Raw genomic sequence first — 72,084 nt, forward strand, 5'->3', positions numbered from 1 at the left:
AAATACTTAAAATATAAAAGAAAAGTTATTTGTTAAAGATTTGGTATTTATTTAGTTCTTTCGTCATTATAAAGTTAGTATATAATAATAATAATAATAATAATATATTATTTACTATTAATATTATTATGTTTATTATTTTGTATTTGCATCTAACCTTTAAGTTTATAAAATGGAAGTGGTAGAAACACTAATATTGAAGTTTCCTCTCAATTTTATATTTTGCAATATATCACAAGTTTAAATCTAAACCATATAAATGCTCCATTAATGTAAAGAGAGAAAGAGAAAGATAATGCTCCATTAATGCAGAGAGAGAAAGAGAAAAATTGTTGAGGATAGTGGGGAGGTGTAGGGTATTTTTGAAATAAAAGAAAATAATGGAGAGATGTAGAGTATTTTTGGAATAAAAGAAAATAGTGGGGAGGTGTAGAAGTACTTGGGGTGGTGGAGGGAGCAACACCCAAGACATAAATACTGACGATTATTTAACTTTTTTTTATAACAACTATTTTGAGTATATACTAGTCTCTTGATTGATGTATATGTATATACTTTTCTTCTTTTTTTTAAGCAGGGATGACAAAAATGACTAGGCCTGGCGGGCTAGACTGGTCAATCCATCCATCTCAGTCATCTTGTTAGCTTGTCCATCTTAGCCATCTTAGCTAGCATGCCCACACTAGCAATCCGACCATCTTGTTAGTTTTTTTTATCTAAACAATCTTGTCAACCCGTTCATCCTGATCATCCAATAAGCCTGATTCATCCCATCCAATTTGTCCATCCCGACCATTCTCGTCAGCCCAACCATCACACCATCTTATCTATCTCAATCATCCTAACAATCTCATCCATCTCGGTAATCCTTTCAATCTCATTCATCCAACCCATCCCATCAACTCGTCCATCCCAACCAACTTGACAGCTTGGCCATCCCGTTAGTCAGGCCATCCCACCTATCCCGACCATCTAGGCTAGTCTGGCCAGATTAACCAATGCATCCATCTTGCCATCTAGTCAGACTGACCCATCCTGATCATTTAGTCAGCTTGATCCATTTCATCCATCCTTGTCAGCTCGACCATCCCGGTTAGCCATCCATCTCGATCATCTCGTTTGCTTGTCCATCCTGATCGTCTAGTCATTCTGGTTATCCCGTCAATCCGTTCATGTCGGCCATATAATCAATAAGCTGTTAAATAATCTTTTGTGTAGTTTAATAATACATTATGTTAAATTGTCTTTTATTCTATTACTCCATCAAAACTTAATATTATTTATTATAATTAGAAATACTAACAGAATTGTTAAAATCAGACTAACCAAAATAAGTAATTCATACCTAACAATATTGGCTTTATGATTTTTAATTTTTAATATTAAATTTTTTTCCAAGTAAGTTCACAAGTTATCCGTAAGCCTAGTAGCTTACTACCACCATTCCCATTTATGTGTTTTTAGAGGAAAATAAGTATGTACTAGACTCAAATTCTCAAGATGAAGTTATTTTTCACTTCGTCTATGTTTATCTCTTTTACTTGTTTATTTATTTATTTATTTTTGAAAATGCTCTCTCAAAAATTAAAGCAAACAGCGATAAATAGTCTAAGTTAATTCGTATTAAACATTTTCCGATCCATTTGGTAGATGCATAACTAGTCTTTAATTATTCTTGAATACTATTAAATCGGTATTCAATTGTTTGGTAGGTTTTAATAAAAGTGTAAATTAAATTAACGTTTTCATAATAAATTTACCGTATTTTTTTTTTAAAATTATTAAAAATTTATATGAAATAAACTAAAAATAATTAAATATATAACAAAATTAATTTAGGACGAAGAAAAAAGACTATGTATTACTTTAATTATTAAAAAAAAATATGATAACATGTATTTTGTTTGTTTGGAATGATAACATATTAATGAATATGCTCTACCAAACAAATATTAATAAATAAGTTTACCTTGCCTAAAACAGGTTTTTATATAATTTGGCGTAAAAATTTCATTGCTAATTAAATCTAAATTGCTATTTGTATAGTAGTGTAATATATGGCGAAAAAAGAATGTTAGTTTTCTCTTGTAACAATGTATACCTCCTTACTTACCCCATTTTTTTATAGTTAAAACTGATTTAAAGATAAACTAAAAAAAAATAAATTAAAACTTTAAAATTATTAAAATTAGTTTCAATAAAAAATGATCAAGTTAAAATTAATTGTCTCATATAGAAGATCATTTTATTGATAAAATAAAAATATTTAAAATCACTTTAATCAACATAATAATTATTTTAATAGTTTAAAAATGCATAAAAGTATTCAAATACATACATTTAAAATTTTTTAATTTTAAAATATAACATTTTATAAGTAAGGAAAGATAATTACGATTTATTAATATTTACTTTATAATATTGTTTAAATATCAATTGTGTAAAAAAATATTTTTAAACTTCTATTGTGGAATAATATTCTTAGAAAACAAAAATAATTTCTTAAAGGAAATTAATTAATAATGTAAAATATTTATTTATGAGGCTTTTCGCAATATTATGTTTCATGGAAATATTAAAATTATAATAATAATAGTAATAATAACTATACTTATATATAAAAATATTTACATTCATTTTCTCTATATCTTTTAAATAAATATTTATATTTTTTATATTTTTTAAATTATAGTTACCTCCCATATATTTTAGTAAAATATCATTCATATTACTTCTTTTATTTAAAATATTATATTGATTTAAATTTAAACGAAAATAAAACATTAAATGTTTACAATATAAAAATGAAGAATTTTATTAAAAGGTTGAATGTTTTAATTTATTATTCTGAATTTTGAATCTGTGTTCATGGTCTGATAACCTAATGACATTTAAGAAATATTAGGAAAAATAACAAAATCTTCTTATAATTAATGTATATATTTTGTTTACAATTTTCTAATTTTTATATTTTAAAACTTTAATTTTCATAAACTTTTTGTTTAACATTTAGTAGTTTTAATAAATAAGGAATGTGATGATACTCTATTTAAAATAAGATACTTTATTTAAAGTAATAAAAAAAAGGGTGATCTGATATGATATTTGTACGGGTCTTTCAATTATAGAAACCTTACTTTCCACTAAACTTCATTTAAGAAGACATAGGAGATGAAAGAAGATTATTATAATTAATTAATTCAATTTTTTACTTTAAAAAAACTTTTTAAATTTTTACGTTTCAAAACTTTAATTTTTGAAAGTTTTTTATTTAAAATAAAAAAAATATATTATTTTTAAATAAAATAAAAAACGTATTTCATCATATTAAACATATAAGATACATATGTGTCGCTTATTATAAAAAAGAATATTTTTTGATACAGATAGGAAAAAAAACAAGTATATATTTAAAATTAAAAGAATATAATCTTTTAAGAAAAGTGTAACTTTTTACTTACCAAAAAAAAAAAAATGGAATTATGGATCTGTCTTTTCATGTTTTCTTTTGGCTCCTTAACACAGCGTACTTGATGCCCTCTCCCATGCTTAAAATCTGCATTTTTCTCATCATTGCACAATTTCCATTCTTCTCTCTCACGGTTTTCGGAATTTCACTTTCACTTACATTCATGACCTTGCTTCTTCTTTACTCTACTTGCTACTGTTGAAGGTCTTCCTCACTCTGTAGCTCTACCACTATCTTTGCCCTCTGTCTTTTTATTCACATGCACAACAATATTCTCTTCATCCCTCTGTAAGAAAACCCTCATTTTCTTTCACTATGAAAAGATTTACATGTTCATCCATACTTGCATTTTCATTTTCTTATACTTTATTTTATTGTAATTTTTTATTTTTAGAGATTTAGATGTGTATACTTTTGTCTTTGTTTTGTTTACTCCTATTGGATGAGTCACGTGTAAGACTGACTAATGGTTGTTTTATATTCTTTTGAGCGTAAGACTGACTGATAGTTGTGTTATATTCTTTTGAGCTCAACTTGCTTTTAGTAAGTTTATGCCATTTTTTATTCTTATGTAATGAGATTGTGATTCACTGATTGTTCATTTCACCAGTGTGTGGTGATTGCTTAGGCTTTTAAATTTTAAGCAAGTTGAGTGGAATGAATGATGACACGAGTCATTCATTTACTGCAAGCTTGAGGTTTTTGAAATTATCCCTAGGGAAAGTCTAAAGCGTTGTGGGGTGTCTCTCTCAGCTTCCTCTTTCTTAAAGTGAATTTATCATTTGCAGTATCTTGTGTGATTTAAAGCAGTCGAGGAAGTAGGAAATGGGAAATATGTTGATTTGATTTCAAATGAAATAAAAATAAAAAGTCTCTTTTTGTGATTTACCGGCAGAGAAATAAGAAATGTCTTAATCTACTATGGGGATTGTGCTTTCCTAGCCATATTTCATATGGTGAAAACTTACAAAGAAAAGCGGCTTATGCACGAGAACCTGTTCTTGGTAATCAGTCGTGCACAGTTTTTCTAAACTTTAAATAAATGAATCTGTTCAGCTTGAAATAACTATTCTAGAAATGCTACTCACAGAGCTGATTATGTAAGCAATACCTGTTGATACAGAATTATGTATATGTTGGTTTTCCTTATGTTATCTAATGACAGATATGATAGTTGTTGGCTCTCAACAGTTTTGTATTTGTGATTTTCAGGTACAAGGGGCAGACACTGAAGTAGAAATAATATATTCTCAGTTTAAATGAGATGAACAGACCTACCTTCATTTTCATAATAGGAATTTGTATAGGCTTTGTGGTTGGGATTGGTTTGACATTATCCATAGTACACTGCCTCGTAAGGAGAAGGAAGAAGCCCGCAGAGGTTGATAAGAGCATTTCTCACAGAGCAGTGACCATTCCTGTTAATGTCAAAGGGTATGGTTCTAACTCAACATCATCAGAGGGTGAGGAGTCACCTAGAACATCTGAGTGGAGTAACATGACTTTATGGTTGGAAAATCTTAGGAGAAGCAGTGCAATGTCGGCATGCGGAATTCCCAAGTATTCTTACAAGTACGATAATCTTTATATTGTTTCCTACTTTGATCTCTTAGCTTTTTAAACCCTACTAATCATTAATTATCTTGAGAGGAGATGTTTGTGCAAAAATAATATTTCTTGTGGATATGTGTCCTTCTGCTTTCACTTTTGAAAGCAAATACGTCCAACAATTGTGTGTGATAACTCACAAATGAGTAATATCTGGCAAACCAATGTGAGGGGAAAAAAAATAAAAATGTCGGGTTGAATGAAGGTTTTAAGCTGCAGCTATATTGTCATTGAAATCTTTAATATGGCAGAGAATTGTTGGTAACTACAGTTTATACTTCATGTTGGGAAAAACCAAAAACAATATAATGTGGAAATTCCAAATACAAAGAAAAAACCGCGGCCATTGTCTACAACTCTCAATCCTTTGACCCCAAGTATACTCACTCTCCAAAGCAAAAAAGTTTTAACTACAACTCACAACACTCTACTACAAAAGTATAAGAAAAGCCAAAAAAGTAGCTCAAAGTGTCTTAGACTTGAGATGAGAAACAACTTAGACTTAGAGTCCATTATATAGTCACCAACACCCACTCCTTTTCTTATTCTAGGAGATATGAGAGTTTACAAGATGCATATTTTCATCATACTTAACCGTTTGCAACTGCAGTCTCAAAAACCCTCAGACATTGTGGTAGGACGAGTTGGGGAATCTTCTTTTAAAACCATTAGCATAATAAAATTGTCTAGATATTATAAACAGCAAGAATGCAATGAAATTTCTCTCACAGAAGAGAGAAAGTATAACCTGAAATAGAAGAAGATTAAAATATGCAACATTACTGATAAGGAAATATATAATTCAGCTTGGATTGTATTCGATTAGGAATAAAGTTGAATTATAATACATAAGTGGAGTGCAATCCTTATCTTATAAGTTGATTTTGTTAAGTTGAAATAGATATAAACCTACTTACTAAGATAGTATCAAAACCTATCTTAGTCAAGTTCTTTGGGACTATTATGCTATTGTTATTGAGTTCTTGTGAGACCACCTATAAATATCTAATTCCATATTCAGGATGTTGGTTCCACGGTGTTCTGTGGGGTGTTTGTATAACATATTTCTTAGTAGCTTAGTAACTGAAGTAGGTAATCATCTCTCTATTTTCCTTTTAGTTGTTGCCTTTGTGCTGTGTATTTCTTCATGTTTTAAGTTTTTTTTTATCCTTGTGACACCTTTTGCAGAGATATACAAAGGGATACTTCTAATTTCACCACCATCATTGGCAACGGAGCCTTTGGTCCTGTTTATAAAGCGCAGATGGCTACAGGTGGGACAGTTGCAGTTAAAGTCTTAGGTACTAATTCAAGACAAGGAGAGCAGGAATTTTTAACTGAGGTAAATGGTATACTTAGCTTTCTATTGATGTGTCAGTATAAATTGCCTTTTGCTTTTGTATTGAGTGAGGAATTTTGTATTGAATTAGGCTCCCAATAGGATATTGCTTCCCAGTAGGTTTCTCTGCATTGTGAATTCTACTGAGTCTTTACCTTAAAAAATATATTGGGAAATTGCGTTACATAAAAAGTTAAGTTGGGTAAAAGACCTCACGGGTAAAAAAATCTTACATTATTAACCTTGCACTCATTATCCATATATTATATATACCGCAGAATACCACTTTACCAAACTAATTGATATTTTTAGAAAAGTAATTATAAAATGACATACATTTACATTCATTTGACACATTACACGGATAAAATAATCATAAAAAGTAAATTTTTGTATTTTTAGAAGAAAAGAAAAAGTAAAAAGTAAAAAGTAACAAAGGGTATTATTAAATGAATATAGAAAATTTGTGTGCGTCAAAATATCATTTCTCTTTCTGGAAAGTTTACTTCAATATGTGAGGAAGGATAAAGAATCTGTGCATACTACAATTTCTTAAAATTTTACAGGATTGATATCTATAACTTTCACTTAAAACTTCTCTGGATAATTTGGAAGGCATTTCTTAGGATGTAATTATACTAAATCTTCATTTTCCCCTATGTCTTGTACTAGTTCTTCTACTTTATTTTTTGGTGGCATTAACAGTTAGAGCTAACTGTCATTCAGTTACTTTACTGGTAACTACCTTTAATTTACAACAAGCTACAATCCAACTGTTCTTTACTCCTATTTTTCTTTTTCCAGACATTTTACATTTTGACTGATGATTTTGGATGGTAAGACTAAGACAGCTTAATAATCCTTCCTTTCACGTTAGCAGGTTTTATTACTTGGAAGATTACATCACAGAAACCTTGTGGATTTGGTGGGATATGTGGCAGACAAAGGAAAACATATGCTTCTTTACACTTACATGAGCAATGGCAGCCTTGCTTCCCATTTGTATGGTTAGAAAGAGATCCATTTTTTCTTGTCAATTATACTAGTAGGTGAAATTTGTTTGTACAGTCCCAAACGGAGTAGATGTTCTCAGTGTCTAATGACTTCATTATTTGTCCTCAATAAAATGTTTCTGTATTGACATATCTTGTATCAATGATATATATCAATAAACTTCTAATTCAATAATTTTTGAAACTCTGAGTTGCCTTTTGAAAAATAAAACATTTGATTATCCTCTGACTGAACTTTTATATTTACTTTGTTGGTTGTCGTCCAGTCCATGGTTATATAGTATGCATGCTTTACTGTTCATGTTGCGGTTCTTTTATTTCCTCGTTATAGCTTTAAACCACTGGTATTTTACTGACAAAATTATCACCACATATATGAGGATATCAAATTAATCTGGTTATATATTGGGCTTCTTTCCATCAACTTTGACACAGACTACCTATCATACTGCAAAAGATAATTCTAGGAAACAAAATTTCATATTTTCTTCCGGAGCTTAGAAGAATTTTTACTTGTACTCTTCTTTGTTCTCCGTTAACTTACCCTTGTGGGTTGCAGATTTCGGAAAAGGTCGTGAGCCAATGAATTGGGATTTGAGGCTTGGTATAGCACTAGATGTTGCAAGGGGACTGGAATATCTACATTGTGGGGTATATATAATACTCAAATCAACTAATTAAATCGGTCAACTTACGCATGGAGAACATGGAATGGAATAAGTTTCCTTTTGTTTTCTTCTTATTTATAATCGAACTTGTTGCAGGCTTCTCCACCTGTTGTGCACCGTGACATCAAATCTTGCAACATACTGTTGGATCAGTTTATGAAGGCCAAGGTGATCTTTGCACTTTTAGTTCCCACAAATTAAGATATTGGTGATACTTTAAAACTTTCATGGGGCATTATTAGTTTCGGTGCCATTTTTCTCTTGTTATTATTCTTCCATTTATGCATTGCATTTCATAAATTTTTCTTTTCTATATCATCAAAATGATGCTGCCATAAGCTTTCCTGAAAATGATATCTTATTTTTGTTAAGATTCTGCTGCAATTTTTCTTCTCATCATATCCCTTTACTTGCTTCTGTCCATATTGAAGCTCGAAGCCTTTCTTCTTTTATATATGTTTAGGTCACTGACTTTGGGCTTTCCAGACCTGAGATGATCATACCTCGCACATCAAATATCCGTGGAACTTTCGGATATCTTGATCCTGAGTATTTGTCTACAAGAACCTTCACTAAGAAAAGTGATGTTTATAGCTTTGGTGTGCTACTGTTTGAGCTCATAACTGGCAGGAATCCGCAGCTTGGGCTCATGGAATATGTAAAACTAGTAAGAACAGTATCTATTTGTGTGTTTCTTTTTGTGTGCTGGTTCTGTGCTGCATGCATGTGTCTTGATACATTTGAAAATATACAATTAAATACTTAAGATTGACACAGTATTTCTTGACGGTTATCATTAGGCAGCCATGGAAGGTGGGGGTAAGGTTGGATGGGAAGAAATTGTGGACGGGCAATTAAATGGAAAATATGATGTGGATAATCTTAACGACATGGCTTCACTTGCATTCATATGTGTTAGTGAAGTCTCCCAAAGCCGACCAACGATGTGTGAAATTGTTCAAGCATTATCTCAGCTTTGTAAGAGGAATGGTAAAAATCTTGGCCGAACATCATCTGCTGCTGCATTAAAGGATGTGTGTATTGAAGTGGACCAGATTGAAACTAAGGACTTTACATCAACTGCGAGTACAGATATATTGGGAAGATTGCATAGCCGATGATCTTTGTGAGTCAGCTACTGCTTTTGGATGTGTAAATACCTGCTTTCTATTTTGTTTAATCAGTTAACAATCCAACCTTTTTACCATACTGGAATTTTGTAGATAATTGCATAACCAATGAATCTTTGGTAAATCTGCAAATGCCTTTGAAGTTTGGATGGTAAATATCTGCATTATATTTTACCTATCAGCGTATTTTCATAATTTACCACTACATTTTTCCACTTATTGCCTGAATTTTATCATATGAATTTCAAAATTATACATCTTTTGCATATTCGTCAATTAGATGTCAAATGACTAAAGATGTGATGAGTGAACTATTGTACTTTCAAAAATGTTACCATTGAGCTTTCAATTTTATGAATTTTAACATTGAATTTTAAACTTTGTAAATTTTAACATTGAGATTTTAATTTTGTAAATTTTAGCATTGAGATTTAAATTTTGTAAATTTTACTAGAACATTTAAGAAAACTATTGTGACATCCCAAAATTATACAATCAGCAACTATATAATATAATATTCACATATATTAATATAACAAAACAGTCTTATAATAAAAAGAGGCAGGGTTCTCAAGTGGCCGAACGGCCTTACATATACACAAGCCAACTTATGAGAGTTCACTAAGTAATAAGGACGAACGGTGTACAAAACAAATACCGAACATCCAATCTACACAACTACATCAAAAGGGGTGCTCGTTCTAAAACGGCCCGCTAATCTAACTATACTAACATCCCACCGAACATCCTACTGTTCGGCCTTCACTTCAACCTCTACCAGATTCTCTTCCGCCATAAATTCTTCTTCAAGCGCTTGCTCCAGAGAAGCCTCTCCCTCTGCTCACATCCACATGGATGATCATTGCAAGGACAAGACGGATCCACATATACAGACAACACAATGGAAAAACGCAAGGGTAAGCTTATTGCATTTAATTCGAGTAACATACAGTTCATAACATATTAAATACACGTCAAATAAATCACATTACATACATCATTTCATTCATTAATTCATTCCAAATCCTGATACTAGACCGACCGTCCGGGCTGTATGAATCCTGTGTAGCTAAGGCGTTCATGCACACAGGTGAGTTAACTGGAATGCTCATCAGTCACCACCTGAGGTTAGTCTATTCTGTCCAAGTTACAGTTATGGACTAGACCTCCTGCCATTCCCACGCATGACCTACTCCTCTCTACTTGAGAACGAGCACTCACGGAATATCAGGATGAACCACCATCTAAGCTTACCACGTTCATACTTAAAAATCTCAATTTCCATTCAAGAGTCGTTCCTCCCTGGAACGCTCGTTCAAAATCAACAATCATAATTTTAGTTCTCATAGTGTTCGCACATCTTAATTTCTCCTCTTATATACATTTTCATTCTTTATTTCACTTGCATAAAAAGACGAACGTTCACTCCCCTTCATAACGAGGACGAACGTCGAGAGCGAGACCGAGAAAGACTCCTTTGAATCAGTTAAATGAACTGACTCTAGTACGACCCGAATAATACTTAGAATAAGTTAAGTATAAAGGCTCTAGGCCGAATTCAAATGAATGTAACACCACCAGACAAATGGAGATTTGTACCGAGAACAGTTAACTTAGGGAAAACCGTTTGCCAGTCAATGACCGAGCGCGAAAATAGACATTTAATGAAGTTTTTGGACGAACGTCACTGAAGTCTTGGACGAACGTTACTAGATCTATTGGACGAACGCTATTTAAAATTGATGGACGAACGCTATTTCAATTCAGGACGAACGTTATTACAGCTCGTTGATAATTACGGAAGGGATGAGCATTCGGTATAGGACCGAGCGCTACTTATCATTTATACTTTTAGGACGAGCGTTCGGTCTAAGACCGAGCGCCACTTAGGACGTACGCTTTTAGGTCGAGACTATTCACTGATCCAAAATCATAGAAATTGGGATTTATATAAGGTGAGATACTTAACGTTTATGTTTTAATAATTTGACTAAGAGTTCAAAGGGGTATTTTCAGGCTTCTCAAATTCTCATACAACACTCAAGATGTTTACGTCTGGCCGAACGCTCAAACGTAATACTATATATAGGAGGGCGTTCGTCCGCAAGGATAATCCTTTCCAAATGAAAGGGTTCAGCTATTTCAAGAATTTACTGAGAATACCGAACGGTCAATGACCGTATCGATAACGAACGTTCATTTTCATAGAATTTCATATTCCAATTCAATTTACAGTACACACATTTTTCAGTATAAACTTTCATACATCAAATTACTCATATTATAGGACAAAATCCATACTTTTTCATGCATCATCTCATCATACAGCTCACTTTCAATTTAATCAAACCATAGAATACTTCATCATTTCCATACATCAATTCGGATCATACTCATATACTCCAAAAATCAAATATCAAACATCATACTGCATACAGATTTACAGAACGCTCATACAGTACAAAACATGTAATTCCCAGTACATTCATACATCACATTAAATTACATGAATTAAACTTAATAAGCTTCCCTTACCTTTAAGACGAGCGTTCGCTCTTCAAACAGAAAATTCAGTATCCAGTAAAAATCGCTTCTACCCTTAATGCTCAATCAAACTCTTCAGGCTAAAATTACAGAAAACCAAGATTGGTTTAGATGAGGTGCATGCAATCCATAGATAGGTTTGCATGTTGATAAGAACTAACAGTTGAGAACGTGAAACTTACCCGTTTCAGAATCCAAAACCGTTCGGTTCAAAACGTAGCTTACAACTCCGTGAATGCTTCCACGGTGCCTGAATGTTGATCGGAGTAGGAAATGATAAGTTTGCAGAAGAGAGAAGATGAAAGGTTCTAGAGAGAAGGAGGATAAAGTTGAAATCTGAGTTTTGGGAAGAAGAAAGTGCGTGCAGGAAAAGTGGGATGGTTTTCCAGAAATTACTTTTGTTTTCATCCACGTCCAAACGGACGAACATTCCCCTGCCGACACCTGTACTCCCAATACTGACTTCAGAACCTTCTACTATCACACGTGGCTTTTGATGCATGGATTACTAAGTGGATTTTTAATGCACCGAGTGAGTGACGTGAGTGCATTGATGTAAGCAGCTAGGTGACTCAGTACTGAATTAATGAGACGTAACAACTATTGTCTATTAATATACATATAAATGGTAGTAATCACATATTTATTAAACATCAGGACTCAAAGTCCCAAAATGAGTAGATATCGTGGTAGTTGAAACGCAATACAAATCAGGTATCGGAGAACTTATATTTTGAGTTGTGATTCATAAAATTCACAAGCATTTAAAAAATGTAAAATATAAGACATAAACATGTTAAGATATAATTAATAACAAATTTAAAAGTATATGGTTGGATTAAATAAGTTTTCCAACGATTCTATCACGAGAGTTGCAAATCCTATTGTATCGTGCAATATTTACTATCATGATAGATGCTTGGACATTTAATTCATATACTACAATTAGTAATTCATCATAAAACCTATCTATTTCTACTTCTACTTGCAACCAGGGATATCAAAACTGAGTTTTGGACATGTGAATCAACTCGGTTCATTACAAATTTAAGTTGGATTTAGTTGGTAAAATTTGGTTTTTTCTAAATGTGAGTTGAATTGAATCAATTCACTTAATCCATATGTTAAACGAGTTTGAATTTGTTTGAAAGTGGGTTTATCCATAATCCACCAACAACAATCTTTTATTAAACTTTTTTACATTGTTTTATAAGTTTTTAATTATAGCCATTTATTACTTCTAATTGTATAGATTTATAATTTCTTTTTCTTTTCAATACTAGAATGTTATTAAATAATTTTAAAATATTACGATAATTTTCTACCATTATCTTTATAATAATATATGCATAATTAGGTTAACTTTTATAAAAAATAAATCGAGTCAATCTATTGCAATAATATAAAATAAATTATAAAAATAAAATATTCATAAATGAGTTAATCCATTAATCTACTAATTTATGGTAAATTGAGTCATGTTAGAAAATATCATATTCATTAAAAAGTGAACAGGTTGAACTGATAATTTTTAATATGTGTAAGCCAAAATTTGCTTACTTTGACATCCTTACTTACAATTAAAAAAAAAAATAATATGATCATCACAATTTACATAAAAAAAATGTAAAAGGAATTAACGTAAACAAAACATAGTTATAATCACACGTATCATCTTATATCATATATCATCATCATTCATATATTAGCATTATATATCTCAATATTCAAATATTATTATCATATATATCATTATTGCATACCATCATGTTTAATTCAAAATACATATCTCAACATCGCGCTTTTAAATACAAGTGAACTCATATTTAGTTAAACATCATTGCAAAACGTTCCCCCCAAAAAGACTTTAAATTATGATAAAGGAATATCAGCATAACCAAGTTTTAATTGGTAAAAAGATTTTCACTTCACTAGCTCTTCCTCAAATAGAGATTAACCCACTTGTTTTGTGATGAGGAAATATAAAAAAAAGAGAACAGTTTTCCTCAAAATTATGATATGCTATGCTAAGTATTATAATAAAATTGTAAAAGTTGAATGATAAAATGTGTAATTTAAAATATAATGCATTTTCAAACGTAATCAAACATGCATTACCCATCATACTTACAAATAATGGGTAACTTTTATTCATTGATTTTTTTATCATTAAATAATTTTATAACTGTTTATTTATGTATAATAAGAAATAACTATATATATATATAGGTTTAAATGCTTATTTCGTCCCATGTTAAGAGGTGAATTTCTGTTTAGTATCTGGTTTTAAAAATGAAGACATTAGGTCCTTATGTTATAAAAAATATATGAATAAAGTCCACAAAAAAAGAAAAAGTTCAACAAATCATCAAAGAAAAAACTGACGAAGAAATAGAAAAAGTTGGATAGCAGAAGAGAGAAGAGAAAAAGTACGACCATATCAGCATGGACTTAACGCCGTTGCTGTAACTTAACGGACATGACTTTATTCATACACTTTTCATAACATAGGGATCCAATATCTTCATTTTTAAAACCGGTACTAAACAAAAATTCACCTCTTAACATGAGGACGAAGTAAGTATTTAACCATATATATATATATATATATATATATATATATATATATATATATATATATATATATATATATATATAAAGAACATATTTGACATTTTATATTTATTATATAATATTTTTAAAATTATTTGGATACAATAAATTATAGTTAAAATATTCATCAACAATGTAAAATATATAATTTGTATAATTTATTTTAGACAATCATTTTATTTTATACTACGTACAAATTATAATGTATGTAATCTCTTTAAAAATATTAAAATTTAAAACTAAAAGATATGTTAACACATTCAAGTATTATTTAAAAAAAAACTGTGACCCTAATTTTCTGTTACGAATAAAAGTTTGTTAATACTTTTGTAGTCCCCAGATTCTTGAGTTCAGACTCTTGAGTCCAAATGAGTACTTTTATAATTATTTTCTTTTAAAAAACTAAATTATTAAAAAAGTAGTTTAATTTAATTTGTTATAGGGTAAAATAAATATTTTTTAAAATTACATTAACTTTTTACATTTAATCAAATGTAAATTGTTTTAATATGAATGTTTTATGATGTTAATACTTTCTCTAGGGATAAGAAACTTTTGCACTCAAAATTGGCTTCAAATAATATCATTTGCTTTTAAAGGGTTTTTAGTAGGTTTTTATAATAAATTATGGTAATAGCTCTTTTGTTTGATTCAAATGATTTTTAAGTTGCACAATAGCATTGTAATATAATGAAATTAAAGTCTCATTTTAGAATAGTCTTTATGTTGTGAGTTATATATTTAACAAGAACTTTTATAAAAGATTACATGGTTTCATTTCAAAGTATGTATTAAGTCATATTGGAGAAGAGTATGATTCGGTCAAACATGTAGGAGCTGATAATGAACATTTGTGGATACAAACAGTGCTTGTAAATTAGCTAGAATGAGTGTTATCCATGACAATGCGATTTTATTATAATAACACTTAACTTTAATACACATAATGTGAAAAAAATTAACTTTTTTATTATATCATTCGAGGAGTCGTAAACAAATTTGATGTAATTTTGAATCGTTTCAAGGAGGTTAATATTGCTAGAAATATTATAATAAAATGTTAGCTTCACGAAATAACATATCCTAATTTGATTTGATTTTGTACTGCTCCAACCAAAAGTGTGATAAAAACGTGTATGTAGGTGGGGTTGAACTGAACTTTGTTAAATTTAACTTTGGTCTAATTTAGTTTCTAAACTTTAGAAATGTGTGAATTTAGTCATTTTAACTAAATTTTGTTACGTTTATTTGATGTTTTAAGTGCGTTTCATGATAGCATTTGAGTTGTTTACACCGTTTGACACATTTTTGCTTCAATGTTTACTGATAAATGCGTTTGAAACATCAAATAATGTTAACAAAATTTGGTTAAAAGGACTAAATTCACATATTTATAAAGTTTGAGGACTAAATTAGTCCAAACTTTTGAAGAGGGACTAATTTCAATTTTCGCTGAAAGTTAAGGGACCAAAAACATATTTAACCCTAAAGTTAATTAGCATGTGTAATTAGATGTTGTGCTCTTCTACCTCTAAATAAAGATATTGTAGCATTAAGAGTTATGATGAGAGAAGGAGGGAGAAATGATTAATAGTGAAAATGTATTTGATTAATATGAAATGAAAAGTATATGTGTATTTCATCTGACATATTTATTAATGAAAGATGATTAATGATGGAATTAAGTTAATCACAAATGCACATGCAGCGGCGAGGGATAAAGCCTTGACATTCTCCGCCGGGATGACCTTCTCTCGTACACTGATAATTGCAGTTGTCACTCTGAAAGCACGCTCCTTTGAAATGTGCACTTGGTGTATAACAATCCGCCTCTGCTCTCTTTACACATACATCTGATTCATTAACACAATATTAATATTATTATTTAAGATAAATCACCAAAAATATATCCAATGATTAAACCTTATAATTATACCATAATATATATATATACTTACCCGCAGTTAAGACGAGGAGGAAAAAGAACATAATTCCTAGGGTTTTTCTCTCCATTGCAAAGCAAATTGTTGAAATTCTCGCTAATTCAAAGTTTAGAGTATCTTTATCTTTGTAGCTATTTCTCTGAAGCTGCTTCTTTATATAATATCAGAGTTTGGCTCGTGAAGAGGTTGTTTAATGGAATGGGGCTACATGTGTTGATAAAGGTTAATTGATCAAACAGGTAACTGTAGAGAAAAATCATCTCTCCCACATTAATGTATAATATGTTTCTTAATTGATATAATAAATAAAATAATAAGTTATTTTTGACATTTTGGTTGCATTTCATATTCAAATAACTTTACTCCTTCCGTTTCTATTTAATGTAATAACATTTTGAGTATAGAATTATTCATTAATGGAAAGTAACTGAAACTAAAAATCTTATTTCATCCTGTCAAAGGACAAATGACAAATTAACAGGTCCATTCCCCAAATGTATATATTTTTTAAAGTTTTAATTAATTAATGTCTGGATGATAACTTAAAATAATGATTACTTTTATATACTAAATTATTTTATTATAGTTAATAATAAAATTTTAAATTATAAGCATTAATAACATAAATTATCATTACATATTTATATTTTAAAAATAAGATAGTATAAAAAATTATTTTTTATTTTAAATTATAATTTAAAAATACAAAAAGATTAGTCAATCCATCTTTCTCCATCATTGACCCTCAACTGAAGTATTTAAATAACATCAAATCAATTGTTAGCAAATTAAAAATAAGGTTTAATTATATTTGGTTCTTTATTTATTTTAATTTTAACATTTATGAAATAAAATTAACGTGTTTCATTATGTTAAATTGAAATTATCTTAAATGAAAAGTAATAATTACATGTTAGTCCAATAAAAGTCTTAATTCATAATTTTTGTCTTTTATATATATATTTCTTCTAAATTAATTGAGTCTTTGTATTTTTTACATGAAGACCATATGGTCTCTTTTGTAGTTAGTTGTCATCCTTGTCATCCATGAATTTTGGAACGAACCCAAAATCCATAATTAGGTTCATGTGTACTTCTTTATCCTTCTTTGAAAATAAAGTAGACAAACCAAATATCTTGAATCTATGATCTTAGTTTTGAACGAGGTAATCTTGATAAAATTGTATCGTCAACAAAGAAGGGTTGGAAAGCGAGAAAAGGGTTTGGACTCACATGTGGTCATTATTAATGATGTTAACACTAATTTCACGAAAGAAACCACATTGTCTTTAGTTAAACAATATAGAGACTCAATTGAGTTTGTTTTCGTATGGAACCAATTTCTCCTACAAGGTATGGTGTTATTTCTAGGTTGCTAGTTAAGATGTACTTTGTCTCATAAATTGGGATGTCATGCAAGCACTCTAATGTTCAAATCAATAATAAGGAAGTATATGATAACTTTAATGATAGTAGAAAGATTAAGTTACCTTTACTTGAAACTTGGCGTCCTTTATATACTTACTCTCATTAGTTACCTTTAGGAACATTTAAAACCCTTCGTAAATGGTAATAAATACTCTATTGTAATTGTCATAACGTTGAATGAACAAATTACTACCTTATGGAATCTAGCCTTCCATTATGGGCTTCGTCGAGATAGTCAATATATGATTAAGATGTACCTGACCTTATATCCCAGAGTTACCAAGTTAGCTTTGTCTAGATATATCAGGCCTTAAACAGGCTTCAAGTAAACAAAGTGTAACAAGAGTCTTGTGCCCTTGTGATTATAATTGAAAATAGGACTAGTGTTCTTTATAGGGATATCATCAACTTTAGATCAAATGGCCCTTACCCATCTTATGAACATGATGTACAATAGCTCCATAGGTTGAGATATACTCGATTCCCCATATTGATAGTGGTAAGTAGGCCGAGATATATTGGGTCTTGTGTCTGATGTTGGTATTTGATCATATGTGCTGATATGATGTCAAACAAAGGGGTCGTGATGTCCCTGGGAATGTATCCCACAATGTGTTATCCTCGTAAATCAAGATGTATTTGTTTTTGAACTTGTGAAAGTTTATTAGGATGTGATGAGACCAGACATTTTCTATAAATAGGATGGTGGGGACCAAAGGGTTCCCCACCACTTGTTCAAGATCTTTAAGAGTCAATTTGAGATAAAGCTAATTAGCATGTGTAATTAGGATGTCGTCCTCTTCTACCTCTGATAATTCTGCCAATAGGTTTAGTGATTTTGATAGTAATAGGATTGCTAGGTTGAGTTTGTCTGCCTCATATAGTGACTATAGTACTCGTACTTGTTAGCAAAAAGAAGAAGATAGACATCTTATTTCAATAAAGAATTTTGATGATGATGGATGATGAAGAAGTGTTAAAGATTTAAAAATGCTTCGATTCAAGAGATACATTCAAGACATAAGAATTTAGTTGTTAAAGTCTTATAATATGTGTATTTTATTTAAAATTAGTAGACCAAGAGTCAATAGGTAGAACCCAAGCAGCAAAACACTTAGGAAAGTTTTATTTTTCATAAAAATCTCTAAGATAATTGATTATCATAAGTAATAATGGATTATCACAATTAATTTCAGATTATCACTTATGATAATCGATTATTACAGAGAGAAAATAATTTTTGAAATAGTTTATGGAATAATCGATTATCATTTATGATAATCTATTATCAATGATAGTTGTGCAAAGACTCTTCAGTTTTATGACTTAATTTTCAAATTAAGGATTAAGGGTCTATATATAGTTTCTCTAAACCTAATTTCAAAAGAACTTTTCACTTAGAGGTTTAAAAGTTGTGTGCTAGAGAAACTCTCCGTGTTTTGTGAAAAATGGGCTTTGAAAAACCTAATGTGGGTAGAGCAAGAACTTTCACTAAGTGTGTCTTGTGTGTCAAAGGAGGTGTTTTTTATCCTTTGTATGTCGAAGGAGATATTTTTTATCCTTGTGATTGTAAGTTCTAGGTTATTTTTAATGCTTAGTTAATCTTTCTTTAGAAATATTAACAACTGGACGTAGGATCTTTTATTTCAAACCAGTATAAAATCCTTTCTGTAAATTCTCTCTTCCACTAAGTGTGTCTTGTGATTGAATGTTATTGTATGTTGTAAATCCTAGTTCTATATGCGGATAGGTGCTTCCTTTTAGCTTGTGTGAATCAGAAGAAGATGATTTGTAGGGGAAGCTACATATGTCCTGTAGGGGAGGCTACATGTGGGATGTAAGAGCTACTACAGTCGATGAGGTAGGGTATAGGAATGAGATGGACTCTTTCCACTATGGTATTATGGTATGGTGATGCTCATGGTGTTGTTCATGACTGGGATAGTCATGATGGTGGTGTATCTATGATGATGATCATGGTACTTGAGATGCTCCAGGTTATGTTATGTTGATATTGGTGTTACTATAATGGTTATAGTAAATAGTTAGCATGGGTGCTAATGAGTGGATAGACTAAGGGTTTATGTGTGAGATGTTAATGATGACATCAAGGGTTAAAGATCAAGGATCGATGATCGAAGTTCAAGGATCGGGGATCGATGATCGAATTGAATTGTTTATGTTAGAGGATTAGGAATATTATTATTATTATTATTATGTATGTGGTGTTTAATTATGGTTGATATATACAGAAGGTATGTATCTTGTTGTGTGTTTGATAATGATTGGTATAATCAAAAGGTATGTATCTTGTTGTGTGTTTGATTATGATTGATATAATCAATATGTATGTATCTTGTTGTTATGATTGTTTTATCCGTAGCTTACCCAATATATGTTTATGTTTGTGTGTTTGTGAATAAAATTATCGACGATGATCGTATAATGTTTTATATGTAAGCGGATGATATTACAGATATTCTAGAGGCATGATAAACTTGAGAGAGGATGGAAAAAAACCTTGAGATTCAATTAAAGCTATTTTGTTTTACAAGTTAAGAAAATATAATTGAAGTATTTCATTTATTATTTTATACTCGAAATAATGTAATTGGATAAAGGTTTTTTATGTAGATTTTTGCACTATGATAAATTTTGAATTTTTTTGGTTTTTAATAACGTGTGACATCTCATAAATCAAGGTGTTACAATGTTAAATTTTATTGTTATTATACTTATAAAATCAAATATAAATAATTTTTATAATTTATCATAAATATTTTTTATTTATTTTGTAGATAGTTTGATAACTAAAAATAGTTGAATTTAAAAGAAGTATTAAATAAAAAAAAGTGATTAAATTTAAAGAAACGATTATTTAAAGAGTAAACTTGATAAAGTAATTAGTTTAATTTTAAAAATTATATAAAAGATAAAATTAAAAAAACCAAAAATATAAAATCCATTGATTTATTTATATACAAGATGTTATAAATAAAGGAAATATATGTTATATAAATAAAAAAGAGTATTGTTAGATTGACTAGCCTTCTTTAATCTTTGTTATAAAGGGATATAAATTAATATTTAATTTTTAAATATAATTATATTATATCCTTATACTAAAGATCCAATCCAACAATTTAATTGATATTCGAAGTAATATCTTGATTTAATTTTCAATTCAACGAATGATAATATATGATGAAATTACAAGTTAAGATGAAAGAAAGAGGAAGAAATGATTAACAGTGAAAATGTATTTCAGTAATATGAAATGAAAAAATTTATTACTATATGAGAATTGATTATATTTTATTATTGTTGCAACCAAAGTTGTGACGGAAAACAAATAATAAAAGAATAAGTTTAAAAGAAATTTTGGAGTCGTGTTATAATAGAATAGTAAAGAAAACTAATCATAAAAGAACAACAAAAATTGACTTTAGTCCTACCTATTCTCTAAAATGAAAATTTTGATATTTTTTGACATGACTGGAAAACAATGAAAATAATAAATACTATGTCAACCCGAATGGTTACAGAGTACTCATACATTTAAAACATTATTTAATCATTTTGAAAAAAATAAGAAGGATATCACACTCGTATCTCCACCTTTTAAAATGTAAAAAGAAAACTTTCTTTTTCTTATTTTCTAAACGAATTTCTTTCAAATTTTTAATTTCTAGTAATTTTATATTTATTTTTAGTATTTATTTGAATTATTTAAAAATGAGTGTACATGACGCGAGTGGTCACCCCAATATTTTTTTTTTGAAATTGTTTATTTAATTTTTTTATATTTTTTTAAGAAAAATAAAATTAAAAATGGATGTCATAACATATGAGAGATCAAACCAACACCAAAATAAATAAGGAAACATATTCTTTTTATAATTTTTAAAAGGTGTAATACCTATTTTAGTCCTTTGAATAGGACATTTGTTCAAAGTTGTCCTATATTTTATAAAAACTTCAAAGTTGTTCCATATTTTGTAAAAGCAGTTAGAGTTGATCTTTTCTGCTTACGGCATTAAAAAGCTAACCGCGTAATGACATGACAGCTGTGACCTGTCTAATTTTTTATTACGTGGAAATTGTGACCCAATTGATGTATAGGTGTTATTGTAAAAGGAAAGAAGGATACTCAAGAACCAAGGAGCAACGCCAACACCAACCCTGTGTCGTTGCGGTGCAATCAAAGACGTCGTCGGCGTCGTGTTTGACGTTGCTGTCAGTGACGCTCCCATCACGTTCTCCTTCTTTGTGTTGCCATTGGTGGACTTCTTTTTAACTGGGCAATGCACCAAATTACCTCACACCTGTAAACTTAGTTTTAGCTTAAGCGAAAATGTTTCAGTGCATAATGGAAGAAGGGCATAAATTTCTTCAAAAAAAATGAAATGGGAGGAGAATGATTTAAGCTCTTCATCAAGTTCAAGGAATTCTAATGAGCAAGCAAACCTCTACATGATGGCCTCCAGTGAATCACCTAGAAGCCAAGTAAGTGTATTTAGCAATAATTATATTTATGATTATGATGAGCTAAATTATGCTTTTCAACATTTCATGAATAAGAAAAACTAGATATTGTTAATAAGAAATTAAAAAAAAGGATTTTAAAAGAGTTATTAAAATTTGAAAATCTCAAGAAGAAGTTTTGAAAAATATAATTTTAAATCTAGAAAAGAAAAATGTTTTAAATGATAAATGTGAGTCGTGTAAGAGTTACATGTTTGACATTGACATTCTTAAAAAATTACTCGAAGATGCAACTAAAAATAAAAATGTTGAAAAACAATTTTTAAGAAAAAGATTTTCATAAAAAATAAGCAAACTCTTAAGAATAAAAGTAAAAGATCTCCTAGGGTATGGATTGAAAAAGAAACAACTTATTATAGGAACCTAATTGTTGTCACATGCTTTTATTACATGAAAAAGGAGAACACTTATAACAAATGTAGAATCATACAGTTTTATGTTTCAAATGGAAAATATGCTCGGATTCATGTTATAAAGTAATTTGTCGGTAACCTTAAAGTATCCAAATAATATTTTATGGACCAAAATTTTTTGTTTTGGAGGTTAAAATTCAAAAATCAATAAAGACTATGATATCTTGGTAAATTTTATGAGCTTTGAAAAGTTTTAGAAACATTAGGTATGTTTTGAAGGATTAAGAATACTCAAAATTTGACATTTTCAAAAATTAACGTGTGATAATCAATTATCAAGAGTGATAATCAATTATCAAAAGTGAGAATTGATTTTGAAGGTCTTAAAATATTCATTTTGACTCTAGAATAATTGATTATCAAGAGTGATAATTGATTATCTTAAATTCTAGATCAAAAAAATGTATTTTTTTTTTAATTTTAAGAATCAATTTTAGATTTTAAGAGGAATATTACATTTAGGGAGAGTAAACTTTTAATGATGGAAGAAGAGATAAATTTAATTGAATTAATTAATTAGGAGGAGCATAAAGATTATATATATTTTTAGGTTTAATATCCTATTTTGTCCCTAGTTTGGCTCGAAAATGTCAAATTAGTCCATCTTTTAAAAATTGCGTCAATTACGTCCTTACTTGATAAAATTTATATCAATGAAATCCCTTCCGTTAAATCTGTACAAACGACATTAATTATTTTTTTCTCTCCTCTACTTTTTCTGCTTTTTCTGTGCACAGCAGCTTTTTTTCTCTCTTCTACTATTAAATATAAACGCGGTCCCAGTGAAACTTACCTACCTACCTTTTCTTTAAATTCCAATCCACCCTACACGAAGCCTTAATCTCCATGATGTTGTACGTGAAAAACACATTGCACCCATTCCACAATTCCCTTCTCCGTCTCCATTATATACTCGCGTAATCCACAAGGATTGAACTATCCAATCCTTCTTGAAATTTCACATACTTACCGAAAAGATAAAGTCTATTCTTCTTTCAAATAAAATGAAAACCTAATATAATATTATATATATATATATATATATATATATATATATATATATATATACACACACACACACGTAACTTCTACCAAAATCACTAATATAAAACTATTCCAAGAGTTTTTTCTTTAGTTCAATCATTCTTCGTTTAACTACTAGAAGCTAAGACTCACCGCCTACTTCTCTTCCCACAAGCCCATACTCTGGGATCTGTCACACACCAACCTGTACTTCCTCCTACTTCACTACCATATCATACTTTCACTCACTTCATTCTCCACTACAAATATTAAACCTATCTATCCTTCATTCTTATTTATGTTTTGTTCCTTTTAGACACAGTGTGACCCTCACGTCCCTATCCCTCCATAAACTCCCTTTCACCTTTACCATTTACGTAAACTAAAAAAATACACTCCCTCACTCTCTCTCTTTTCTCACCCAACCGTCCTTGCACCCCAAATCTATTACAATAATCCATTCTTTCCACCCTTTATTACTCACTTCTTCTCAACGCACACCACACACCCCATGGTTAACCCTCTGAATCTCACTCCACCTACAACCCGAAAGCCAACCCCTAAAACACTCTTCCTTCTTTCTTTCCTGAAAAGAAGCTTAAGGTTGGAAGAGTCAGAGACATGTTTTTCTTCTGAAAAAGCTACAAATACCTTTGGCTGTGACAGATTTAAGAAAAGTAAGGGTTACTTTTGTCCTTTCACTCCACTCAACCTCAAGATATGCATCCATTGCTTCCAGTGAGAGAGGAACAAAGACAAAACAAGATGAAAATGAGAAGGCTCAAGAGAGAGAATATAATAGTATAGTGTGTTGGTGTGGCTACTCTAGAGACAGGAAAACCAGACCAACTTATTTGGCTTTATGTTTGTGTTCTATAAATTCCTCTTTAGTCTTATTCTCTTTCACGTAGTTTCTAGAAAGCCAAAGAAAAAAAGACAAGAAAAAGTTTGATTTTTTCTGAGATTGTGATAGAAGAAAGAAACCCTTAGGTTTAGGCTTGGCCTAATCTACGTTCCATTGTCCAGAAATCGTTCATTCCTTGTGTTCTTTTCATCTGCGTGTGGGTTTTCTTCTCCATCCATTTCTTCTATGTACAAACAGCGTCAGGGCAAGCTTCCTCTTGCCACCACCCCTCTATAATCGGCGATCTCTTTGACGTCATGGCTCTTGCAGACCCTAGCACTACCATTCAACCATCTTTCTCCCAATCAATTTCTCGTTCCCATTTTTTCTCTCTGATTTGTGTGTATTGTGTTAATTGATGGCAACGATGTTGAGAATAAAAGATATTGATGGATGAATTGATTGCTGAAAATGGAGGTGGAGAATGAGTGGGAGAGAATAGAAGAGTCTTTGGGATGGGATAATCAACAAATGGGATATAATGGAGGTGGAAAAATGGAGATTATGCATTTTGCTTTGCATTGGAATTGGAAGTATCACTGCATAAAAGGACGAAAAGATAGCACTGACAGAAAGGTCTGCTGCGTTGCAGAGAAACAGAAGAAAAAGAATAAAAAGTTAACGCCGTTGTGAGTATTTAATGGAAGGGATTGATTGAGGCAAAATTTACCAAGTGAGGATGCAATTGACACTTTTTTAAAAGGAGAGACCTAATTGACACAACTCACCAAAACTAGGGACAAAATAAGCTATTAAGCCTATTTTTTTATTATGATAGAAAAGGGGAAGAAATATTTGGGTTGACTCTTTGTGATAATTTATATCTATTTGAGGGGGAAATATATGAATATGTTGATATCTTGCCATTTATCCCTATTATTGATTAACTATTATTTTCTCTTAAGTTGTTGATTAAGAATAGAACATATCACAAGCTTTCAACAAATTTATGATCATCATAAAAATGGGTAGATTATTAGCAAAAAGAAAAAGATGGACATCTTGCTTTAATAAGGAATCTTGATGATAATGATCCATTGAGAAGTGTTGAAGATTTAAAGAATGTTTGGATTCAAGAGATATATTGAAGACTTAAGAATTTAGTTGTTAAAGTCTTTTAATTTGTGTATTTTAATTAAAATTAGTAGACTAAGGGTCAATAGGTAAAATCCAATCAACAAAGCACTCATGTATGTTTTATTTTTCATAAAAATTCGTAAGATAATCGATTATCATAAGTGATAATCGATTGTCACAATTAATTTTAGATTTTCAGAAAAATCCTGAGAATAATCGATTACCACTTATGATAATCAATTATCATAGAGAGAAAATCATTCTTGAAATAGTTTCTAGAATAATCGATTATCACTTATGAGAAACGATTATCAATGACAATTACGAAAAAAACTTTTCAGTTTTCTGACCTAATTTTCAAATTAAGGATTAATGGTCTATTTATAGTTTCTTTAAACCTAATTTCAAAATAACTTTTCACTCATAGGCTTAAGAGTTGTGTGCTAGAAAAATTGTGTTTTGTGAAAAGATACTTTGAAAAACTTAGTATGGGTAGAGCAAGAACTTTTACTAAGTGTATCTTGTGATGAAGTATTGTTGTTATTGCTAGGAAAGTTGTTCATCCTTTCTGTGTCAAATGAAGTGTTGTTCATCCTTTGTGTGTCGAAGGAGATGTTTTCTATCCTTAAATATATTATTTGTGACTGTAAGTTCTTGGTTATTTTTAGTGTTTAGTTAACCCTTTTTTAGAGAGATTAACAACTGGAGGTATGATCTTTTGATCCAAACGAGTATAAAATTATTTATGCAAATTCTCTCTTTCCCTACCCTCTTTATTTTTATTGTTGTTATCGATTTTGTTGTAAAATCAATTTATAAAAAAAGGAAAAGTTTTTAAAAAGCACAGTTTTGTTAAGTAAACCAATTCACCTGTCTTTGGTTATTGTCCAAATGTAAACATTTCATTGTACTTTCAAACAACAATAAAAGTTAAAATGAGGTATCAATATTACTTTGGCCGAATATGGATATGTGGCGGGTAATTACTACCTGTGAAGAGTGATTAGTATCCGTGGATATTTATTACATGCGAGTAACACGAAGCGGGTATTTTAATACTCGTTTTTAAAAGGATCGAGTGTATGTATTATGCTATCCGACCCGCGAGTACTCGTTACCCGCAAAAAATAATAATAATAATTTGATGTATATTTTTTAAAATTAAATTTAATTAAAAAAATTAATTTATATTTTATTAGGTTAAATTTAATTAATTTAATTTTAATTTATATTATATATATATATATATATATATATATTATAATTTTATTTTAAAAATGTATAAAATATATTTTTTAATTTTTATGAATATTTACGAATTTTAAAATATTTGAGTATTTTTTAAATAGAAATAGACGGATTAATTATAGGTCAAATTTTTATTTTTTGGATCGAATTACGCGTATGTATTATACCCAACTTGTTGTGATATGTGACTCAAGTTGAGTAAATCCTCGAATGAATGTTCAATTGTCAATGTTTAGGTGGTGATCGTACATTGCTTTTAACCCAAAGGTAGAGGTGATAACATATATAATATTTTACTAATGTTAATGAGAGATTTTATAGCGCTAGATACTTATTAATTTATATCAATTAGAAAAAGGAATTAACTTTTATATGATTAAACTTTTGACGAAAATAAATTTTTTATAATTAAAATTATATGAAATTTATTTTCTACAATTAAAAACTATACGAAATTTATTTTGTGCAATTATATATTCAATATATAAAAACCACATAAATAAGTATTTTAAAAATTTATAACAGGTTTAATAAAATATCACATGAATATTTTTTATTATAAAATGACTAAACTATAAATAAAGTTTATATTATAGGTTCACCTTCAAAAAAAATTCAATTATATTATTAAAAATTCTAGTGTGAATTTACAAATAATTATTAATGATGCAAGGACCAAATGATAATTAAGAACAATTGTTTATTTCGAATTTTGGAGTTGTTACAAAAAAAATATAAATTTATGAAATAATATAAAAAATTCTTAATTTTAGAAAAATTGAAAAATTAAAATTCTAATCATGGTATAAAATCATAACATAATATAGTGGTTATATAAATATTCTTATTTTTTCGTTGTGAAGAAAAAATAAAAAATACATATTAAAAGGAAAATAGTTGTTAGGTTTAGTTTAAAATATTTAGAGTAAATATTGCATTAACCGTGTCTTACAGAAACAGAATATTTCCACTTGAATTAAGTCTTTCCTGTTAAGTTAGAAAGTTTGTTATTTCTGAATTTAGTTGAGTACAATTTTCGATATCTCATATTAACTTATAATGTAAACAAATAATTTAGTTTTGATTGACCTAAATTGAAATTGGGATATTTTATCTCCAACTTTACTAAAAATAAATATATTTTTTTCTTAAGATTAATATTTATATATAGGTGAAGTACAATGATTTGTTTGAATTGAGTGTGTAAAGACGGAAAGCATGAAGACAAACGGAAAGAAGGTATGTGTGATAGGGGGAAGTGGATTTATGGCCTCCCTCTTCATAAATAAAATGCTTCAAAAGGGTTACGCCGTCAATACCACAGTTAGGGATCCAGGTTCCACTCTTTTCCTATTCTTCTCCTCATATTTATTTCAATTATTTTTAACAATTTTTTATATTTTTTTTTCAAATGTGCAATATTATTTATTTATACTTTTTGATGTTATGCATATAATGGTCTAAGTAGACTATCAGCCACTCTGATTTCATTAATGCGTCTATTTTACTTTTTAGAACAGAAAGATTATATAAATCTCACACCATTTTTAATCAAAAGTATCTTTCTATTGGATTTATGAGTGTTTTTTATATGGTAATTAACTTCATTATTTCTATAATGATTTAGATTCACACGTATTATTCCAACAACAATTTAAGTTAAAAGTACTTTTTTTATTTATTTAACTACTTATCATCGTGATTATTTATGAAAAAAAAAATTATTGAATTTGAACACAAATAACAATTGGATTCTTAAATAAATAAAAAAATATAGATTTAGGCCAACTTTTTAATAATTTATGTTTTCACGATAATGAAATTTAACGTATGGAGATTTTAATCGCCTTAAACCTAAAAAGTAATAATGGTAGCGTTTAATTACTAATTTAGGTCTATATTTATTAAATTTTTTTATAATCCAAAAGAATATTTCACATGTAACTTGTAACATAAAAATTGTAAGTTTTAATTTTGAAGTATATTTAATAATTTTGATTCCTTGAGCTAATTTTAATTTAACATAACTGAACTTTTCTTTAACAAAAAGATTATACTGGAAGAATTTTTTTGCATTTTAATAATTGTCATAATCCTTTCAATCACGTTAATTAACAACTTGGTAACATTCTTGATTTATCTACCCAGAGCCTATAATTTTTACATTGGTCAAAACAACCTGGTTGTGATTATTAGTTGAATTCACAACCAGTATTTAGCCCTAAGTAATTTGGGTTAAAGCCGTGTTTGAATCTTCTCTTCAGTTTTTTTGTTGCAATTTGTGTATAATCTAGTCACTACCAAAGTTCCCTAGGTCAATCTCTCCCTCCAGTTGCATTGAAGAGTATAGATTCGATATTTGATCACAAATTTCAAATTTCAAATTTCATGCACATGCTGCAGGTAATCCAAATAAAATATCTCACCTTTTGGAACTGCAAAGTTTGGGAAAATTGGAGATCTTTGGGGCAGATTTAAGAAATGGAGGAGATTTTGATGCTCCTATATCTGGCTGTGAACTTGTATTCCAATTTGCTACCCCTGCCAACTTTGCTTCTGAAGATCCTGAGGTAGATTCAACCCTGATCCTGCGTTATAATTTTTTTTTCCCACTAAATTGGATGCTTTTGAAACTTTACATGTCTGAGTGAATGAAAAATTTAATCCAAAAATGCTTCTTCAAACTATTATTCAGAATGACATGATCAAACCAGCAATCTTAGGCGTATTGAATGTGTTGAAAGCATGTGCTAGAGCAAAAGAAGTCAAACGAGTCATCTTAACATCTTCAACTGCTGCAGTAACCATTAACAATGGGACAGATTTAGTCATGGATGAAAGCAATTGGACAGATGTTGAGTACTTGAGGACTGCAAAACCGCATGGTTGGGTAAATTACCGAACCTTAATCACTTAAGATGAGCTTGTGCCATTCCTCACTGAAAATGATTGATGCCTTGTTTGTTTACTATCTTTGAACACCATTTTTGTTTTGGAAAATTTGTTTGCCCCCCAAGCGCACGTTAAAATGCCTGCTTGTCTTTCTTTTTACTAGAAGTTTGTCTCTGGAGCAGATGAAGAAAACACTTTACAAGAAGATAATGCTAGAATGGCTTTCAACTGTCTGTTGTTTTTTTTGTTTTGAAAACCATTTCGAAAACTTGATAGATTTTGGATGATATAATGATTGCTGAGTAATCTGAAATTGTTTAGGAAATAGTTTATTCTAACAAATAGTTAGAAGATCTTAATATTATGAAATTAAAGTTCATGTATATATGTGTAGGGATATCCTGCCTCTAAAGCACTGGAAGAGAAAGCTGCATGGAAATTTGCTGAAGAAAATCACATTGATCTGATCACTGTGATACCTACTCTCACAACTGGTCCTTCTATCACTCAAGACATCCCCACCAGTGTTGTGTTGGCTACGTCCCTTATAACAGGTTCACAAACTACCATATCCAATAAACTTAGCACCTTAACACCTGCCACATTTCTAAGCACCATACCAATTAATTCATGAATGTTTTGATGCATTTTGCTGACACCTTGCAGGGAATGATTTCTTCCTTAAGGCTTTCAAAGATATTCAATTGCTGTCAGGTTCAATATCTATCACACATGTGGAGGATATCTGCCGTGCGCATGTGTTTTTGGCAGAGAAAGAATCAGCTTCTGGCAGATACATTGTCTGTGCTCATAATACCAGCATTCCTGAACTTGCAAAGTTTCTAAGAAAAAGATACCCTCAGTGCCAAATTCCAACCGAGTAAGCTTCTAACCTTAAATTCGGTGCGAAATGTCTATAGCAGTAAATACACTAGCCTCTTGGCTCTTTCTTTGTCTAGCATTTTTTTCCAAGGAATTTCATCTTTACGATTATATTCGGAATGAAATTGACTTGAAAATTACTTCATACTGCTCTAAAATTGCAGAAACATATCTTACATTTCTATCGAAGCTAAGTATGACTCTGTAATTGCAGATTCGATGATATGCCCTCCAAGGCAAAGTTTGTCATATCTTCAGAGAAGCTTGTAAAAGAAGGGTTCAGATTCAAGCATGGAATTGAAGAAATTTTTGAACACAGTTTGGACTACTTAGGCAGTAAGGGGGCACTCAAACTAAATTTTGATCATTTTGATGTTCATTCTAGTTAAGTACGACTCAGTTATAGCATTCAGTGTGTAAATCCTATCTTTTTTATTTAAGTCATTGTCAGTACAATAGTTTTATAGCTATATAAAAAGGATAAAGTCCTATATGATTTACGTTGGTCTTAAAATCTTCATTAATATTTGAAATTAGAAACCTTATCTAAAAAACACCCCTTCCCAAGGTTCAGGATCAAAAATCTACAAGCAGGTGAGTAGATACGAAAACATAACAACTAAATTTGACAAAACAATGTCTGATATTAAGAATAAGAATTTAACTTAACTATAGTAAAAAAGGAGATTAAATATATGCTACGTTATTAGAATAATGCCTCAATCAAGGGACTCTATCTGAGACTTAGACTTTTTCCTGTCATCTCCTGAATTCTGTAAGGACCTATTCACATGAACCGTAATTTTTCATCCATATATGTTTGATCATTTATTTTCCAATTGGTGTAAGATTCAATGTTAGAGATGAAAGATGAGGTGCGGGTAGGTGACCGTGTGTAATTTTTCATCCATATTCTGTAAGGACCTATTCATCTAAACATATATGAAGTATGTAAATTTTTTTAATAATCAATTACATGTTTTACAACTGAATTTCCTTAAAATTAATTATAATAAAATCTATATCATGTTTTTAGTGCTATAAATGAACAAATTCTTTAAAACTATATGTAGTTGTTTGGACGATAAAAAGAAACATTTAAGCAATAACTTACTGAAAAGAATATAAAAAATATTTAGATTAAATAATCTTAAAAATGAGGTGGGAAATTTGTTAGAACTGTCCAATATATCTCCCTATTATATTTAGAAAAAAGTTTATATATGAATTTAAAGAAAAAAAAAAGGCTAGTGTTATCAATAAAATTATTATATTGTACTTGACACACAAATACTAGAAAAAAAAGTGTAAATACAGTAAAAATATTCCATGATTTTTTTTTAATTTGCAATAATTTATAGTGAAATCAACAAATGCACAAACTACTCCAAATGGATTTATTATATGAAAAATGAAGAAAGTACATTTATTTGCGCATTGTCAAAATTCCTTTGAGGGAAAAATGTGAAAAGGAAATTTTGAGATATATATTAATGGAGCACGCTAATGAATGAAAAAAAGAATTAATAAATGTATATATGGAAAGTAAGTAATGGAACAAGGTTTTTGATAGTGAAATATGATAGATTTTGTAATTTATCCCCATTTATTTTGCCATTGGTGTAAGATTGAAAGTTAGAGATGGAAAATGAGGTGAAGATTTTTAATTCAGTTTGGCATCTTGAATAGAAGAATGAAGAGTTGACAGTAGATGAAAATGTTCTTGTCTACAAGGACTTGTCGCTGATGTAGTCGTTGGTGAGAACAAACCACCAAACATCATCACGTGCTCACCTTAAACTTACACCAGAGACATAACGGTATTTCGGGTTTAGTAGCTGAAACATTATTATTATTTAAGAACCTTCTCTCCTTATGTAACATAAAAAAAACTGTCCTGCTGTAAGTTTCATCCTTTGAGTGTGAAATCATGGCCAGTGTCAACAAAATTGGAAGGAAGGCATGTGTGATAGGTGGAAGCGGATTTATGGGCTCTTGCTTGGTAAAGCAATTGCTTCAGAAGGGTTATGCTGTCAACACCACTGTTAGAGATCCAGGTTGCTCTCTCTATCTCAAATGTCTCATTGTAAAATTGTTTATACACTAACTTTTTTTCTAAAGGATCACACCAAAATTACTGTCTATAATGTTTTGTTAGAGGAAGAAAAAGAATGATTTTAATTTATTTTTTCTGATACATTTTCTCTTTTTATATACCATGATGTCATATCATATCACGATCTTATAGATTCAACAACACTATGGTTACATGGAGTGTGATGATGATAGATAAACACTTGAGTATTTAAGTCACAAATTCATTCACAAAAACCATTTCGTTTTGCTGGTAAAGTTTTTTCTCGTATCACTTAATTATACGAAAGACAATGCTGCATAAAAGTTGAGGTACCAAGTCGTACAAGACTGATATTATTGCAATATTTTTTCTTCTCTATTTTGACTTACCAGGTATAGTTTTGAAAGGTGTCCATCAGTTATAATAAATTTATCTAGAAAAATTATATTTTGACACATAAAATTTTTATATTTATTTGACATTATCTTTTCTTATTTTTGTTTTTAAAATACAAAAATTCATTTGTTCATGACTATTTTACTTTTATATTATGTCAAATATAAAAATGTGTCATCTTATTATTGTTCCTCTTGTCTAAGTACAACTTTTTTTTATGAATAAAATTTCCTAACTTAGTGTTTTGGTGCAGATAATACTAAGAAAATATATCACCTTTTAGCACTGAAAAGTTTGGGCGAACTGAACATATTTGGAGCAGATTTAACAAGTGAAAAGGATTTTGATGCCCCTATAGCAGGTTGTGAACTTGTCTTTCAGCTTGCTACACCAGTGAACTTTGCTTCTGAAGACCCTGAGGTAGATTGCACACCAAACAAGAAACTGCATCATAGCCAAATGCTTTTACATGTGTGTGTCCAAGAAAAAGACTAATGAGAAATTCTTTTGCAATTACTATTCAGAATGACATGATCAAGCCTGCAATATCAGGAGTGTTGAATGTGTTGAAAGCATGTGCTCGAGCAAAAGGTGTCAAACGAGTCATCTTAACATCTTCAGCAGCTGCTGTAACCATAAACCCTGTCAAGGAGACAGGTCTGGTTATGGATGAAAGCAACTGGACTGATGTTGAGTTCTTGAGCACTGCAAAACCACCCACATGGGTAAAATTCAAACTTTTTTCTCCACCTATCTGGATCAGCTTTTGCCTAATTATTTTGAAATGAAATTGATTTCCAAGTTCAGTACTTTAGTGATTTTTGTTAGATTATTTTAGTTCAAAAGCAGCTCATTAAAACTCAATATAACAGTTTCTATCCGACTAAAAAGCTATTTAAAGCTGTTTCAATTCAGACTTTAACGTGTGAATATTTACCTAGAATTATGTTAATCATCCAAACATGTAGGGTTATCCTGTCTCCAAAGCACTGGCAGAGAAAGCTGCATGGAAATTTGCTGAAGAGAATCACATGGATCTCATCACTGTAATACCAACTCTCACAACTGGTCCTTCTCTCACTCCAGACATTCCATCAAGTGTTGGCCTAGCCACATCTCTCATAACAGGTTCAAATATGCACAACCTACTGGTTTAAGGACATTCTAGAGCAGTTATAAGCTTGTACTTTTATAGGACCATAGCATATACATGTTTCAATGCCATTTTTCTTGTACCTTGCAGGCAATGATTTCCTCATAAACGCCTTGAAAGGGATGCAGTTTCTATCAGGATCAATATCCATCACTCATGTGGAGGATATTTGCCGAGCACATATATTTGTGGCTGAGAAAGAATCAGCTTCTGGTCGATACATTGTCTCTGCTCACAATACTAGTGTTCCTGAGCTTGCAAAGTTTCTTAGCAAACGTTACCCTCAGTACAAAGTTCCAACTGAGTAAGCTTATACATGCATTTTCTTTCTCATTCAAGGAAACCCTTTCCTTCATCACGGATTTTCTGTTTGCAGATTTGATGATTGTCCCTCCAAGGCAAAGCTAACAATCTCTTCTGAAAAGCTTGTGAAAGAAGGATTCAGTTTCAAGTATGGGATTGAAGAAATTTATGATCAGACTTTGGAGTACTTTAAGAGCAAAGGGGCTCTCAAGAACTGAATTCGGAAATTGTTTTGCTTTTTATGAGTAGCAGTTTGCCAATAATAATTATAATAATAACCAAACTCTACGCTACTTTACCAACTTGTTAAATTACAAGCTATGATAAGAGCTCATTGTGCTTGTTCAAATTTTATGTTTGTGTTATACTATGCACTGATTTTAAGTGATTTGACATTAAGTTTTTTTAATATAAATTATCTTTATTTTTTAAAGGAATTAAATAAAAATTAAACTTAAATATATAAATTAGTTTTAGTTTAAATAAAAAACAATTTAAATTAATTTTTTACTTATTTTCAATATAAAAAGGTTTATAAGGACCTAAACAATATATTTTGAATTAAATAGTTCATCCAAATATTTCTAATACAAAAAGTAAGAATAAACCCTTCCTTGGAACAACTAACATTTGTTACAAATTATATATATATATATATATATATATATATATATATATATATATATATATATATAATTTATATAAAATTTAAATGTGTTAGGGTAATAGTTAATATTATAAACTAAAATTAAGTTTATATCAAAAGGCATAATTGTTATGAAAGATTATTATATAGGTAGTCTAAAATAATATTTGATTTGATGATGAGCCAAATTGAAATTATAAAATATAAAATGTAACTAACTTTGGTTGCATAATGGGTTATGGTCCTCATTTTTAAATATGTAACTGTTGAATACAATGAAAAACTATATTTGGGATTAATCTTCCTTGTGTTAAATACACACACAGGGTTCTCTATTTATAATAGAAGAAATATGGGCTAAGTCCAAAATACAAATAAGAAATAATAACAAACTAACTAAAAGATAAAAGATAAAGATAAAAGATAATATATCTAACACTCCCCCTCAAGCTGGTGCATACAAATCGTATGTACCAAGCTTGTTACAAATATAATCAATTCTCGGTCCCCGTAAAGACTTAGTGAAAATATATGCTAATTGATCACTTGAATTGATGAATTCAGTCTTGATATCTCCAGATACAATCTTCTCTCGAATGAAATGACAATCAATTTCAATGTGTTTGGTCCTCTCATGAAAAACAGGATTAGAACTAATATGAAAAGAAGCCTGATTGTCACATATAAGCGTCATTTGTGTGACATCTCCAAATTGTAACTCTATAAGCAATTGCTTAAGCCAAACAAGTTCAGAAGTGGCTAAAGCCATAGCTCTATATTATGCTTCTGCACTAGATCTTGCCACAACACTCTATTTCTTGCTTTTCCAAGAGATCAAGTTACCACCAATGGAGACACAATATCCGGATGTAGATCTTCTATCAGAAGGAGATCTTGCCCAATCAGCATCAGAATAACAAACCATTCTTGTATGGTTGCTAGAACCATATAACAACCCTTTTCCAGGAGATCCTTTAATGTACTTTAATATACGAATAACTGCATTCCAATGATCTTCACATGGGGAATTAAGGAATTGACTTACCACACTAACTGCAAAGGAAATATCAAGACGAGTAACTGTAAGATAATTCAATTTTCCAACTAGTCTTCTATATTTCTCGGGATCTGACATAGGCTCCCCCTGTTTTGGTAGAAGTTTAGTATTAGGATCCATGGGTGTGTCCACAGGTTTTGAATTCATCAACCCAGTTTCCTCCAAAATATCTAGTGCATATTTCCTTTGAGATATAACAATACCATCATTGGATTAAGCCACCTCAATACCCAAGAAATATCTAAGTTTGCCAAGATCTTTGGTCTGAAAATGGTTATAAAGATGTTGTTTCATCTGAGAGATGCCATGACTATCACTACTTGTAAGAACAATGTCATCAACATATACTACCAAGTAGACAGATCCAACACTTGAGTGACGGTAAAAGACTGAATGATCTGCCTCACACCGAGTCATACCAAATTGTTGAACAAAATTACTAAATTTTCCAAACCATGCCCTAGGATATTACTTTAGGCCATATAAGGATTTGCGAAGACGACATACCAACCCAGAAGACTCCCCCTGAGCAACAAATCCTGGAGGTTGCTCCATATAAATCTCTTCTTGTAAATCTCCGTTAAGGAATGCATTTTTGACATCCAATTGATAAAGAGGCCATTATTGAAGAGTCGCCATGGCTATAAATAAATGAATAGATGCCATCTTTGCCACTGGAGAAAAAGTATCACCATAATCCAAACCAAAAATTTGAGTGTAACCTTTGGCCACAAGATGAGCTTTGAGGCGATCAATAGTTCCATCAGGACCAACTTTGATAGCAAAATCCACCTGTAACCAACAACAGATTTCCCAGACGATAATGGGACAAGCTCCCAAGTTCCACTATGCTGAAGAGCACTTAGTTCATCTAGCATGGCCTGACGCCAACCAGGATGGGCTAAGGCATCAGTAATAGATTTTGGAATTGTCATAGAAGAAATATAAGATAGGCAGGTATAAAAAGTTGAAGACAATCTATGATAACTTAAAGCAAGATAATGTGGAGAGGGATTACGGGTAGAACGTATACCTTTTCGAAGGACAATTGGAAGGGTAGACTCAATTGTTGGAGCCAGAGGAGACAAGGTAGTTGGCACTTCAATTGAGTCACTTAGTGGTTGTTGAGAAAAACTTGGTGAACTAGGCACAATTGGAGGATCACAAACAACAAGAATATTGATAGTATTAGAAGGAGACATATTAGAAGAAGAATGATCATTAAAATAAAAGGAAGACTCATTGAAGGTGACATCTCAGATATAAAATAACGATCAAGAGAAGGAGAAAAACACTTGTATCCTTTCTTTGATTTAGTAAAGCCTAAAAAAACACATTTGTGTGATCGAGGAGCTAACTTATCAAAACCAGGACCAAAATTATGAACAAAACATGTAGACCCAAAAACTTTTAGAGGTAATGGGTGAAGAGGTTCTTGAGGAAATAAGATAGAATGAGGTATTTTATTTTCTAAAATAGAAGAGGGCATGTGATTAATGAGATAACAAGCAGTAAGAACAGCATCACCCCAAAAATATTGAGGAATGTTACCATGAATTAAAAGAGTACGAGTTGTTTCAATAAGATGTCTATTTTTACGCTCAACCACCCTATTTTGTTTTGGTGTATAAGCACATGAAGTTTGGTGGAGAATACCATGAGAAGCCATAAATTGTTGAAAAGAATGGGAAAGATATTCATGACCATTATCACTACGCAAAATTTGAATAGAAACACCAAACTGAGTTTTAATTTCATTATAAAAAGTTTGAAAATGATACAATATATCAAAACGATTTTTCATTAAAAACAACCAAGTACATCTAGAATAATCATCAATAAAGGTAACGAAATATTGAAAACCTAAATTAGACTTAACATGACTAGGTCCCCAAATGTCAGAATGAACTAAGGCAAAAGGAGACGAAGCACGTTGTGAGACACTATGAGGAAAGGAACTACGAATATGTTTTCCTAATTGACACGACTCACAGACCAAATTGGACAACTTGGATAAGCTAGGAACAAGTTATTGTAGTTTGGCAAGATTGGGATGACCGAACTGAGCATGAAGAAGAGATGGAGACTCAATAACTACCCCAATATGTGTAGTGGGGCGAAGATGATAAAGACCATGAGACTCATATCCGGTGCCAATCACCTATCTCGAACTCCGGTCCTGTAAACAAACATAATCTTTGTCAAAAGAAATATCACAATCAAGAGAACGAGTTAAACGATTGATAGATAATAAGTTAGCGGAGACCCAAGGACATAAAGAACATTATCAATGGATAAAAAAGGAAAAATGTTAACAGTCCCAACACCATGAGCTAAAACTCTAGATCCATCAGCCATTATAACATAAGGTAAAGGATTCGGAGAGGACAAAGAGGAAAACAAAGTTTTGTTACCAATAATGTGATCTGTGGCTCCCGAGTCAAGAACCCAAGAGTCAAAAGAAGAAGATGGACTCAGACCAATAAAAGATGTACCTGTATGTGCTACAGATGCAGTGGAACTAGAAGCTTGTTGATCCTTATACCATTTGAGAAATTTACTGAAAATAACAAAGTCACCACTAATATCAGATGAAGGAGGATCCTCAATAGGTGATTGTGACGAAGAAGTAGTCTGAACAATTGCAACATATCTAGGAGGGCGACCATGTAATGCATAACACATGTCAATCGTGTGGCCTACCTTGCCACAATGGTTACACTTGAGACGTCCTTTTCCTGGTTTGTGAGAGTGATTGCGGTCATGACGTTGAGATGCCAACGTAGAGGAAACATATGTATCATTGATGGGTTTACTAGGAACACGCAAAATATTGGAACAAGTAGAAGTCAAAGTGGGAACAACAGGTGAACCCAAAATCTGATCACGAACATGAGAATACTCATCAGCAAGGTCGTGCAATGCTAGCAGCATGAAGAACTTTGACCGTTGCTCTATTTCTTTGGCAGAAGTAGAAGCAGGAGGCAATAATTCATTAAACTCATGAAAAAGCGCATGAATTTTAACCATATAATCAGTGGTGTATAATAATTTAGCGTGTTCCCAGATTTCAAAACATGCTTCGTAGGAACAAAAAATTTGTTTTAAAGAGGAATGAAGGGTACCCTTGAGAACAATGCATAACTGAGCATCAACTTTCAACCAATGGGTAACTGCAGCGGAATCAAAAGTTGTCACATTCTGAGTAATATGATCAAGATACCCTTGACTCTTAAGCCAAAGTTTAACGTCTGATGCCCAAGTCGCATAATTAGTACCATCTAACTTATCAATAGATAAATGCACATTGACATAGTTAGCATATATGGACGGGTTAGAAGCCATGAACAAGCAAGAGAGTACAAAACCTAGAACTCAAAAGAGGCCCAATCAAAGTGGTCGGCGATGGAGACAACGACACTAACGTCGGCGACGACAACTCTAATAGCGATGGCGGTTGTAGTGGGCAGGACCAACGAACAAAAAACCTTATGCTCTGGTACCATGTTGAATATAGTGAAAAAATATATTTGGGATTAATCTCCCTTGTGTTAAATACACACATAGGGTTCTCTATTTATAATAGAAGAAATATGGGCTAAGCCCAAAATACAAATAAAAAATAATAACAAACTAACTAAAAGATAAAAGATAATATATCTAACAGTAACATTAAGTACTATATTACACTTTTGTTTCCTCTTTATCTCATCACGAGAGAAAACAAAAGTGATACTAAGACTTTCTAATGTTGTTGAGACAATTATCTACATCACTCTCAATGGCAAATTTAGGTACTTCTACGTTCTATTTTCATCATAAATTAGTGTTTGCGTTCATTAGGGATTAACACATAATTTTGCTATGCATTTTAGATCTATATGGATAAAAGCATGTGGTTAGATACAATTATTATTCGATAGAAAATTCCTTCATTAATTTTTCTTGCATTTCATACTATATTTGTCTACCTAACCTTTGTTACACAATAACTAATGCCACCACAAAAGTCTTCCCTTAGAAATTGCCCCACTAAAAATCAAACTCATGGTTTTGACTCTGATACCAATTGTTAGATCAGATGCTTACTACTCGATTAATAGCAACAACTGCTACTAAGAACACTTTACGTAAGAAGGTTGTAGTCCAAGCATCATAATTTGATTATGACTTCATCCACCTAGCTTTTATAATGAGACAATATATCAAATCCAAAAATTTGATATGCTTAACATTTATATTTGCGTATACAAGATCATAATGAACTTAAGTTGGTGTCACAAGTGGTGAAAGATGAATAAATAAAGAGGTACCACGTCACTGCATAGAAGTTGGTTGAGGTACTTTGGCTTGATTGCGAGATGTATCTATAAATGTTAGACATTATAGAGAGGGACATGTGTGTTTGAGCTACTTGCAAGAGGTGTACAATGTGGAAACAAACTATTGACCTTCACGACTCAAACTTATTTGTTACATCTTGTATATTGTACAATATTTTTACACCTTAATTAATATATTTTAGACACAAACACCAATGAGATATGAGTCCAACCATATAAGGGATTGACATCACTTTCTACCCAAAACCTTAAGGCAATGGGTTAATGGGTCTTTCACTTTATATGTGCTCTACTTTCTCATTTATATACAATATGGGACTTGGACTCATACTTAGATTCCTAACAATCTCCCTCTCAAGGGTGAGTCCCTTCCACATTGGTACATTTCTCCTCTAACAAAAACATTCCTAACCAACCACAACCACGAGTAGTCCTTCGTACCACCGTTCATCTTAACGGGACTCGCTTACCTGGAATCCTTCGCTAGGAAGACTTTCGATATAGGGACCATTATACTCGTCTAAGCCGGTCACCAAGACAAATCATCGGCTCTGATACCATTGTTGGGTCTATCGAGGAGGAGGTTCATCGGGAAGACACAAACACCAATGAGATATGAACTCAACCATATAAGGGATTGACACCGCTCTCTACCCAAAACCTTAAGAGAATGGGTTAATGGGTCTTTCACCTTTATATAGTGCTCTACTTTCTCATTTCTATCCAATGTGGGACTTGGAATCACACTTGGATTCCTAGCAATCTCCCCTTCAAGGGTGAGTCCCTTCCACATCCACGAGTAGCCCTTCGTACCGTCATTCATCTTAACGGGACTCGCTTACCTATAACCCTTCGCCAAGAAGACTTTCGATATAGGGACCATTATACTCGTCTAAGCTGGTCACCAAGACAAATCATCGGCTCTGATACCACTGTTGGATCTATCGAGGAGGAGGTTCATCGGGAAGACACAAACACCAATGAGATATGAACTCAACCATATAAGGGATTAACACCACTCTCTACCCAAAACCTTAAGGCAATGGGCTAAGGAGTCTTTCGTCTTTATATAATGTTCTACTTTCTCATTTCTATCCAATGTGAGACTTGGACTCATACTTGAATTCCTAACTAATAGCATGTACAGGATATTATTAGTAACATTAAAATCATTTATGAGTAGTTTCATATGCTAGTTTTGCAACCATCTTTCAAAATAACTCGCACAAATACAAATAAGACATCATTCAAAGTATACGTAAAATTAGATGAAAAAGAATTATTACCAAAAAATAATTATCAATCCAAATGATATAATACAAATGGGTATTGGTGTATATCCATTATTAGGTTTGGTTGTTCTCAATCTATCTTGTTAGTTCTTGGTAATTCTGCAAAGACTTTTGATATATGCAATAGGGTTTTGCGTGTTTGGATAATCTTCTTGTAGGATTCAAGAAGTGTGTTTATAATAGTTTGGGTGTTGCTCCCTCCACTACCCCATGTGCTTCTGCACCTCTTCATTATTTTATTTTATTCCAAAAATACTCTACACCTCCCCACTATTTTCTTTTATTCCAAAAATACTCTACACCTCCTCACTATTTTATTTTATTCCAAAAATACCTTACACCTCCCCACTATTCTCAACCATCTTTCTCTTTCTCTTTCTGCGTTAATGGAGCATTCATATGGCTTAGATTTAAACTTGATATATTGTAAAATATAAAATTCAGAGGAAACTTCAATATTAGTGCTTCTACCACTTCCATTTTATAAACTTAAAAGTTAGATGCAAATACAAAATAATAAACATAATAATATTAAGGGTTAAATATGTTTTTGGTCCCTTAACTTTCAGCGAAAATTGGAATTAGTCCATCTTCAAAACTTTGGACTAATTTAGTCCCCAAACTTTAAAAATGTGTGAATTTAGTCCTTTTAACCAAATTTTGTTAACTTTATTTGATGTTTCAAACGCATTTATCAGTGAACGTTGAAGCAAAAATGTGTCAAACAGTGTAAACAACTCAAATGCTATCATGAAACGCACTTGAAACATCAAATAAAGTTAACAAAATTTGGTTAAAAGGACTAAATTCACACATTTTTAGAGTTTGGGGACTAAATTAGTCCAAAGTTTTGAAGAGGGACTAATTCCAATTTTCGCTGAAAGTTAAGGGACCAAAAACATATTTAACCCTAATATTAATAGTAAATAATATATTATTATTATTATATACTAACTTTATAATGACGAAAGAACTAAATAAATTCCAAATTTTTAACAAATAACTTTTATTTTATATTTTAAGTATTTAATAATATTTTTATATTATTTATCTAATAAATTAAATACTTTATTCAAGTTATTTGAGTCAAACATGTCGGTAAGTTAAAACATAATATAATGTTAAAAATTATAGATATTAAATGTAAAAAAAAACATATATATAAACATTTTTCTAGAAATTTAGAACAAAATTTTGCCATTTATTAAGTAATTTGAAGAAAAAAATATATATTGAACAGTGAAAATAAGATTGAATCAAACTTATTTAAAGAAAAGTGTAAATAAAAGATGGTTGAATATAGTGGGGACGTGTAGGGTATTTTTGGAATAAAAGAAAATAGTTAGGAGATATAGAGTATTTTTGGAATAAAAAAAATAGTAGAGAAGTGCAGAAAGACTTGGAGGGACCCTAATATAAATAACACATTGTACTAGTTATGTTAATTAAGTTCATTAATTACAATATTTGTTATTTGTTGGCGTATTTGCTTGATATAAAGAATTAGTACTTTGAAAAAAGAAAAAACACGAGTACTCCAAAAAAAGAACGAATACCTTTAAAGTATAAAACTTAAAGTGCTCACAACAATTTATTTGACCATGTAAGAAAAAAATATTTGATGGGTCCAAAGAACTTAAGTGTCAACTTTCCTAATTTGATACCTCCTTCCAATACCATTGTAAAGTGAAAGTCTAAGAAACACACGATCTTTAAGGATATTCAATGTTGATATGCACAAGACTTTTGTTAGCTGAAAGGGGTTTTCATTTTTCTCGTATTAACATGTCCTTCTTATAGGTCTATTGTAATAAGTATGATCCAATTAGTAGATTTTTCCTCTTCCAATACCTATGTAAAGGTGTTCACGTAAAACATCATAACACGTCGTTCCAATATTGGCTCAGTAACTCTATCAGAGACCAAATTTCATTTTAATTGTCCAAGCGATGGAACATACAAATTCTCTAAGAATTAATTATTTTTTAAAGATTTTTCATCTCTATAGGTGTTAAATTATTGAATTCTAAACTTTGTAAACAAAAAGATAACAATTTTATAAAAATATTATTTTTAATAATTAGCTTGTTGACTTTTTTTCACTCTCATTTTTTAATTCTCTCTTACTTTTTTTTTACTTAGCTTTTAGTATTTAGTATGTCTTGAGCTATCTTCTATTGTTTCTTTATTTTTCTTCTCTTTCCCTTTTCCATATCTTTCTTTTGTTCTACTTTTTTTTCTTTTGTCCCTTATTTTCTACCATTGTTAAAATAAATCTAAACACACAACCCAATGAGTTTAAACTAGGCTAAAGATGAAATAAATTTTACAATAAATCACAAAATTATACCCAATGCAAATCTCTCTATTTGGGTAAGCTTAATCACCAATTCACCGAAAAATAAGAGAAATTCACCCAGTTATAAAGATAATCTTAAATTAAATTTCAATTCTTTAATTAGTTATATATACATATATATATATATATATATATATATATATATATATAATATACGAAAAATTGGAAAACTTAAAATTAATGAAAAAATAATAATGTTAAAACTTGGAAATTTTGGAGTTGACGAGAAATTTAGTAAATTAGTATGATATTTTTATTATTTAATTCATTATGTATTAAGTATTACATTAAATCTTTAATATTTAATTATGATTTTATTATTTTTATATATTATGTTTCATTAAATATACAAAAAGGTTAAAAGTAGAATTTTTATTTGGTTGACGCAAAATTTTTATTTTGATACCTCGACTAAACCACTACAAAAATCTGTATTTTTACCGGGGGTTTTTTAAAATATTACCGGCGGTTTTAACCCCCGCAAATCATATTTCCCGCGGTTGGAAAAACCGGTGGGAAAACGTCCGTCGCCAAGCAAGTACCGGCGGTTCTGAAAAAAACCGCCGGTATTAGCGGGGGTTCCCAGAAACCGCCGGAATTTCCAGGGGTTTTGTGGAAACCGCCGGAATTTCCAGGGGTTTTGTAGAAACCGCCGGAATTTCCAGGGGTTTTGTCGAAACCGCCGGGAATAGCGGGGCTACTCAAAAACCGCCGGAACTAGCCGGGGTTATCTCAAAACCGCCCCTACTTTTGATGGTTTAGTTTACCGGGGTTTTAAAACCGCCGGGAATTTGTATAGTTCATTTTTTTTATTATAATAAAATTAGATTATAATAAAAATTGTTTTATTGACAAAACAAACAATAAATTAATATGAACTAAAATTTAATAATATTGTATAAAATAAACTACATTGTTCAACCTAATATCATTCATACAACTAACTGTTCATACATAAAAATTAAAAAGAAAGAGGTTCATTACATATGTTCAATATAGATGTTCAATACTAAAAGTATGACTCATAAAAGTATTCAATAACAATATCTAATTTTTTTCTTCATTACATCCATTGTTTGGCCCACTCCCTTGATCAGATACCTACAATATAACATAATAGTTAGTCGATAATATATTTAATAAAAAAATCATACAAATAAATTTAACAATTATTACCGATGATCTTTGAAATACTGCAAATTGTGAAGGCAATGGACCTTGATGATTTTGCAACAAAAGTGTCATGATTGCCTTCATTTCATTGACTTGTGATGTCAATGAAGATACCTATAACAGAAAAATTTATTTAAAAAGTTAGAAATATGATACCTAACATGTTAATCTTAATAGAAACAAACCAAGTAAGTATTCATTAACCTGAGATTCTAATTTAACATTAGAAGAAGTCAATGAAGATACCTATAACAGAAAAATTTATTTAAAAAGTGAGAAATATGATACCTAACATGTTAATTTTAAAAGGAACAAACCAAATAAATATTTAAATATTCATTAACCTGAGATTGCAATTCAACATTAGAAGGAGTAGATGAAGATGATCCAATATGAGAACGAGCATGGACTCCAAAGACTTTAGATGGGCAAGGACCCAAACCTAGACCGCGAACACGTCCACAATGCTCTTGGCTTCCTAAAACATGAGCCAATGAATCTAAACTTGATATTTCTTTTGATTGAGACGATGTTGTAGATTCATACGTTTGAATTTTTTCCTACATACAACGTAATCAATGATGCCAACATTAAAAACATTGCATTTGTATAAAGAAACAAACTATTGAGTTGGCAGCAATATACTTATATTTAAACTTAAGATGTCTGCAAAAACAGTAGCAAGAATTGCCAATCATATCACTAAATCAGATCAAACAACTCATAACGTATGATTGATGTAATTATTTTTTCTTCCAATTGTCTTTTAAGTACATAAAAAGCTATACCAATAATGTACGTTGGTGGATTGTAATAAAGTATTGTTTTAAGAATAAACAATGAAAGAGTTATAGCTTTATTTTTAATTTTAAAAATATTTCTAGGGGTTACAAGGTGTTAGCAACAATAAAAATTCCCAAATAGTATTAACAAAAATTAAATATAAAGAAGATCCCAAATGGCATCTATTTTTATTCGCCCCTAAAAAATTGTTGCACATCTATTTTTCATCTCCAAACTACTCTTTTGAAGATCCAAGAATCCCCACTGTTCTTGACAAATTAGCAGTTGTTGATGAACATACAAAACCAGTTAGTCATTAGTCCATGAAGCTTTGGTCTTGTCCAGTGCTACTGCACATGGTGGATTGAGATTGTTGAGTACTGGTGGCCGACCAGTTTGTTTCAACAACCATTTGAACTATAGTAAAACCTAATTTTTTTAGTAAGATTGAGGGTGCAAGGGTTCTTTGATATTTGACATTTTGTATAAAAGCACTTGTATTCAGAGTGATCAATAAATTTTCCCTCATCTGCCACTCCTTTCTTTTTCAAAAAATGGTAAGTTGTGGGTAAAATTACATTGACTAGCTAGCTAGGCCTCAAATCACTTTTCGCACCAAAAGTATAGAGGTGGCACCTAATTAATCTGATTCAAGTTAGTATCTCATAAATCTGCAATCCATATGAATGTATGCAACTATATATATTTATGGTGTTATCTTTGCAGAGTAAACATTTATACTTTGCCATGTCCGTGGCAGCCAACATATCATCAATGGCGAAGCAAATTCCATCAGTGACCACTCTGCTCCTTCTCTTCTTCTTCTTCATTTTAAGAGGTACACATCACATCACATCACAATCAAGAGGGTTTCATTTTTTTTGGTTGTTGACATATATAGTTGTTATATTGTTGTAGAAGTCGAAGGAGCTGAAGTCGAAAGATTAGAAGTACTAAAATAGTAAGAACTAAAATAACAACTAAAATAACACCAATTTTTGCAAGAGGTGTGTTCATCACAAAGTCACCTTATGAAACAATATGCCGAAATACAACAATTATAGGAAATACTAAAAAGATTGGAACTTACACCAATTTCCCTTGCCTCATCACTGACAAAAGCTCCATTGGTCGTCTTATGAGTAGCTATCCAAACTTCTCCTCTGCTAACTTTGTGCCCACACTCTTTTTCCTATGAAAAATAACAAATGCTTATTAGGTATGTTATAAATATTATGAGAAATAGAAAATTGAAGATAAATAACTTTTCACCATTTCTTCTCTCTTCCTTGCAATGCTCTTGGATCCCCCTGTGTGAGCAAGAGTTTGTTTTGTCCTATTGTGTTTATTTTTTAGGGCAATCTCCTAACATTGTGATAAAAAAAGTTATTAAATCATAACAAAATTTTATGAAAAGAGATATAGGTTTTACCTTTGTTCTTTCATCAAGTCGATAGTCAACAAAAGAAGCCCAATGATCTCTATCTATGCCTTCTGGAGCCATGGCAATCAATTCATCTCTAGTTAACGACTTTAATATACTGTCACGATATGCAAAGCAATAAGCTATTGATTTTGATTGTCGAACCAAAATTGTAAAAAATATGTAGTTTAACACACTGACTTGATAACTTAAAAGGTCGGACCTTGAAAATTATAGAATAAATAAAGCTAAGACAATTTAATCTGACCCAACATAGTTGAATTTTAAAAAAAGTATCAAATAAAAAAAAGTGATTAAATTTAAAGAAACGATTATTTAAAGAGTAAACTTGATAAAGTAATTATTTTAATTTAAAAAATTATATAAGAGATAAAATTAAAAAAAAAACAAAAATAAAAAATCCATTGATTTATTTATATACAAGATGTTATAAATAAAGGAAATCTATGTTATATAAAGAAAGAGAGTATTGTTAGATTGACTAGCATTCTTTAATCTTTGTTATAAAGTGATAGAAATTAATATTTAATTTTTAAATATAATTATATTATTTCCTTAGACTAAAGATTCAATCCAACAATTTAATTGATATTCGGTAATAATATATGATGAAATTAGCAGTAACAATTAAGATATGAGAAAGAGGGAGAAATGATTAATAGTGAAAATGTATTCCATTAATTATGAAATGAAAAGTATATATGTGTATTTCATCTGACACATTTATTAATGAAAGATGATTAATGATGGAATTAAGCTAATCACAAATGCACATGCAGCGGCGAGGGATGATGCCTTGACATTCGCCCCCAGGATGACCTTCACTCGCACACTGCATATTGCAGTTGTCACTCTGAAAGCACGCTCCTTTGAAATGTGCACTTGGTGTATAACAATCTGCCTCTGCTCTCTCCACACATACATCTGATTTATTAACACGATATTAATATTATTATTATTATTATTTAAGATAAATTACCAAAAATATATCCAATGATTAAACCTTATAATTATACCATAATATATATATATATATATATATATATATATACTTACCAGCAGTTAAGACGAGGAGGAAAAAGAACATAATTCCTAAGGTTTTTCTCTCCATTGCAACGCAAATTGTTGAAATTCTCGCTAATTCAAAGTTTAGAGTATCTTTGTCTTTGTAGCTATTTCTCTGAAGCTGCTTCTTTATATATAATATGAGAGTTTGGCTCATGCAGAGATTGTTTAATGCAATGGGGCTACGTATGTTCAGAAGGTAACTGGAGAGAAAAATCATCACTCCCACATTAATGTATAATATGTTTCTTAATTGATATAATAAATAAAATAATAAGTTATTTTTGACATTCATTGGTTCACATTTCATATTCAAATAACTTTACTCCTTCCGTCTCTATTTAATTTAATGTAATAACCTTTTAATTATAGTATTATTCGTTAATTGAAAGTCACCGAAGATTACTTAAGTATTATTTATTGACTAAATGTCATTTGTGATTTATGATAAGTTTTTAAAGTAAAAACCATTGATAATTAAATGTAATTTAAGTTTTTAATAAATTTTAAATTAAACATGATTTATTAATAAAATGTCACTTACTATTTGTGATCTTTTTTAAATTAAAAATTAATTATTAATTAAACGTCACTTAATATTTATGATAATTTTAAATAAATATTAATTATATTTATTACTTAAAATTTACCATAATATACCAAATATATATATATATATATATAGATATATAGATAGATAGATTTATTTATTATAGATATGATTATTGAACCTATAATTTTACTTTTTTAAACAAAACAAAACATTTTCACTAGAAGAATTAACTTTTTAACAATTTAGTTAATATAAAATATAATTATACACATAAAAAGATCAAACTACTCTATTTTAGATCAAATATGCATCAAACATCTTTTAGAAAGATATGTTTAACATTTCTCGTCAAAGTCTAACCATTTACACATAAATACTTTATATATCTACAAATATCATCTTCATAGGTGTGAAAAGGTGAATGCATTGTACAAAAGTTGTACATCGATGGCATGGTCTAATGTGTTTGATAATTTTCCCTCAATTTTTCACCGCTTGATATCTTATTATATATATGATTTAGACCGTCACTGAAAAAATTTTCTCCTTTAGGTTTTGTGTTCAATAATTTAAATAAATAATTATATAATTGTATAGATGTTACATTTTAATTTCATGAGTTATAGTGGATATGTTAATAAATTTTTCTCACTTCTTACCATCAATATTAAATATTCAATGAAAAAGTTGACCGAATTGTAAAAACATGATAAGATTATATTAGGTTCTATTATAGGATACTAGCTATTCTTTTAGGTTAGGACGAGGTTTACTTCTAGGTTATAGGAAGGTTTACATTGTTGAAAAAAAAAGTTTTTGGACTTTTTGCTTCAAGAAAGTTAATTTTGATGATGATAAGTATAAAAATGAAATAGAAGTAAAAAGTAAATTAAAATATCTAAATTTCTTTTGTAATATGTTGAATATCTTAAGTTTAGTTTGTAATATATTGTAATATCTTAAGTTTAGTTTTAGTATGTAACAACATAATCACATTTAAAAAGAAAACTACTTTTTTCTAAAATACAAGTTTGGAGTCATCATTTGTTATAACCGGTAAAAAATACTAACTATAAAGAACAATAAAGATTGACAATGCTCCTAGGTATTCTCTAAAAAAATCAAGATTAGGTAGTTTTTTAAAAAGATTATTTGTTTAAAAATGTTGATGTTTTTTAGTTTTCAAAGATTTTGTATTTTTTGGTATTTCTTTTACATAGTACTGATATATTTAAAACATTATTTAATCATTTTGAAAAAAAAAAAGAAGGATATCACGCTTATCTCCACCTTTTAAAATGTAAAAAAGAAAACTTTCTTTTTCTTATTTTCTAAACGTATTTCTTTCAAAATTTTAATTTCTAAGAATTTTAGAATTATTTTTAGTATTTATTTGAATTATTTAAAAATGAGTGTACATAATGTGAGTGGTCACCACAATAATTTTTTTTTTTTGAAATTGTTTATTTAACTTTTTTATATTTTTTGAAGAAAAAAATTGAAAATGGGTGTCATAACATACAAGATCGAACCAACACCAAAATAAATAAGGAAAAAAAATATTCTTTTTATAATTTTTAAAAGGTTTAATACATATTTTAGTCCTTCGAATAAGGACGTTTGTTCAAAGTTATCCTAAATTTTAAAAAAGTTCAAAGTTGTCCCATATTTTGTAAAAACAGTTAGAGTTGATTTTTTTTGCTTATGGCATTAAAAAGCTAACGGCGTAATGATGTGGTTGTTGTGACCTATATAATTTTTTATTACGTGGCAACTGTGATCCAATTGATGTATAGGCGTTATTGTAAAAGAAAAGGAGGGTACCCAAGAACCAAGGAGCAACGCCAACACCAACCCCTGCGTCGTTGCGATGCAACCAAAGACATCGTCAGCGTCGTGTTTGACGTCGCTGTCGGAGACGCTCCCATCACGTTCTTCTTCTTTGCGTCGCCGTCGGTGGACTTCTTTTTAGCTGGACAATACACCAAATTACCTCACACCTATAAACTTAGTTTTAGCTTAAGCAAAAATGTTCCAGTGCATATCTCGCCTAGGCGAGAAGGTTTAGCTTAGGCGAAAATACTGTCAGCATACCACGTAAGGGCCTCTTAAATGGCGTTTTTCCAATTTGGCGGTAAGCCTCTATTTGTTTCAAGTTTTCAAAAATAAGGACCCAATTGAGATACTGAATAAGTAGGCGACCTATTTGAGATTCTGAATGAAAAAATGGACCTACCGAAACAATTAAACCTAATTTTGAATGTGAAAGACTTTGAAACACTTTCATCTCTTGTAGCTTTAAAAAAGGTGCTTTCTTTCTTAAATTTTTTTACTGTGATTATAATATTCAGTTTATTTTAGTATTTGGTTAATCTCTCTTGTAAAATAAATTAACAACTAGATAAACGATATTTTGATCTGACCTTCTCTTGTCCTATTATCTTTATTTATCTGCTATTATATTAAAGTAATCATAGTTACTGGTAAGTCAAATTTTAAAATAGAAAAAAAAATTTAAGCATAAGTTTTATTAAGAAATCGATTAACATTTTCTTGATTTTGTTCAAACATGATTATTTTGTTGTGTGATTCTAACGTACATTAAGCAGTAGGAACTAAGTCTTTTCTTAGCTTAGCTTATCACTCTTAAATAAAAGGATTATCACTCGGATGGTCAACAAGAACCATTGAATCTTTGGAAAATGGTTGAGAATTTTTTTGTTAGAAAATTTTGGGAGTTCGATGTCTTATGAGATTCTTTAAGAAGGAAAGTGTAGGATAACTTTGGACTGGTTTGAGGCTAGTGAAAATTTAATATTAAATCACTAAAAGTTTCAACAAGTAACAAAGAATTAAAATTTATTTGAAAAAAAATAAAAACAACTCAAAGAAGACAAAAAAAAAAGTTATACTGACCAAACAAAGGCCACCTCTTAAATTTCGAGAGGATCATGTTAAATCAAATTTTATTAGTTAAATCATTTTTAACTTTATCCATTTTAAAAAATAAATAAAATAAATTTATTTTATAAGATAAAATACTTCATGAAAGTTGGTTCACAAATAGCCTATTCCTAATAGGATGTCATTCAAATTTGTTAAATTAATCTTTGAAATTTTAGATTCGTAAAAAACACTTTTCTATAGGTAGTAAAACAAGTGGATCCATCGTTATTGGTCCGCCAAAACAAGGTATGGAACCTGTAATAACAAACGAAACTAAAAATCTTATTTCATCCTGTCAAAGGACAAATGACAAATTAACAGGTCTATTTATAGATTTTTTTAAAGTTTTAATTAATTAATTAATTAATTAATGTCTAGATGATAACTTAAAATAATTATTACTTTTATTTACTAAATTATTTTATTATAGTTAATAATAAAATTCTAAATTATAAGCATTAATAACTTAAGTTATCATTACATATTTATATTTTAAAAATACTACAGTACAAAAAATTAGTTTATAATTTAAAAAAACAAAAAATTAGTCAATCCATCTTTCTCCGTCAATCACCTGAACTATTTAAATAACATCACATTAATTATTAACAAAATTAAAAATAAGATTTAATTATATTTGGGTCTTTATTTATTTTGACCCTATTTATTTTTGACTTATTTAAATTTTAACATTTATTAAATAAAATAAATGTGAAAATTGAAATTAACTTCAATGGAAAGTAATCACACGTTAGTCCAATAAAAATCTTAGTAATTTTTATTTTATATATATATATATATATATATATATATATATATATATATATATATATATTCTGATTCAATTGAGTTTTTATATTTTTTACACGAAAATAATATGATCTTTTTTGCACTCAGTTGTCCTCCATGAATTTTGAAACGAATCCAAAATCCACAATTAGGTTCATGTGTCTTTCTTTATCCTTATTTGACAATAAAGTAGATAAAGACAAATATCTTGAATCTATGATTTTAGTTTTGAACAAGGTAATCTCAATGAAATTGTATCATCAACAAAGAAGGGTTGGAAAGCGAAAAAAGGATTTGGACTCACATGTGGTCATTATAAGATAAAATATCTCGGCCTACGTACCACTATCAATATGGGGAATCGAGTATATCTCAACCTATGGAGCTATTGTACATCATGTTCATAAGATGGGTAAGGGCCATTTGATCTAAAGTTGATGATATCCCTATAAAGAACACTAGTCCTATTTTCAATTATAATCACAAGGACACAAGACTCTTGTTACACTTTGTTTACTTGAAGCCTGCTTAAGGCCTGATATATCTAGACAAAGCTAACTTGGTAACTCTGGGATATAAGGTCAGGTACATCTTAATCATATATTGACTATCTCGACGAAGCCCATAATGGAAGGCTAGATTCCATAAGGTAGTAATTTGTTCATTCAACATTATGACAATTACAATAGAGTATTTATTACCATTTACGAAGGGTTTTAAATGTTCCTAAAGGTAACTAATGAGAGTAAGTATATAAAGGAAGCCAAGTTTCAAGTAAAGGTAACTTAATCTTTCTACTATCATTAAAGTTATCATATACTTCCCTATTATTGATTTGAACATTAGAGTGCTTGCATGACATCACAATTTATGAGACAAAGTACATCTTAACTAGCAACCTAGAAATAACACCATACCTTGCAGGAGAAATTGGTTCCATACGAAAACAAACTCAATTGAGTCTCTATATTGTTTAACTAAAGACAATGTGGTTTCTTTCGTGAAATTAGTGTCAACATCATTAATAATGACCACATGTGAGTCCAAACCCTTTTCTCGCTTTCCAACCCTTCTTTGTTGACGATTCAATTTTATCAAGATTACCTCGTTCAAAACTAAGATCATAGATTCAAGATATTTGGTTTGTCTACTTTATTTTCAAAGAAGGATAAAGAAGGACACATGAACCTAATTATGGATTTTGGGTTCGTTCCAAAATTCATGGATGACAACTAACTGCAAAAGAGACCATATGATCTTCATGTAAAAAATACAAAGACTCAATTAATTTAGAAGAAATATATATAAAAGACAAAAATTATGAATTAAGATTTTTATTGGACTAACATGTTATTATTAGTTTCCATTTAAGATAATTTCAATTTAACATAATGAAAAGTTATTTCATAAATGTTAAAATTAAAATAAATAAAGAACCAAATATAATTAAACCTTATTTTTAATTTGCTAACAATTGATATGATGTTATTTAAATACTTCAGTTGAGGGTCAATGATGGAGAAAGATGGATTGACTAATCTTTTTGTATTTTTAAATTATAATTTAAAATAAAAAATAATTTTTTATACTATCTTATTTTTAAAATATAAATATGTAATGATAATTTATGTTATTAATGCTTATAATTTAAAATTTTATTATTAACTATAATAAAATAGTTTAGTATATAAAAGTAATAATTATTTTAAGTTATCATCCAGACATTAATTAATTAAAACTTTAAAAAATCTATACAATACGTGAATGGAACTGTTAATTTGTCATTTGTCCTTTGACAGGATGAAATAAGATTTTTAGTTTCAGTTACTTTCAATTAATGAATAATTATATACTCAAAATGTTATTACATTAAATAGAAACGGAAGGAGTAAAGTTATTTGAATATGAAATGCAACCAAAATGTCAAAAATAACTTATTATTTTATTTATTATATCAATTAAGAAACATATTATACATTAATGTGGGAGAGATGATTTTTCTCTACAGTTACCTGTTTGATCAATTAACCTTTGTCAACACATGTAGCCCCATTCCATTAAACAACCTCTACACGAGCCAAACTCTGATATTATATAAAGAAGCAGCTTCAGAGAAATAGCTACAAAGATAAAGATACTCTAAACTCTGAATTAGCGAGAATTTCAACAATTTGCGTTGCAATGGAGAGAAAAACCCTAGGAATTATGTTCTTTTTCCTCCTCGTCTTAACTGCTGGTAAGTGTATATATATATATATATATATATATATATATATATATATATATATATATATTATGGTATAGTTATAAGGTTTAATCATTGGATTTATTTTTGGTGATTTATCTTAAATAATAATATTAATATTGTGTTAATGAATCAGATGTATGTGTAAAGAGAGTAGAGGCAGATTGTTATACACCAAGTGCACATTTCAAAGGAGCGTGCTTTCAGAGTGACAACTGCAATTATCAGTGTACGAGAGAAGGTCATCCCGGCGGCGAATGTCAAGGCTTTATCCCTCGTCGCTGCATGTGCATTTGTGATTAACTTAATTCCATCATTAATCATCTTTCATTAATAAATATGTCAGATGAAATACACATATACTTTTCATTTCATATTAATCAAATACATTTTCACTATTAATCATTTCTCCCTCTTTCTCTCATCTTAACTCTTAATGCTACAATATCTTTATTTAGAGGTAGAAGAGCACAACATCTAATTACACATGCTAATTAACTTTAGGGTTAAATATGTTTTTGGTCCCTTAACTTTCAGCGAAAATTGGAATTAGTCCCTCTTCAAAAGTTTGGACTAATTTAGTCCTCAAACTTTATAAATATGTGAATTTAGTCCTTTTAACCAAATTTTGTTAACATTATTTGATGTTTCAAACGCATTTCTCAGTAAACATTGAAGCAAAAATGTGTCAAACGATGTAAACAATTCAAATGCTATCATGAAACGCACTTGAAACATCAAATAAACCTAACAAAATTTAGTTAAAAGGACTAAATTCACACATTTCTAAAGTTTGGGAACTAAATCAGACCAAAGATTTGAAGAGGGACTAATTCCAATTTTCGCTGAAAGTTAAGGGACCAAAAACATATTTAACCCTTAACTTTATTTCAAATTGACTCTTAAAGACCCTTATTTATAGAAAATGTCATGTCTCGTCACATTCACAAATTCAAAAATAAATATATCTCGATTTACGAGTATAACACATTGTGGTATAAATGCCCATGGACATCTGGACTCTTTTGTTTGACATCATCTCAACACATATGATCAAATACCAACATCACACACAAGATCCAATATATTTCGGCCTACGTACCACTACCAATATGGGGAATGGAGTATATCTCAACCTATGGAGCTATTGTACATCATGTTCATAAGATGGGTAAGGGCCATTTGATCTAAAGTCGATGATATCCCTCTAAAGAGCACTAGTCCTATTTTATTTTTTATTATAATCACAAGGGCACAAGACTTTTGTTACACTTTGTTTACTTGAAGCCTCAAGGGCTAGTGTATTGTTTAGGGCTTGATATATCTAGACCAAGCTAACTTGGTGTATCTGGGATATAAAGCCAGGTACATCTTAGTCATGGGTGTTGCTCCCTCCACCACCACCTCTTACTCCCTCCACCTCCTCATTCCTATTTTATCCCTCCTTCCATTTTTCTATTCTTGTTTTACCCTTCAGTACAATTTTATTTTTAGGATTAATATTTTTTAACTTCTACCCACTCCAATCCCCTACATGAATGCGATGGTCTAGTTTATGCTTAACCAACAAGCATTTGTTATTGACAGTTATGTTGTTTCTCTCTCTCTTCGATCTCATCACCCAAACAACAAAACCATTTTAATGGTGGACCCATGTTTTTATGTTTCATTTTCTTATGTCTCTCTATTTTTTATGCTTCTTTCCGTTGTTGTATCTTTTGAACTTTCTGATTATTTATTTTACCTACACCAACGTACGAAGAGTTAAGCAATCTCACGTAAAAAAATGTTGATACATGAGGAAGAAATATATGTCACAATGTGTTAAAAAAAATATTATGGAGGATAGTTAATTTTATAAAAAGGTTGAAACATTTTATATAATCATTTAAATAAAAAATTAAAATATTGAAATTTTAAAACTTTAAGAGAGGAATTTGATCATTTAAATTTAGAAAGTTTTAAATTATAATTAAATAGTAAGAATTTTGAACTTTTGAAATTTTTTTAATTAATTCATGTATACATTTTTCATTTTTTTTATTTCATTATCGTTTTGAAATTGAGATACAGATACTTTAACACATTTTACTAACAATGATGAATATTTCTCTCATGTTAACAATCGATTGTGGTTAGTTTTCAGATTTATTTTGCAATCATTTTTTTTACCAACATTAATGATATATGCTTCCGTTGATGTCATTTAGAATTTTTTATCAATGTCAATAAAATTATTTTTTTATGATGTTAGTCATAAAATATTCATTATTGTTAGTCATAAAATATTCATTATTGTTTGGAACCGCTGCATTGTCGAATGACCACCGCAAACACCCTGCATCGCCCCACCACGGAAAGCCACACCACCACACCACAAAATCAAATGAATATAGAGACAGGAATATGAAGAAGAACCAAACGGATATGGAGAAGACAAGTAAGAGTTGGGAGATGAGAAGAAACGGATCCGATTGGAGGGGGTGAGAATCTGGAAAGAGAGAAAGTGAGACTTGGAAGAGTGGGGGGATGGGTGTTGCGCGAGTGAAAATGGGTGAGTAAAAATAGGTAGAAATTTAGGGTTTCAAAATAAAGTAAATAAATAGGGTTAAAAGTAAAAAAAAGGCTACTTTTGTAATTAAAAAAATTGTAGAGGGTTGGGGAGGTGGAGGGAGCAAGGGGTGGTGGTGGAGGGAGCAACATCCCTTAGTCATATATTAACTATCTCAGTAACAGCCTATTATGCAAGGCTAGATTCCATAACGTAGTAATTTGTCCGTTCAACATTATGACAATTACAATAGAGTATTTATTAGCATTTATGAAGAGTTTTCAATGTTTCTAAAGGTAACTAATGAGAGCCAAGTATATAAAGGAGGCCCAGTTTCAAGTAAAGGTAATTTAATCTTTCTATTATCATTAAAGTTATCATATACTTCCCTATCATTGACTTGAACGTTAGAGTACTTGCATATACCCTCTTGTGGTTCATTATAACCATATTATTAGACAAGGACATCCCAATTTATGAGACAAAGTACATCTCAATTAGCAACCTAAGAATAACACCATACCTTGCAGGAGAAATTGGTTCCATACGAAAACAAACTCAATTGAGTCTCTATATTGTTTAAATAAAGACAATATGGTTTCTTTCGTGAAATTAGTATTAACATTGTTAATAATAACCACATGTGAGTCCAAATCCTTTTCTCGCTTTCCAACCCTTCTTTGTTGATGATACAATTTCATTGAGATTACCTTGTTCAAAACTAAAATCATAGATTCAAGATATTTGTCTTTATCTACTTTATTGTCAAATAAGGATAAAGAAAGACACATGAACCTAATTGTGGATTTTGGATTCGTTTCAAAATTCATGGAGGACAACTGAGTGCAAAAAAGATCATATTATTTTCGTGTAAAAAATATAAAAACTCAATTGAATCAGAATATTTATATATATATATATATATATATATATATATATATATATATATATATATAAAATAAAAATTACTAAGATTTTTATTGGACTAACGTGTGATTACTTTCCATTGAAGTTAATTTCAATTTTCACATTTATTTTATTTAATAAATGTTAAAATTTAAATAAGTCAAAAATAAATAGGGTTAGAATAAATAAAGACCCAAATATAATTAAATCTTATTTTTAATTTTGTTAATAATTAATGTGATGTTATTTAAATAGTTCAGGTGATTGATGGAGAAAGATGGATTGACTAATTTTTTGTTTTTTTAAATTATAAACTAATTTTTTGTACTGTAGTATTTTTAAAATATAAATATGTAATGATAACTTAAGTTATTAATGCTTATAATTTAGAATTTTATTATTAACTATAATAAAATAATTTAGTAAATAAAAGTAATAATTATTTTAAGTTATCATCTAGACATTAATTAATTAATTAATTAATTAAAACTTTAAAAAAATCTATAAATGGACCTGTTAATTTGTCATTTGTCCTTTGACAGGATGAAATAAGATTTTTAGTTTCGTTTGTTATTACAGGTTCTATACCTTGTTTTGGCGGACCAATAACGGTGGATCCACTTGTTTTACTACCTATAGAGAAGTGTTTTTTACGAATCTAAAATTTCAAAGATTAATTTAACAAATTTGTATGACATCCTATTAGGAATAGACTATTTGTGAACCAACTTTCATGAAGTATTTTATCTTATAAAATAAATTTATTTTATTTATTTTTTAAAATGGATAAAGTTAAAAATGATTTAACTAATAAAATTTGATTTAACATGATCCTCTCGAAATTTAAGAGGTGGCCTTTGTTTGGTCAGTATAACTTTTTTTTTGTTTTTTTGAGTTGTTTTTATTTTTTTTCAAATAAATTTTAATTCTTTGTTACTTGTTGAAACTTTTAGTGATTTAATATTAAATTTTCACTAGCCTCAAACCAGTCCAAAGTTATCCTACACTTTCCTTCTTAAAGAATCTCATAAGACATCGAACTCCCAAAATTTTCTAACAAAAAAATTCTCAACCATTTTCCAAAGATTCAATGGTTCTTGTTGACCATCCGAGTGATAATCCTTTTATTTAAGAGTGATAAGCTAAGCTAAGAAGAGACTTAGTTCTTACTGCTTAATGTACGTTAGAATCACACAACAAAATAATCATGTTTGAACAAAATCAAGAAAATGTTAATCGATTTCTTAATAAAATTTATGCTTAAATTTTTTTTTCTATTTTAAAATTTGACTTACCAGTAACTATGATTACTTTAATATAATAGCAGATAAATAAAGATAATAGGACAAGAGAAGGTCAGATCAAAATATCGTTTATCTAGTTGTTAATTTATTTTACAAGAGAGATTAACCAAATACTAAAATAAACTGAATATTATAATCACAATAAAAAAATTTAAGAAAGAAAGCACCTTTTTTAAAGCTACAAGAGATGAAAGTGTTTCAAAGTCTTTCACATTCAAAATTAGGTTTAATTGTTTCGGTAGGTCCATTTTTTCGTTCAGAATCTCAAATAGGTCGCCTACTTATTCAGTATCTCAATTGGGTCCTTATTTTTGAAAACTTGAAACAAATAGAGGCTTACCGCCAAATTGGAAAAACGCCATTTAAGAGGCCCTTACGTGGTATGCTGACAGTATTTTCGCCTAAGCTAAACCTTCTCGCCTAGGCGAGATATGCACTGGAACATTTTTGCTTAAGCTAAAACTAAGTTTATAGGTGTGAGGTAATTTGGTGTATTGTCCAGCTAAAAAGAAGTCCACCGACGGCGACGCAAAGAAGAAGAACGTGATGGGAGCGTCTCCGACAGCGACGTCAAACACGACGCTGACGATGTCTTTGGTTGCATCGCAACGACGCAGGGGTTGGTGTTGGCGTTGCTCCTTGGTTCTTGGGTACCCTCCTTTTCTTTTACAATAACGCCTATACATCAATTGGATCACAGTTGCCACGTAATAAAAAATTATATAGGTCACAACAACCACATCATTACGCCGTTAGCTTTTTAATGCCATAAGCAAAAAAAATCAACTCTAACTGTTTTTACAAAATATGGGACAACTTTGAACTTTTTTAAAATTTAGGATAACTTTGAACAAACGTCCTTATTCGAAGGACTAAAATATGTATTAAACCTTTTAAAAATTATAAAAAGAATATTTTTTTTCCTTATTTATTTTGGTGTTGGTTCGATCTTGTATGTTATGACACCCATTTTCAATTTTTTTCTTCAAAAAATATAAAAAAGTTAAATAAACAATTTCAAAAAAAAAATTATTGTGGTGACCACTCACATTATGTACACTCATTTTTAAATAATTCAAATAAATACTAAAAATAATTCTAAAATTCTTAGAAATTAAAATTTTGAAAGAAATACGTTTAGAAAATAAGAAAAAGAAAGTTTTCTTTTTTACATTTTAAAAGGTGGAGATAAGCGTGATATCCTTCTTTTTTTTTTTCAAAATGATTAAATAATGTTTTAAATATATCAGTACTATGTAAAAGAAATACCAAAAAATACAAAATCTTTGAAAACTAAAAAACATCAACATTTTTAAACAAATAATCTTTTTAAAAAACTACCTAATCTTGATTTTTTTAGAGAATACCTAGGAGCATTGTCAATCTTTATTGTTCTTTATAGTTAGTATTTTTTACCGGTTATAACAAATTATGACTCCAAACTTGTATTTTAGAAAAAAGTAGTTTTCTTTTTAAATGAGATTATGTTGTTACATACTAAAACTAAACTTAAGATATTACAACATATTACAAACTAAACTTAAGATATTCAACATATTATAAAAGAAATTTAGATATTTTAATTTACTTTTTACTTCTATTTCATTTTTATACTTATCATCATCAAAATTAACTTTCTTGAAGCAAAAAGTCCAAAAACTTTTTTTTTTCAACAATGTAAACCTTCCTATAACCTAGAAGTAAACCTCGTCCTAACCTAAAAGAATAGCTAGTATCCTATAATAGAACCTAATATAATCTTATCATGTTTTTACAATTCGGTCAACTTTTTCATTGAATATTTAATATTGATGGTAAGAAGTGAGAAAAATTTATTAACATATCCACTATAACTCATGAAATTAAAATGTAACATCTATACAATTATATAATTATTTATTTAAATTATTGAACACAAAACCTAAAGGAGAAAATTTTTTCAGTGACGGTCTAAATCATATATATAATAAGATATCAAGCGGTGAAAAATTGAGGGAAAATTGTCAAACACATTAGACCATGACATCGATGTACAACTTTTGTACAATGCATTCACCTTTTCACACCTATGAAGATGATATTTGTAGATATATAAAGTATTTATGTGTAAATGGTTAGACTTTGACGAGAAATGTTAAACATATCTTTCTAAAAGATGTTTGATGCATATTTGATCTAAAATAGAGTAGTTTGATCTTTTTATGTGTATAATTATATTTTATATTAACTAAATTGTTAAAAAGTTAATTCTTCTAGTGAAAATGTTTTGTTTTGTTTAAAAAAGTAAAATTATAGGTTCAATAATCATATCTATAATAAATAAATCTATTTATCTATATATATATATATCTCTCTCTCTATATATATATATATATATATATATTTGGTATATTATGGTAAATTTTAAGTAATAAATATAATTAATATTTATTTAAAATTATCATAAATATTAAGTGACGTTTAATTAATAATTAATTTTTAATTTAAAAAAGATCACAAATAGTAAGTGACATTTTATTAATAAATCATGTTTAATTTAAAATTTATTAAAAACTTAAATTACATTTAATTATCAATGGTTTTTACTTTAAAAACTTATCGTAAACCACAAATGATATTTAGTCAATAAATAATTCTTAAGTAATCTTTGTGACTTTCAATTAACGAATAATACTATTATTAAAAGGTTATTACATTAAATTAAATAGAGACGGAAGGAGTAATTTATTATATCAATTAAGAAACATATTATACATTAATGTGGGAGTGATGATTTTTCTCTCCAGTTACCTTCTGAACATACGTAGCCCCATTGCATTAAACAACCTCTGCATGAGCCAAACTCTCATATTATATATAAAGAAGCAGCTTTAGAGAAATAGCTACAAAGACAAAGATACTCTAAACTTTGAATTAGCGAGAATTTCAACAATTTGCGTTGCAATGGAGAGAAAAACCCTAGGAATTATGTTCTTTTTCCTCCTCGTATTAACTGCTGGTAAGTATATATATTATGGTATAATTATAAGGTTTAATCATTGGATATATTTTTGGTGATTTATCTTAAATAATAATAATAATATTAATATCGTGTTAATAAATCAGATGTATGTGTGGAGAGAGCAGAGGCAGATTGTTATACACCAAGTGCACATTTCAAAGGAGCGTGCTTTCAGAGTGACAACTGCAATATGCAATGTGCGAGTGAAGGTCATCCCGGCGGCGAATGTCAAGGCATCATCCCTCGCCGCTGCATGTGCATTTGTGATTAGCTTAATTCCATCATTAATCATCTTTCATTAATAAATGTGTCAGATGAAATACACATATATACTTTTCATTTCATAATTAATGGAATACATTTTCACTATTAATCATTTCTCCCTCTTTCTCACATCTTAACTGTTACTGCTAATTTCATCATATATTATTACCAAATATCAATTAAATTGTTGGATTGAATCTTTAGTCTAAGGAAATAATATAATTATATTTAAAAATTAAATATTAATTTCTATCACTTTATAACAAAGATTAAAGAATGCTAGTCAATCTAACAGTACTCTTTTTCTTTATATAACATAGATTTCCTTTATTTATAACATCTTGTATATAAATAAATCAATGGATTTTTTATTTTTGTTTTTTTTTAATTTTATCTCTTATATAATTTTTTAAATTAAAATAATTACTTTATCAAGTTTACTCTTTAAATAATCGTTTCTTTAAATTTAATCACTTTTTATTTGATACTTTTTCTAAAATTCAACTATGTTGGGTCAGATTAAATTGTCTTGGCTTTATTTATTCTATAATTTTCAAGGTCCGACCTTTTAAGTTATCAAGTCAGCGTGTTAAACTACATATTTTTTACAATTTTGGTTCGACAATCAAAATCAATAGCTTATTGCTTTGCATAAACCAATTAAAAATTCTACTTTTAACCTTTTTGTATATTTAATGAAACATAATATATAAAAATAATAAAATCATAATTAAATATTAAAGATTTAACGTAATACTTAATACATAATGAATTAAATAATAAAAATATATACTAATTTACTAAATTTCTCGTCAACTCCAAAATTTCCAAGTTTTAACATTATTATTTTTTCATTAATTTTAAGTTTTCCAATTTTTCGTATATATATATATATATATATATATATATATATATATATATATATATGTATATATAACTAATTAAAGAATTGAAATTTAATTTAAGATTATCTTTATAACTGGGTGAATTTCTCTTATTTTTCGGTGAATTGGTGATTAAGCTTATCCAAATAGAGAGATTTGCATTGGGTATAATTTTGTGATTTATTGTAAAATTTATTTCATCTTTAGCCTAGTTTAAACTCATTGGGTTGTGTGTTTAGATTTATTTTAACAATGGTAGAAAATAAGGGACAAAAGAAAAAAAAGTAGAACAAAAGAAAGATATGGAAAAGGGAAAGAGAAGAAAAATAAAGAAACAATAGAAGATAGCTCAAGACCTACTAAATACTAAAAGCTAAGTAAAAAAAAAAAAGTAAGAGAGAATTAAAAAATTAGAGTGAAAAAAGTCAACAAGCTAATTATTAAAAATAATATTTTTATAAAATTGTTATCTTTTTGTTTACAAAGTTTAGAATTCAATAATTTAACCCATATAGAGATGAAAAATCTTTAAAAAATAATTAATTATTAGAGAATTTGTATGTTCCATCGCTTGGACAATTAAAATGAAATTTGGTCTCTAATAGAGTTACTGAGCCAATATTGGAATGACGTGTTATGATGTTTTACGTGAACACCTTTACACGGTATTGGAAGAGGAAAAACCTACTAATTGGATCATACTTATTACAATAGACCTATAAGAAGGACATGTTAATACGAGAAAAATGAAAACCCCTTTCAGCTAACAAAAGTCTTGTGCATATCAACATTGAATATCCTTAGAGATCGTGTGTTTCTTAGACTTTCACTTTACAATGGTATTGGAAGGAGGTATCAAATTAGGAAAGTTGACACTTAAGTTCTTTGGACCCATCAAATATTTTTTTCTTACATGGTCAAATAAATTGTTGTGAGCACTTTAAGTTTTATACTTTAAAGGTATTCGTTCTTTTTTTGGAGTACTCGTCTTTTTTTCTTTTTTCGAAGTAGTAATTCTTTATATCAAGTAAAAGTTATGTAGGCAGACAAGTCAATCAAATACACCAACAAATAACAAATGTTGTAATTAATGAACTTAATTAACATAACTAGTACAATGTGTTATTTATATTAGGGTCCTTCCACCATCCCAAGTGTTTTTGCACTTCCTCACTATTTTTTTTATTCCAAAAATACTCTACACCTCCTAACTATTTTCTTTTATTCCAAAAATACCCTACACCTCCCCACTATATTCAACAATCTTTCTCTTTCTCTCTCCACATTAATGAAGCATTTACATGCTCAATTTAAACTTGTGATATATTGCAAAATTTTATTTACACTTTCCTTTAAATAAGTTTGATTCAATCTTATTTTCACTGTTTAATATATTTTTTTTTCTTCAATTTACTTAATAAATGGTAAAATTTTGTTCTAAATTTCTAGAAAAATGTTTATATATATGTGTGTTTTTTTTACATTTAATATCTATAATTTTTAACATTATATTATGTTTTAACTTACCGACATGTTTGACTCAAATAACTTGAACAAAGTATTTAATTTATTAGATAAATAATATAAAAATATTATTAAATACTTAAAATATAAAATAAAAATTATTTGTTAAAAATTTAGAATTTATTTAATTCTTTCGTCATTATAAAGTTAGTATATAATAATAATAATATATTATTTACTATTAATATTATTATGTTTATTATTTTGTATTTGCATCTAACTTTTAAGTTTATAAAATGGAAGTGGTAGAAGCACTAATATTGAAGTTTCCTCTAAATTTTATATTTTGCAATATATCAAGTTTAAATCTAATTCATATGAATGCTCCATTAATGCAGAGAGAAAAAATTGTTGAGAATATTAGGGAGGTATAGGGTATTTTTGGAATAAAAGAAAATAGTGAGGAGGTGTAGAGTATTTTTGGAATAAAAGAAAATAGTAGGGAGGTGCAGAAGCACATGGGGTGGTGGAGGGAGCAACACCCTTTATATTATTATTTATGGATTCTTACCTGAATGAGTCTGGACCACATGATCCAATTACTTGTTAATCTCAAAAGTTATTTCTAAGTTCCGACTAATGACAGTTATTTCCAAGTTCGAGGATAACTTGTTCATATACAATACATTTTTAATGTAACACATTTGGAATATATAGTTGACCCTTAGCATATTCTAAGCCAAATGTTATTCGAGTCAAGGAAAATTTCAAGTTAAACTAATTAATATTGTTGATTATCATGTGAAACAACTATGGTAGAAATACCGGTATGTTAAAGTATTTTCGGATATCAAAAGTAATGATTATATATCTAGGAGATAGAAGAAAAAAAAATACATTAATCCTATCCTCATCTTTTTTTCTTATAAGAAAATTTTGAAGGACAAAAATTTTGTTATTATTAGTGATAATGTGTGAAGATGAACCAAGGCCCATTCTTTTCTTCTTCTTTCTTTCCCTTTGAATTTTGTTACTGTCTTTCTTCCAAAGAGTTTCTACTTGCATGTTATTTTCTTACTCCGTCCAATGGATTATAACATTTTTGTGTGTATGTTTATTTCACTTGTGTTAATTTCGAATATTGATATTTCATATGAAAAATATCTTAAAATTCAATGATGATATAAATTATTCAGATTAAGACATTGGTGAGAAATTTAGGGAGAGTTCTTCCATATATTAAAACATGACATCTATGCACAATTTTCTGCATTGAATTCACCTTTTGACCTATGAAGATGATGTTTGTAAAATGCTTAGAATGTGTCAAGTATTAGATTCTGAAAGAACATGTTTTATTTAAAGCAAAAGTCCATCACCCTATAGTTTTTATAAGTGCTTAAATACAAAAAATATTAAAATATAAAAAAAAAAGTGTCTGATAGATGTACATATCATGAGTGCAAATGCTTCATTTGACAAACAATTAAACACCATGCAAATCTGTCCACTTCATTCAATAAGTGATTGATGATGATAATATGACAAGTACAAATAAATACTAAGAGAACATAAAGAATATTCTTAGGACGAAATTTTGTGACGTAAGAAATGTCTTCACCATCTATCACCAAAGAGATTTGTGTGAATATTTCTTATAAATCAAGCTAAAGTTGGATTTCCACCAACTATATCGACACACGCATATCTCTTGCTTAGCTATATGCATAGTACATATATTTATATCACCCTTTTAAATAAAAAGCTATACAACAAAGGAGATAAAAATTATTGCCTATCAAGAAAGTTGAGTAAAAAAGAAAATTTCAATCAATGATGCATGAAGTGTATTTAATGTTTCCCCACTGTCAAAGCTTGATAGATAAAAGAAGAAAACATTCAAGATGAGTTCAAAGTTACTCAACAACCAAAAAAAGGATTGTAACAACTACTTCTGTTCTTCATGAACCTATTTAATGCACTCCTTGAAGAAGATAACAAGAATAATTATTGTTTACAAATGCTGAAGTCAAATTTTTTGTACACCCTAAAAGTTTGGTAAAAATATTGTTGTGCTGAAACTGTCAAATGTCTCTAATTTTTTATTCCAAAATTTTACCATTTATGGTGAAGCACATTGGGCAAAAGTTATAAGAATATTAATAATGATTAGTTTCGAGAATAATTGACTTGGTCAGTAATTTGTATTCTTTCATGGTCCTTTGATCTCTAATTGTCTCATCCTAATCATGACATTTGGCAAAATCAGAAGGTACTAAATAACATTTAATTGCACAATTTTACTTTCATCATTCAGGCTCGTCGTCTAAATGACCATAAAGTTCTTTCCAGTAGTAAGAAGCTTCTTCTGGTGTCCGAAAAGTCCAGATGTGTGACTTTGACTTTGATTTCTCTTGAGTTTCCAGAATTTCCTGCACCCAGGAGTTATAATGTGTTACCCAAAGGAAAAAGCCAGATAAACTGTCATGGCAGAACAATTAAACCAATCATTATTAAAAAAATTACAACTAAAATTCTTGTTTATTTCAAGGTGCTTTGTTGTTCATCATTCATTCAAGTGCAAATCGCCATCGATTAGAAAAACAATAGTAACAATGAAGACAAACCGTTTTCTTTGATGATAAATCAGACAGAGTTGGTAGCGCAGGTTCCTTAACCCTGTACTCGCAAAAGTGAAATAGCATACAACCAAATTTCAAATGCACATGTACAGAAGTACCAAACCATAAGAATTCAGACTCCTCTTAAGTCTTAATCTCACTACAACAAAGAACATTAGGCCTATTCAAGACTATGCTTAGCCCTGATATTTGCGCAGCACTGTTCTACATCATTTTTCCAGCACAAAAAAAAGGTGGCTGTGCCTAACAAGTTGGAGAAGTTCAATTAAAAAGCAATGCACCCTTAATATTGGTAAATGAGATTGTAAGCGTTGATGACCTAAGTTTCTAACTCGACAAAAATCACGTTAAGTCCTTTCTAACTACATTTTTATACTGTCATTAAGCACTTTAGGGAGCATTGTGTTTAGCTGCTTACAATCTCGTGAACACATAATGTGGTGGTTTAGTCATAACATTATAGGACAAGAATACTACAGAATAATATGATATATGATCCGTGTATGTTTCAAATTGAAATTGAAATGCATTATATCTTAACTCTCTGAATTTAAGGTTAGGTATAACGTTACATGCTCATTTTAAAAGGAGTTTATCTTCCTTTCTTTTTCACTTACATTCAACTAAACTTAGAGGATAAATTCTCAAAAACCATCCACCCTCTTCAAAAGCCCATAACACAGCCAAAAAGACCGTCGAAGATCAGATTCACAAGTGGATGAAGCACGACAGAAAAAAAAAAGGACATCAATCTAACACCTAAAGAGTTTCTCAGAATATAAACACAATTGGAAAAAATCAAATAATGAGGAAGAAGTAGGGGGCAACCTGGACTTCAGATGAGGGTTTGGTCTTGAGCATTAAGCAATCAACCATGGCTTTCCATTGGCGGGAACAATTGTCAAGAACGCCAAGCCTGTAATACTGCTGCATTTGATGAACCGGCGCTGCAAACATCAAAGACACAAACTTTACGACAAATTGGACGACCCAATTGAAAAAGACATGAAGATTTATTTAGGTTTTGGGGAAAATAGGTATTACAGTAGCAGAACCAGAGCGCGTCGAAGTTAGCAGTGCACGATACTTTGCGATTAGGAGTGGAGCTTGAAGCTTCCTTCTCCTCCGAGGACGTCATTGCCCCCAACCCAATTATTTCTCCGAAGGAAGATCCTCTATTGCAGCTGCGTTTCCCCCATTATTAAAAACCCTTATATTCTAAAATTACTCTAAAAATCAAGGGCAACAATGTAATAGCCTCCCATTTTTTATTGAGATAAAATTAAATTATTTTAATCTTTTTTATATGTTATATATCAAGGTTAAAATTAATATACTTTTTTTAATAATATGTAGTTGTACAATTTATTTATTTATTTATTTTTATCTTGTTTTAATTTTATCTAAGATGTTTAAAATTAGCATTGAACGAATTTTAAAGTAATTAGTCGGAGAGAAAAAGAATAGAGAAAAGTTGAAGTTTACAAAAATAAATAAAAAGTGAGGAGGGCAAGCAAACTAATTTTAACGATAGAAAATAAAACAAAATCATATTTTAAAAGATATATCATAAAGTAAAATGTGTACAAAATTAAGAATTTTTTCTTTATGTAGGTATGTAATTTATACAATGACACAGTCTTGTTTTAAATTATAAAAAATTTAAGTATACAAATTATAAATGATAAGCTGTTTATTTATAAATAAAGATAAAAGGAAAAATAGTTTAAGAAGCTCCACATCTTATTAAATTAAAACTAAGAAAGTATTTTAAAAAAAGAAAAAAAGGGTGAAACGTCCAAATCAAATAACTTATTTATAAATTTGGGATAGAACATGTCATTATTTATATTTATTTTTATAATTATAATAACAATAATTTGATTATTCTTTGTTATTATAAAAGAAATTAAATATTAATTTGGTCTTATTTTTTCGAAATTATTCAATCAGTCATAATATTTTTTTTAATTTAATTCTAATTTTTGTTAATTTATCAATTTTATTTTATTTAATTTTTTTCTAACGTAGTTTAAATAAATGAATAACAGTCGTCTATTAGTTTTTCTGTTTTTCTTTTAATTTATTTGTTACTTTTTTTAAAATTTAGAAAACATATTTACTTATCAATTCAAAATCAAGCTACATAAAAACAGTAGTGTCATGTGTCAATATAGGTTCAGGTTTTATATTTAGTTTGATCATATTTATAATTTTTGTTTAATTTAACTTCAATTTTTTGAAATTATTTAATTTATCAATTTTTAAATTGAAACCAAATTTAATTTTTATATAAATATTATATATATTAAGTTTTGCCATTTTATTAAACATTTTTTTTATAGAATTATAATTGGTATAAAATTAGAATAAAAATTTTAAGGGTGGAGACTAACCCTGTAACATTCCAAAAAATATAGTATAAACTATATAAATAGTAGTCAATATCATAATATGATAGAACAGTTAAAGACTTGCATATAAGGAGTTAATCTTACAATCATCCAAAATGGCTATAAAATTTAAAATTTAACTACAATAGAGTATTTCAAAACTATACAAAACAATTAGAAGATCCCCACTAAACTGCGTCATCACCTTCCAAGGCCTGCTCCAGAGGAACTTCATCTGCCTCTGCTCACATCCAAATGGATGATCATTGCAAAAGAAAACACCACACGAGCAACATACAAACACAAGCAGAAAGGTGAGCTAGATAAACAAAGATCATACAATTAAGATAACCTATAACATGCAAAGTTCAATCAAACACATAATACTAAAATATACATCCTACCATGTTAAATTCTAGACTTGACTTGTCCGGACTTCGAATAATTGTCGAGCTATGGCGGGTTATGCACACGTGGTGGCCTTTATTGCTTTGCAAAGTCATTGCCACCCTCACGAGGTTAGTCTGTTCCGGACCTTGAGGCATACTGGAAGCCCTCAAGACTAAGACCTCCTGCTACTCCTCACCACATGGTTCAATCCTCTCTACTTGAGCATGAAAGACCATTAGAGTTTCAGGAAAACCCCCAAGATTGAGCTCCCTGCAATTATTTTAAACAACCTGGAATCTCACCAAGAGATTCTATACTGATCTTACATTCATCCTCCTGAATCACATACTTTTACTTGTAATTTTAATCATAATCATACATATTTATATACTGCCATACACCTTAAATATACTTCACAAGATATATCAACATTTAATAGAATTCCATCCCATATAATAGCAAAAGAGAGAAATCTGCTTACCACCATTCGCTTTGCGCACCCAATTCGCAAGGCAAGATCAGGACTCATTCACATAGCGATTTTTCTCGCTATGCGAATTAACTCACAGAGGTACCAAACCTCAACCTCTCGCATAGCGGACCCAGGTCGCTATGCGAGAACCCCAAGCACAGACTAACCTTCCCAAACCACTCGCTATGTTATCCTTTTTGCCATTCAAATAAAATTAGAATTAACCCCAGACCACAACCAAGCGCATAGCACCTTGATTCGCCATGCGAATCACTAGACAGATAGCAACCCACTCCAACCATTCGCACAATGCCCAAACTCGCTATGCGAATATACAAACAGAGAGCAACCTCTCACGTCATTCACACAGCGCACCAACTCGTTGTGCGAATGCCCTTGGCAGAGAGCACCTTGTCATAGCGACTCGCTATGCGAAACTACTCGCACAAC

General features: G+C 29.7%; 5 protein-coding genes and 2 long non-coding RNA genes across 8 annotated transcripts; 4 read left to right on the forward strand and 3 right to left on the reverse strand.

Annotated features, from left to right (window-relative positions):
* Positions 1-3,566: 3,566 nt before the first annotated feature.
* LOC124841589 (calcium/calmodulin-regulated receptor-like kinase 1) lies at positions 3,567-9,419 on the forward strand. Its single transcript, XM_088111934.1, has 8 exons — positions 3,567-3,757; positions 4,682-5,041; positions 6,266-6,419; positions 7,297-7,423; positions 7,989-8,080; positions 8,194-8,265; positions 8,561-8,764; positions 8,898-9,419. Exons 2-8 carry the CDS (start codon positions 4,734-4,736, stop codon positions 9,216-9,218), a joined length of 1,278 nt encoding a protein of 425 aa, XP_087968060.1. The 5' UTR covers positions 3,567-3,757; positions 4,682-4,733; the 3' UTR covers positions 9,219-9,419.
* Positions 9,420-28,174: 18,755 nt separating this feature from the next.
* LOC124841586 (anthocyanidin reductase ((2S)-flavan-3-ol-forming)-like) lies at positions 28,175-31,233 on the forward strand. The gene is made up of 6 exons (XM_047317881.2): positions 28,175-28,301; positions 29,369-29,535; positions 29,661-29,855; positions 30,252-30,411; positions 30,524-30,737; positions 30,954-31,233. The coding sequence occupies exons 1-6, from the start codon at positions 28,184-28,186 to the stop codon at positions 31,126-31,128; spliced, it is 1,029 nt and encodes a 342-aa protein (XP_047173837.1). The 5' UTR covers positions 28,175-28,183; the 3' UTR covers positions 31,129-31,233.
* Positions 31,234-32,611: 1,378 nt separating this feature from the next.
* Positions 32,612-34,979, forward strand: LOC148205744 (anthocyanidin reductase ((2S)-flavan-3-ol-forming)-like). Its single transcript, XM_088103759.1, has 6 exons — positions 32,612-32,796; positions 33,466-33,632; positions 33,737-33,937; positions 34,181-34,340; positions 34,456-34,669; positions 34,742-34,979. Exons 1-6 carry the CDS (start codon positions 32,670-32,672, stop codon positions 34,884-34,886), a joined length of 1,014 nt encoding a protein of 337 aa, XP_087959885.1. The 5' UTR covers positions 32,612-32,669; the 3' UTR covers positions 34,887-34,979.
* A 10,262-nt stretch (positions 34,980-45,241) lies between these two features.
* On the reverse strand, positions 45,242-47,857 carry LOC148205745 (uncharacterized). Of its 2 annotated transcripts, XM_088111949.1 has the most exons (7): positions 47,754-47,857; positions 47,594-47,686; positions 47,412-47,513; positions 45,883-46,098; positions 45,743-45,784; positions 45,542-45,652; positions 45,242-45,466 (listed from the first exon to the last, which is right to left on the reverse strand). In XM_088111949.1, the coding sequence occupies exons 1-7, from the start codon at positions 47,823-47,825 to the stop codon at positions 45,413-45,415; spliced, it is 690 nt and encodes a 229-aa protein (XP_087968075.1). In that variant the 5' UTR covers positions 47,826-47,857; the 3' UTR covers positions 45,242-45,412. The 2 variants fall into 2 exon arrangements, with proteins under 2 accessions (XP_087968075.1, XP_087968079.1); XM_088111953.1 differs by lacking the exon at positions 45,743-45,784.
* Positions 47,858-48,420: 563 nt separating this feature from the next.
* On the reverse strand, positions 48,421-48,928 carry LOC148205746 (uncharacterized). The gene is made up of 2 exons (XR_015786160.1): positions 48,822-48,928; positions 48,421-48,689 (listed from the first exon to the last, which is right to left on the reverse strand). It is a non-coding gene; the product is annotated as an uncharacterized LOC148205746 (long non-coding RNA).
* A 14,081-nt stretch (positions 48,929-63,009) lies between these two features.
* On the forward strand, positions 63,010-63,498 carry LOC148205747 (uncharacterized). The gene is made up of 2 exons (XR_015785970.1): positions 63,010-63,122; positions 63,230-63,498. It is a non-coding gene; the product is annotated as an uncharacterized LOC148205747 (long non-coding RNA).
* Positions 63,499-67,885: 4,387 nt separating this feature from the next.
* On the reverse strand, positions 67,886-69,584 carry LOC124837581 (uncharacterized). The gene is made up of 3 exons (XM_047312994.2): positions 69,424-69,584; positions 69,208-69,326; positions 67,886-68,169 (listed from the first exon to the last, which is right to left on the reverse strand). The coding sequence occupies exons 1-3, from the start codon at positions 69,515-69,517 to the stop codon at positions 68,047-68,049; spliced, it is 336 nt and encodes a 111-aa protein (XP_047168950.2). The 5' UTR covers positions 69,518-69,584; the 3' UTR covers positions 67,886-68,046.
* Positions 69,585-72,084: the final 2,500 nt, after the last annotated feature.

The sequence above is a fragment of the Vigna umbellata genome, chromosome 1 (genome assembly GCF_029865625.1).
Source record: "Vigna umbellata cultivar VRB3 chromosome 1, Vumbellata_1.0, whole genome shotgun sequence".
Classification (NCBI taxonomy): domain Eukaryota; kingdom Viridiplantae; phylum Streptophyta; class Magnoliopsida; order Fabales; family Fabaceae; genus Vigna; species Vigna umbellata.

Coding starts and splice junctions, on each gene's coding strand:
- LOC124841589 (XM_088111934.1), top strand. CDS start 4,734: ATGAACAGACCTACCTTCATTTTCATAATAGGAATTTGTATAGGCTTT. Junction 5,042..6,265: donor ATTCCCAAGTATTCTTACAA/GTACGATAATCT, acceptor CACCTTTTGCAG/AGATATACAAAGGGATACTT. Junction 7,424..7,988: donor CCTTGCTTCCCATTTGTATG/GTTAGAAAGAGA, acceptor TGTGGGTTGCAG/ATTTCGGAAAAGGTCGTGAG.
- LOC124841586 (XM_047317881.2), top strand. CDS start 28,184: ATGAAGACAAACGGAAAGAAGGTATGTGTGATAGGGGGAAGTGGATTT. Junction 28,302..29,368: donor TACCACAGTTAGGGATCCAG/GTTCCACTCTTT, acceptor CACATGCTGCAG/GTAATCCAAATAAAATATCT. Junction 29,536..29,660: donor TTGCTTCTGAAGATCCTGAG/GTAGATTCAACC, acceptor ACTATTATTCAG/AATGACATGATCAAACCAGC.
- LOC148205744 (XM_088103759.1), top strand. CDS start 32,670: ATGGCCAGTGTCAACAAAATTGGAAGGAAGGCATGTGTGATAGGTGGA. Junction 34,341..34,455: donor AGCCACATCTCTCATAACAG/GTTCAAATATGC, acceptor TGTACCTTGCAG/GCAATGATTTCCTCATAAAC. Junction 34,670..34,741: donor CAGTACAAAGTTCCAACTGA/GTAAGCTTATAC, acceptor TTCTGTTTGCAG/ATTTGATGATTGTCCCTCCA.
- LOC148205745 (XM_088111949.1), bottom strand. CDS start 47,825: ATGGCTCCAGAAGGCATAGATAGAGATCATTGGGCTTCTTTTGTTGAC. Junction 47,514..47,593: donor CAAGGAAGAGAGAAGAAATG/GTGAAAAGTTAT, acceptor TATTTTTCATAG/GAAAAAGAGTGTGGGCACAA. Junction 45,467..45,541: donor CAGTATTTCAAAGATCATCG/GTAATAATTGTT, acceptor GTTATATTGTAG/GTATCTGATCAAGGGAGTGG.
- LOC124837581 (XM_047312994.2), bottom strand. CDS start 69,517: ATGACGTCCTCGGAGGAGAAGGAAGCTTCAAGCTCCACTCCTAATCGC. Junction 69,327..69,423: donor CGCGCTCTGGTTCTGCTACT/GTAATACCTATT, acceptor TGATGTTTGCAG/CGCCGGTTCATCAAATGCAG. Junction 68,170..69,207: donor AACCCTCATCTGAAGTCCAG/GTTGCCCCCTAC, acceptor TCCTGGGTGCAG/GAAATTCTGGAAACTCAAGA.